General features: G+C 31.7%; 3 protein-coding genes across 5 annotated transcripts; 1 reads left to right on the top strand and 2 right to left on the bottom strand.

The window, feature by feature from the left end:
• Positions 1 to 412: 412 nt before the first annotated feature.
• LOC124354150 lies at positions 413 to 15,972 on the bottom strand. 2 transcript variants are annotated; one of them, XM_046804400.1, is made up of 5 exons: positions 15,013 to 15,972; positions 5,462 to 5,694; positions 2,991 to 3,159; positions 2,139 to 2,416; positions 413 to 906 (listed from the first exon to the last, which is right to left on the bottom strand). In XM_046804400.1, the coding sequence occupies exons 2-5, from the start codon at positions 5,672 to 5,674 to the stop codon at positions 415 to 417; spliced, it is 1,152 nt and encodes a 383-aa protein (XP_046660356.1). In that variant the 5' UTR covers positions 5,675 to 5,694; positions 15,013 to 15,972; the 3' UTR covers positions 413 to 414. The 2 variants fall into 2 exon arrangements, with proteins under 2 accessions (XP_046660356.1, XP_046660357.1); XM_046804401.1 differs by lacking the exon at positions 15,013 to 15,972 and having other exon boundaries at positions 5,462 to 5,861.
• Positions 15,973 to 16,521: 549 nt separating this feature from the next.
• On the bottom strand, positions 16,522 to 35,806 carry LOC124354148 (probable enoyl-CoA hydratase, mitochondrial). The gene is made up of 8 exons (XM_046804398.1): positions 35,391 to 35,806; positions 30,565 to 30,765; positions 30,345 to 30,469; positions 26,499 to 26,703; positions 19,277 to 19,396; positions 18,240 to 18,307; positions 16,840 to 16,911; positions 16,522 to 16,681 (listed from the first exon to the last, which is right to left on the bottom strand). The coding sequence occupies exons 1-7, from the start codon at positions 35,473 to 35,475 to the stop codon at positions 16,846 to 16,848; spliced, it is 870 nt and encodes a 289-aa protein (XP_046660354.1). The 5' UTR covers positions 35,476 to 35,806; the 3' UTR covers positions 16,522 to 16,681; positions 16,840 to 16,845.
• A 1,589-nt stretch (positions 35,807 to 37,395) lies between these two features.
• LOC124354146 (zinc transporter ZIP9) lies at positions 37,396 to 57,714 on the top strand. Of its 2 annotated transcripts, XM_046804393.1 has the most exons (7): positions 37,396 to 37,640; positions 44,405 to 44,516; positions 45,510 to 45,653; positions 52,072 to 52,134; positions 54,600 to 54,757; positions 55,292 to 55,426; positions 57,271 to 57,714. In XM_046804393.1, the coding sequence occupies exons 1-7, from the start codon at positions 37,545 to 37,547 to the stop codon at positions 57,472 to 57,474; spliced, it is 912 nt and encodes a 303-aa protein (XP_046660349.1). In that variant the 5' UTR covers positions 37,396 to 37,544; the 3' UTR covers positions 57,475 to 57,714. The 2 variants fall into 2 exon arrangements, with proteins under 2 accessions (XP_046660349.1, XP_046660351.1); XM_046804395.1 differs by lacking the exon at positions 52,072 to 52,134.
• The last annotated feature ends 260 nt before the right edge of the window (positions 57,715 to 57,974 follow it).

Raw genomic sequence — 57,974 nt, 5'->3', positions numbered from 1 at the left:
AGAGATGATATACAGGTGTATGTAAATTTCTCTCTATAAATTTTCAATACTGCTCACATACACTATATTATTCATGATGTTTTCACCATACATTCAGCTCATTCTATGGTGGATTCCAGCAGCATTACACCATTCTGTTAACAGAAAACATATCAGAGTTTGCAACTGTTTTGAGTGTAGCAGCCATATTCCAGCTTCGTTGGTCCTGATTGTCTCTTGTTTATTTAAAAAAAACTTGTTTACTCACAACTGAAGCTTGAAAAAACAAGTTTGAATGAGATACTGAAATCAAATAGAGGGGCCAGACGATATTTAATTTTCTAATTTAAAAACTAATTATAATATTCTATTAGTCCAAATACTTATGCCTTTGATTGGTTTTAGTTACTATAGTCTTGTTAGAAATTATATGCATTAAGTCTGTGGACTGCTTAATAGTTCAAAAGCAAATACTAGAACTGCCAAACTTAGACCGCTTAGGAGGATTCTGAATGCAGCAAGGTTGTTACTAAGTGTCAGAGGTTCAAATGAATTTACCACAGTTTCTGTGGAAGAATCATACAGCAGCTGCTCTATGTCCGCATTGCCATGACGGAGAATAACATCTTTCTTCCAGTAGTTTACTAGTCCCACCTGGAAAAACCTCTGGAGTTTTTCTCTGCAGATTTCCAATATTGGTGAATGCTTGCTGAAGACTAGAGATACATAGAACTCATTTAAGGGCTGTTTCATCACCCTAAATCCTCTAAAATCCTTGGTCTGGTTCACTCCAACGATGTTCACAAAGACATAGTCATGGCCTAGGCGAGTCACTGGAAATGCAAATTTCCCAGAGAGCAGTGCTGTTCTAGAAGTGTTTCTCGTCAGCTCTTGATAGCGGCTTTCAAACTTTTTCTGCCAGGGATCCTAAAATAGACAAATTATAAAATGAAACAGTATCCTTTGTAAGCAAAATAGTGGTTTTGGATACAAATTAACTGGTTAGTGATAGACCATCATTTTGTTATAGAGTATTGTGATATAATAGTTTTAGGTTTTTAGAAGTTTACTTTCACAAAAGATTTACTTCAGGCCTTAGTGGGTGAAATACAATTCCAATTTTCAAGACATTGATGTTCAAAATGAAATCAATCAAATATTTAATAACCTACAGTACTAGTACTAATATGTGTCATAATATTAGATTTACCATATATAATATTCAAATTATAAAGTAATATTCAATAATAACCAATGTTATTCTGACTAGCCTTGTATGTTATTTGGAAAACTACTTTTCTATTTACAATGTGTACTGGATGTATATTATAAAGACTATATTGATATCCTTTAGTTTAAAGTCATTTATTAAATTACATGGTTTTGAATATTGTTTATAATGTACAAATGTGAACGATGCCTTAGAACATCTACATAGATTGTCAGTACATATGTATTGCATTAACAAGGTCAACCAAGTAATTAGTTTAGATTAAGTTTATATTTATAGTTTCAATAGAATCAAAAATTTAGTCACATATACAAAACTGATAAGAGAAAAATTAAATACTAATTACATTGTAATGTAAACAGGTAAGAAATTGAATAAAATCAAGAAATTGAAGTCTTCCTACAATCAATTACTTATTGCTAGGAAACAGATGTGGCACATTCGTAATTTACGATCATGATAGAGAGATATTTCTCATTATATTATTTTTGTTCAAAAAGCTACTAATAAACTGTTAATAACTCAAATATTTTACAAAAATTATACTAATTGACTGGCTGCTTCGGTATTTTTCAAATTGCCTACTAATTAGCGAAAACCAAAAAGGAAATATAATATTCACTCTTAAAAACCATTTGAACGATACAGATGATTGTCTAATCAAACTTGTAAAACTACTAGCTTTTTATCTAGATAGGAAACCTTTGCTGGAGTGTACTGGAACTTGGCAATCTCTGTAGGAAATCGTCTAGGATAAATTAAGTATTCAAATCCAAGAAGAAAGAATCTGTTTAAACCCTCAGAACCACAAAACAAGGAACTGAGTGAACTAGTATATTGGGTTGTTGTCCTTGGTTGTGTAATAATAATATTCATCATTTTTGTACATACACAAGCTTCAGAAATCTCAAACCAATATAACAGATACCTCCAGATTGAAGTAAACTTCTCTTTCACTTATATTTTCAAACCCAGGTTCACCCCACTGGAAGTTACTCTTCACCAAGTCTTTCACACTGTCTAGTGGGGATGTGTGGTAGGGGACCATCAGACGGGAAAGGATGGTGTTGCTGAAGATAGCAGAGACAAAAAAGCTCAGAAGAGACCAGAAAGATATAATCTGGCGGGTGATCTTCACTGATGATGGAATATAACACGTGCAACCAATTGTCATGCCAAATACTATGAGGAAACTTTCAACTGCACCTAAAAACACCAAAAGCAACATCCCAACAGAAGTTTCAGTTAGACGTTCCAGGATAAGAGAAGCATTTATACTGTTCAATGTACTGTAAGTCCAATCTCATAGAATTGCAGGAAAGAATCTATATTACAACTTTAGATGTATTATATTGAATCTCTACAGGATTATCAAAAATCCAAAAACATACACCAAAAATACATTTATTGTCTTCATAATTCAAAAAATTACCAAAGGACTTTTATATCACCCTGACTATAGATGTTCAGAGAGAAAAATGAGTAGTTTTTATGTTATACACATCCAAATCATTTTGTTACAAATTTGTGGTTAATTAGTTTTAATCTTTATCATTATGCTTTTGGAAATCTTAAACAATCTCACAATAATTTATATAAGCTCTGACAATTGTCATCATAAATTTAATATTTGTTTGAAAAAGTTTTTTTTAATGTGCTATGACATGTATGTACATTTTTCCAGTTACTATAGCAAACTATTAGTATACTATAAAATAAATATTCATGAGGCTCATTAAAATAATAAAATAATCAACTTTTTGATGCTCTAGTGGTTTACCTGATATATTATTATTGTTTGGAGGACTTCTAGATTTCCACAAGAGATAAGAAATGGAAACAAACGTTGTCAAGAGAATAATCCAGACTGTCTTCTCAAAAAGCTGAATCATTATAATCCAGTAGCCATAGACCAAGTGCGGTCTTGGGACCAAAAATCCTGGATAAACCTAAAGAATGTAAAATTATGTTTCTTTACAAAAATTTATTTCATTATTTAGTAATAAAATACACTTATAATTCACATATTCACATGAGTGAGAGATACCTCATACACTATTAATTATTCCTGTACTTTGTTATACTGATTTCACTGTTGTACCAAGTGTATCACTGAGCAGAAAGTACTGAAAGCTCCAATATTTTTATTATTATATATTTACCAAGAGAAAGTAGGATCCAAATGTTTTATCGTAATTAACCTCTACGATAATGTTTGATCAAACATGACCTCTAGTTTTCTTGGACATAACCTAAAATGGTTAAAGTATTGTGGTGTACCTAAAGTGGTCTTCTTGCATATATGTTTTGATATGGGATTGAAGTATATTAATATTTTGTCATTAAAAGGTTAAAATGTTTAAAGAAAATGTATTTGCAATTTATATTTTTCATTAATATAAAAAAATGTAAAGCATAGTTTTAAAGGACTGAAAGTTTTCTAAGTGTTTTCTTATTGTACAACGTGGTGAGGTATGCTTTCTTCAAAACAACTGAGTTTATAACAAAATTTGTGTATATGGCTATATTCAGAAGTAGTGTACCAGAGCTACCAAGCACTACTTCAGTAGGAAGTAGCTGATGAACGTTACACAATGTTTTGATGAAAACTTTTGAAGTTCCACTGTTTATGTAAAATTGGCAATGCTTCAAAAATCTTTTATTGGCTTCTGCAATGAACCAAAAACAAAGGACAATCAATTAGCACTGGTTTTCATTAAATGTTTTGAAGTTAAACTACTTGTGTGTAAGTTGGCAGTGCTCCCAAAATGTATTTGCTTTGCTTCACAATAAACCACAAACATCAGGAATGAATGCATAAACAATTAAACATGTTTTTAAACTGCTGGAATTGTATAACTTTTACTTATTCAATTATGTTATTGACTTCCACAATACCACACAAATAATTGGTACCACACACAGTTTTGATAACAGATTATGAAGTTGCACTGTTCCGTTGACAGTGCTTTCTTAAATTATTCTTGATGCATCAAGTAATCAAAGACAAACATTGGGAATACATGTACAAAACTCAGACTATTGATATAGATTTTATGAAAAGGTGTGAAGTTGCACTTCCAACTTCACTAACACAATAAATTACTCAATTGTCCTTTATCGTCTTGGTCAGTAGTTTGATCAAATGGGTCACATATCACTATAGTTGATATAGGCTAATGAATATGAAAAATATAAACTTTCCTTTCTCTTTATACTGCTCTAAAATTTAACTGTGGTAATATTGGTATCACTAACATCATAGTACTAAATAAAATATAAATCTTTAAAAATGTTATCAAAAAACAAATTGTGACATGTGATACCATCAACCTGAAGCTAGAAAATAAACTTTAAAATCAGTTGTGTATAAAAATCAGACTTGTAACATAATTGGCACCATCAATGAGAGACACCATTTAAACTGTAAATGGACATGTAGAAGAATAATTTGGAACTAAAAGATATCAAAGTATTTTTAAAATTGTATTGCTACAAATACTACATTTTCTTAATAGTAGTTTAAGAATGCTAGGTTTTATAAGTGTTGTAAACTCTTGAATCACAATCAATCAATCCTTTCTTGTGATGCTAAACAAGGATCTGCCAATAAAAGTAAGTACTAACCAAACTTCGCTTTGAAAAGCCTCTTTTTAGTTAAATTATACAAAATCCTTTAGATTTATTTCAGAGTTCATAGGATAAAGAAATATGCCAATTGGTTTCACAAATTAGTTTTTTTAATTATTGTACTAAATAAAATTTTTCCTGGATGTTCTTGGCAAAAGAATGCACAAGTATGCCATTTAATGTTTGAGGCCCAAAAATCCTAATTGATAAAATTTAGAGCAAAATATATAAAATATTCTATGACCAAAATACACTGTTTTTTCCAAGAAGTTAGCCTCTTAGATTAAACTAGGATTTTCAACCTTAATGTAATTTCATATGTATTGGTAACTAACTAAACAATGTAAACAAAGTATAGTCTGATTTCTTCATTCCATGTTTATATCGTCAACAACATGGTGTGTGATAATTTTCTGTTTTATTATCATTCAAAAATAAAGAGTTCACAAGGGTCAAAAGATAGCACCAATCAATATTCAAGGCCCAAAATCCCTTACTTTTTGTTTATGCAAAATTCATCACCTGGTTATTGAAATCCATTATGCAGAATTAGCTTGTATTAGAGTATAAGACAAACTTACATAATTTATTATTTTTTAGGAAAATAAAAACTAAGCTTACTACATTCCATGGAGGGCCGAAATCTACTGGGACTGAATAAGGCAGAATATTCCAAATATTGCAAAACCCTAAATCGGCATCTCCACTTTCCAAAGTTCCAGCCACGCCTCCTATCCAAGACATATTAGGGAGCATGTTCCCCCAATCCCCATGAGGGTCTACAAAAGTCCAAGAAAAGTTTACCCTCTCAGCTAACTCTTGCATCATCAGCATCTCTATTCCATCTTGGGTGCCTGAAAATTAAAAAGTCTTTAATCTTGTTTGACTTGTTATTAATAGTTTAACAATTTTTCCAACCTCAATGTTTAAAATGTTATATAAAATTACTGAAAAACATTATTGAGATCTACATTTAAGATTTAATTTCCATTTTTTTGCTGATTCCTTACCAATTGGTAGAAAAATACTGTCCATTTAAAGATCCCAAGCTTCATTCAATTGACTTCATTGATTCTTTGAGACATCTCACCTTCTGTGTAAGAATGCACAGATTTTTTAAGTCTCACAATTGCTTGAAGTTTGCCTTAGACAAAACAAAACTTCACGATTTCCAAATAAAAACAATGTGAAGTGTCTAAAATAAAAAGTTGGGCTTTACCATTATAACACATCAATGGGAGCAACACAACATCAGACACCTTGGTGTCTGAACATCATGGGAGTGCAACTGGTTGTCATGCATAGAAGTGACATAATACATTGAAGAGCTTCATGTACAACACTTTCCCACTGACTAATTTTCATCTGTCTTGATTTCAAAGCTAGGTATATGGTATTCTATAATCACACCATTGTATCTCTCTACTTGCCCATTTTCACATGTCATTTTAAAGGTCTATTCAATCGAAACACAATGACATAAACGAAAACATCCCTACGACGATTCTAGCAAAAGTTATGGGGCACCCCATTACATTGTAATGCCACCTAGAAAAAGACACCAAACCAAACCATGCAAGAACCAAAGAACCAAAACTATGCACACCAGAAACAGTAGTAATATGTAAAGGAATAATCTGGGCACCTCAGAGTCTTACTAAAAGATATCATGCATACATTTTTGAAATGCATAAGACATTGGCATTATCCCTATAGATTATTATTTTGTGTGTGTTATTTTCCCATAACTTTTACTAGTAATGGCATAGAGGTGTTTTCTTAGTGTCATTGTGTTTCTTCTGTTTAAACCCTCAGAACCACAAAACAAGGAACTGAGTGAAGTAGTATATTGGGTTGTTGTCCTTGGTTGTGTAATAATAATATTAATCATTTCTGTACATACACAAGCTTCAGAAATCTCAAACCAATATAACAGATACCTCCAGATTGAAGTAAACTTCTCTTTCACTTATATTTTCAAACCCAGGTTCACCCCACTGGAAGTTACTCTTCACCAAGTCTTTCACAATGTCTAGTAGGGATGTGTGGTAGGGGACCATCAGACGGGAAAGGATGGTGTTGCTGAAGATAGCAGAGACTTCCATCAATAACATCAGAACCATTTTCAAAACTTTTTAAATTAATCAAAATTTCTGAAAATAATTGGTAAAAAACTCCATAGGGTCCATTTTATACTGTAATTCTGTTTTATCTTGCAGATAAATGAAGCTTCTTGCCCACAATGAAACAGTTTTTTCCCCATTGAAATTAAGTTAGGAAGTTAGTTGTTATTAAATTGTTTTAATCTTTTTGTAGGTTGCATGTTTTTTAATATTTAAACCGATAAAAGTAGGTAACCGAATACTTAACTATGGTCATATGGCATACCATTTTAAAGCCTATTAAATGGCAAAGTTTTTAATATCACTTGACACATTCTTGTGTACAGGATGTGGTAAAAAGATGGGGTTCAATAATATTTCAGTTTTTCTGAAACTTAGCAACTTTGCCATTTGAATCGACCTGAAGCTTAATTTTCTTTTCTTACCGTTTGTACCGATAACTTTTTCAAATTGAAAATTTAATGGAGAATCTAAAAATGATGTAGTTTGCTCACATATGTCTATACGTTGCTGAGAAATATCAGATTTACGTACAAAAACATGGGTTTTTTAGAAAAAACTGAAAATAATTCATTTCAGACCTAATTTTTGAAGTTAGACTTTTTTATAACCGCCATTGTATCACATTTACATTGCATTATAACCCAAAAAATTTTGTCACACCAAGAGCCACTCACCCTGTATAACAAAATTAGACGAAAAATTCTTCTGTACTTTGCACCTGCCGTTCTGCTATCCCCCCCTCATTGTACTACATTTTCAAGGGCCTATGACCCTTCTTCATATACTCTAGAATCTTTCATAGATGTTTCTCTATATCTATTTGGGTTAAAATTCTCATATATATATATATATATATATATATATATATATATATATATATATATATATATATATATATATATATAAGCAACACATATATATAATTTTTAAATACTATTTAAAGCAAAACCTATATGGTAAAAATTATTTTTTTATAATTTGTTTAAATAATGAAAAAATCGGTAGCACAAAAAATTTGTTTGCGAACATTGCAATTTATAGTTAAAAAAAGAAAATACCACATCAACCATATAAATTCATTCACTGTAATTGTAATCCGAGGTCAAACCTCCCAGGCGCTCCACTCATTTGTAAACAAAAACTGGTACTGAGACAATACTTACGCATTACTTGGATGTGTTTTCCACCAATAAGTGTTGTTTCTCAACCAATAAAAGGTTTAAAGATGGCGACTACCACATTTGTACAAAATCAAGACATAATGCAATATTTATGAACATGCATTCTATAAAAAATTAAGTTTAAATTAGTGTATAGACAAATGACTAGTTAAAAGCATTGAAATCCTGTCATCCTTTCAAATCTTCCAACAACCATAGTCAATAATCAATTTGAAACAAACAATTTATATGCTTGTTTTAATCTTTGTATGTTTCAAGATGATTAAGAAATAGCAGAACATTTTTTTGAAAATTGACAGGTTTATATAATTTATTCAATATTGTTGAGGCCCATCTGAAAAGTGGTACCCATTTGTGCAATGAAGACACAAGAGTAAATATTATTAACAAATATAAACATTTTTATTGGAAAGAGCATACTTTACACTGCTTCCCCACATAATCTCCAAGCAAACTTAAGCATTTTTCATAACGTGTGAAGAATTTTTTATTCCAGCGTCATAGTCTACCTTCGGCAGGGTATTAAGATATATAGTCACGCCAAGTTCTTCATCGCTGTCAAATCTTTTTCCTGCCAGAAAGTCTTTAAGTTTTGTAAAGAGATGAAAATCCGAAGGGGGGCCAGTCCAGGCTATACAGTGGATGGTCGAAGGTTTCCCACTTGAATTGCTGCAAAAGTTGTGTTATCGCAGCTGCATGAGGCCTGGCATTTTCATGATCAATAATGACGTCTGTAGACAGTAAACCTCGCCGTTGATTGTGTATTGCCTGCTGTAATTTATTTCACAATATGTATAAGCATTAATTGTGTCTCCATGGACCATAAAATCATTACACCTCATCGATCCCAGAAAATGGTTACCATAAATTTCCTGTTGGACGCAACTGTCTTGAATTTTTTTGGTTTGGTTGGTGAATGAGCATTATGCCACTCTAAACTGTCGTTTACTCTCAGGTGATGCATAACAAACCCATGTTTCATCCCCAGTAATTATGCGAGTCAGGAAAGAGTCTCCTTCATCGGAAAAACACATCTCAGAAATGTCCGTGCTTGGTCCAAGCCATACACTTGGTTTTGTGTTCATCTGTAAGCATGCGAGGGACCCACCCTGCACAGATTTTTTAATAATGCACATGGTCTTTCAGAATTTCATGAACAAATGTTCAAGACACATGGGGAAAATACTCAGAGTTCATTAGTTGTGAAGTGCCAAGCATTCCTCACACATTCGTCTACTGAGCTCAGCAGTTGGTCTGTAATGATAGATGGTCTCCCTGAATACTCCTCGTCACGTATATTCCCCCTCCCCAGGTTGAAGTTGTGACACCAGCACCGAACAGATGACTCGTCCATCACATTACACACCTCCTTTAATTAGCAATGAATATCACAAGGTCAAACATTTAGTGCATTAAGAAATTTCTTAATTTGTTTAAACATTAGAAACAATCACTGACACAACAGAGGCAATGCTAGCGCTACTTAACCTTGGCCCAGAGAAGCCACTGATGCAGTCTAACCCTGTCCAGCGGCTTTGCGCTTCATGTGGCACTAACAGATACTACTTTTTAGATGACCCTCGTAGTTTCTCAATTAAAACTAATAACTATGTGAATAACACAGATGAATGCCTTGGAAAAGTTATAGATAATTCCACAGGTAAAGGACTCATTCATGACACTCAGCACATCACTAACAAATTCAGCCTTGGAAATTTCTATGCCAATACCAGAACAGAAACCAAACTGTAGAGGATTTATACATTTTTTGTTCTCAAGGAAATTTGATAGTTGCTTACAAATTATCTCAAAAAATTTAGAAAAATACAGTAAAAGTTGGACAGGTAGTTGTTGAAATTCTTAATATCTCCCTTCTTATGTACCAATTTTATATTTGTATATTTTATTTTTTTTTTTTTAAGTTTCAAACTCAATTAATTCAAAATGTTCAACAGATGATGTGTAATGATAAAAACTGTGCTAAAATGTGCAAATAGTGAATTATCATAATAGATATTTGGCAGATTTTAAAATACCTGAATTCAATGGTCCCAGCAGGATGGAAAACAACGAGCAGTTGAATGTAACTACTTTAACGTTTCTTCCTTGCAAATTGGCAACAAATTTATCCTCAAAATTGGATTTTGAAGTTATCAGCTGGAAGGTTCTAGGAGGAATAAATGGAGAACTGAGTTTGAAAGCTCGAGTTTTCTGTACCATAACCACTTTTGCTAGTCCAAAAACTTTGAATTCGTTAAAACTAAATTCTACATTCTCAGTATTGTTATTTGCCAAATCAACAATGAGGAACGAATGTTTCATTGAAGGAATTCTGTCTTTAAAAAAGCGGTTTCTTCTTGGAACAGTGAAATTGAATAAAATATTATCGTGACATTGTTTAGCAGAGACATCAGTTACACCATAGTCAAAATGTTTGATGACATACTTAAGGCGGTTTTCAGTCACATATCCAATTACATTCTTTTGTATACAGTCATCAATCTCATTTGTCCAAATACATAGTGTATTAGAATACATCAATGATGTAAATATATTGTAAACAGGGAAGCTTATATCATATTGTTCTTCTTTGCCAGTGCAAAGATCAGTATTCCTAATCAATGACAATTTCGCATTTAATAACTTGAAAAATAAAAGGATCATTAGTTTTGTGAATGTTTGCTTTACAACCATGATTAAAAGGTAAATACTTACATTAACCAAAGCCTTTTACAAACTAAAAATTGTTTGGTGAATTCACAATAACTGAAAGACAGTAAGTGGTTTGACAATGCATAAAATATAACTGTTGGTCTTATGATTGACCATTAGAACAATTTTCCTTAGTACCTCATTACTTTCCTCAATCAAATTGGAAGACTTGCAAAAAATTCTTATACCAAGATATGAATGATTTATAAGTATTTCTACGTGTATATTTAAAAACTTTTTTAGATCTCAAATCTTTTGTCACAGATTGATGTGAAGTTTTGCTACTCTTAGAATTCATTTATTAGGGATCGATAAGGCAGATTTTTAGTTCCTTTTTATACTGTACAATGTAAAAGGAGAAAGTAACAATTTGATTTATTGAACCTAAACTCAAAAGCTAAACTAACTAAATTCCACTAAACATGTATTGTAAGTGTATGTAAACAATTGTATGACATTGCCTGATAAAAACAACCACAAGGAATTAAATAAAAATAACAAATTTAGACTACTTATATTATAAGTTCTTTGAGAAACTGATTGTGTCAGTTTACATAAAGAGCAATTCTAACTGTACATCATATAAATAAAAATTAATCGCAAAATGTGTTGGTAAGCTCAAATCTCGAGAACGGCTAGACCAATTCGGGTTATTCTTTTTGTAAAATGTTCATTGAAATCCATGGAAGGTTTTTATGAAGCAAAATATAAGAAAAGTTACCTGAAATATTTTAGAATTAAGAACAATTCTAGTTTTTACTTTTCATAATCCAAATTAAATTGAATCCAAATTAAATTGGCTGAAACATCATTCTGTTTACATTTAAATTTGATCAAATATCAAGAAAACAGTGCTTGATCAGTAGTGCAATGCAGATAGTTAATAAAAAGTGAACATCAAACTTTTCTCCAGATCGCACCAGTGACAAATTTAAATCATCTAATGCATTTTAAATATTATTTAAACACTGCTATGTAACCAACGTTAATGAACAAAGTTATGAATGTTTTCACATAAGTTAATTTAAACTGGTGGGCTTCCTTGACATTGTGATATGGCATTTTAACAGTGGCTTTTGGAAAAACAGAGAAATTAACACTAAAATGCCTCAACGATTCATTCTTTCCCTGGCTACAGTCCAAAAGACAAGTGTATCGCAAAACTTTAATAACGATTATTTTGGAATGTTGCATAACCTTAATAAGGAATTCCCCCTTATACCGAAAGTACATAAGAGGTAGATATTACTTCCCCTTGGCCGTAATAGGTCCTATATGTGTGTATATTTTCTTCATCAGGACAAAAAAACAAACAACTATGTCCCTGTAAATATTTTAAACTGAAAATAGATTTCCAAAGTAGATTTCCGAGAACTGCATAATCGAAAGTATCTAGAATTTGATCGAGGAAATATTGCAAGCTGAAATTTCACATAGTAAGTGAATTTAAACGATCTGAAGTAGGCACTTTTTAACAGAAGTAGGCTTCTCTGTCCTACGTAAATATATATTTTTTCTTCGTCAGGACAAGGCAAACTCTACTATGGTACGGGAAACATCTTAGACCTGAAATATGTGATAAAGGCTAGAAATAGACGCTTTTTGACCGAAGTAGGTTTCCGAGACCTGTGTGTTTGTATTTTATTGATCAGAATAATAATGCAGGATCAGCTGTGACATTGCAAATATAATTAATTAATTTGAACCAGAAATGCTCTTCCACGTGCAAACATGATATATTAATTAAATTAAACTCTAATAATATTTACCATGAACTTAAATAATATCTACTTGATGTAGGCCTACTTACGTTTTAAAATTTTCATAGAACTCCACCATTTTACATCTTAAGTGCTTTTACTAAGTAATATAAGGACTTCGGTTCTAAAGATTGAGTGCAAAGCCGTGGGTAACAGCTAGTAAGAAATAAAATATGGAAATTCATTCTCGATTATGTTTATAATGCAGATACTCCTGTAGGGTCTAGAGAGGTCTTGATATAAACCATTTTAAGTGACTTCAGCTTTGTTTCATTTCATTTCTCCTGGCAGTAAGTACAGTTCCTTCCCAATATATGGTAGTCCTTCTCAAACATAAGATTCTATGCTAAAAATTAGTAGTCTGTAGCATGCATGAGTAGTTTACCGGGAATTGTAGGTGTGGTGATCAGTGATTCAAGGAAGGCTCTTTCTATCAATTTATGAGAGCTGTTCAAAAAGTATCAGACCTTCTGTTGTCCTGATTAAAAGAATGAAGCACTGGTGGCCAACCTTAGTGAGGATGTGGAGGGGACTGTCATGCGCGTGCATACACTGTTTTTTTATCATGACAAAGCTTCAGTCGCCAGCAGTCAGCCTAAGAGAGTAGATCTTACTGTTGTACTTGACAGGTTTTATCAAGTTATAAAATGACAGAAAAACTTGAGCGCACTTCTGCATTAAAATTTGCAGAAAGCTTGGCGATTCGCAAGTGGCAACAATTCACAAAATTCAACAGGCTTTTGGGGAGTCTGCAATAAGCAGTACTTGAATAAAAGAGTGGTACAATTGAGTCAAAAATGGTAAAACAGTGGAAAGTGAATTGTGTTCAGGCAGGCCATCGACAAGCCGGAATGAGACTGTTATTGATCAAGTGCGAAATTAGTCACTGTAAACCATCGTATTACAGTCCGGAAACTAGAAAAAAAAAATTGGAGTCAGCATTGGGTCAGTACATTTGATTTTAACCAAGGATTTGAAAATGAGAAGAGTGTCCACAAAATTTGTTCCAAAGTTGCTGACATTGGAGCAAAAACAACTTCGCTTTGAAATTGCATGCTGTACAGTGCAAACAGTAACCCTGACTTCCTGGATAGAGTGATTACTGGTGATGAATCCTGGATTTATGGATACGACCCGGAAACCAAGATGAAATCATGTGGAAACATACAACATCTCCAAGACCAAAACAAGTACAGCAAGTTCACTGCCAAATCCAGGTCATGTTGACAGTCTTCTTTGACTCCAGTGGAGTGGTACATAATGAGTACGCACCACACGGCCAAACCATCACAAAAGAATACTGCTTTGAGGTTCTTCATCACCTACGTGCTGTGTGCTGTGATGCTGTATCTGTGACGCTGTGTGGCAACAAAAACTTGGCAGATCCATCACGACAATGCACCTACCCATTCTGCACATCATTCAGAGTTTTATCGCTAAAAACAACACACCTCTGGTTCGCCAAGCTCCGTACTCCCCCGACTTCTGGCTATTTTCTAAGCTGAAAATGCCCCCGAAAGGAACTCAATTTCAAGAAAGAGAAGACATTAAACAGAATACAATAGCTGAGCTTAACAACTTTCTAAAATATGCCTTTCAGAAATATTTTAAACAGTGGCAGAAGCGCTGGTAGAAGTTTGTAGCTCTAGTTCAATAAATGCACTTTTAATTAACAAAAGTACAATATTTCTCAGATAAAGAGGAACATTAACATCATGATTCTTAAGTCATTTAAGGTTTTACAGCAGGTGCCTCTAGTTTCTATGCACTTTAGAACTGTACTGTACTGTTTTTTTCATCCTGGAGACAGAATTTGCTGTAGGTTCTCTTGAGTTCTTTCTACCTCCCTCAGGCAACTATAACACAAGAGAATGTAGCTTCCAAATATAGCAAAGTAAGTTTGTTGCTTTTGCTGTTAGCGTGTTACTGATATAATTTATTTACTTGAATATATTTATTTTCAATACACACAATTTCTTTTATCATTTTATTTGGATATTCAAGAATTTATCGCATATTCAAGAGTTCCTCTGGCTAGTGGGTGTGCTATCAGTCTTGATACTGTGTTATAAGTATTTTTGAACGTAAAGTGCTAACTAGTGACTCTTTGTTTTGTTTATACTATCAATAAATTCAAAGTAAACAAGTTAAGAAATAAAATTTTGTTTTTTCTTACAGTGAGATTCTATTATTTTTACACTTATTAGGGAGACTTAATTAACCTAAAATTAAATTTAAAAGTTATCTACTAAATACTGTTTTGATAATTTTCTTAAACATTATCAGTACTGGTAACTGTTGCAGAATAATAGGGCAGTGTTAGTAGTGCATATAATGACCACATTATTTTAAAAGTGAACTATTTGTAAATAATCAGTGTAACCTAGGCCTACCAGCTTGGTCATGTTTGAACTTCTGTAATTTTCACTGTATGTACTCAGCACCATAGAGGCAAATTATTACTATATTAAAGAAAGACAAAAAACAAACAGTAATCAATGTGGCTTGCTATAATATTATTTATTGAGAACTACACTACTTCACAGGAAATGTCACATGCTTGAACTAACAGGTGGAAGAGAAGGATACTATCTGACTCAAGTTTCTTATCAGCTAGTGATAGCACAACTGATAGAGTAGTAGACACCCAACCTGAAGTTCATCAGTTCAAATCCTAGTGAGGACTTTTATTTTTATACCGAATATCAGTAATCTAGCTAAACTTTTAGCAATTTACTACCATTTAAATAATTTTTTAAAAGTTTTTTTTTTTTTTTTTTTTGTACAAGACAATTTTGAAGATTACTGACACTTATTTATGAATTGATTTATTGAAAAGCTGTCCGCTTTTTAATAAATTATAGGTATTGCTATATATTCTAAGGGAATTTTATAATTAGTTTTTTTGTTTTTGTTTCACTTACCGACTGTTGTTTAGTTATACAGCAGGATATTATTTGTGTTACAGATAATATAGTGGTAATGATGAAGAAAGGACCCAAATACTCCTGTGGAAAATGTTTAAAAAATGTCTCTAAGAACAGTAAAGCAGTTCTATGTAAGGTTTGTTTACAGTGGTTTCATTGTAAATGTATTGATGAATCAAATAACATTTATGAAAAAGTAAAAAAACAACAAATTAAATGGGCATGTTCAGATTGTTCTACATCCGAAATTGACAAGAAAGATGAAGATCATAATCTGGTTAATGAGGAATTAATGGAACAATTGAATTGTTTATTGCAGAAACCCCATAACCAACATTTCTTTCGATTTTAACTTATTTTTAGTATATTAATAATCTACAAATTTAAATACATTGTTTGGTGCAGAAATTACACAACTGCAACCATCCTAAATTTCTTATATATATTCTTATATACACATTTAAGAAATATATATAAATAGGAATTTAACACAAAGAAATTTGTAAAATAAAAGTTTTTGTCCCCATCTTGTTTAAAATTTGTCTGTTGGATTTATTTTTATTAGAGACAAAATTATCTTAGATTTCTACAGCTATTCTATATATACTGAAAATGTTTAAAGTCAAATTTTATATATATATATATATATATATAATATATATATATATAATTTGACTTTAAACATTTTCAGTAAACTTTTCTGTAGCTTTACAAAATTATCTTCTTTTCAGTGTAAAAAAATACAATTGACTTTTTAACATTAAAATTGCTTTTGCCAAAACACATTGCTTTAAATTTTCACAATCGTGTTATACATTTTGTAACATATAAGTATGGCAAATGTTTGAAATCCTATTATCCTTCCAAAACATCCATCATCAATACAAAGCTTAAAGCAAAGAATTATATTAAATAAAAGTAAATAGATAAAAAAGATTTTTATATGATTCTAAAAGGAAAAATAACAACTTTGAGTCGTGTAAAAACTATAGATATATTCCACAAAATTATTCAACAAGATAACAAATATATTGTAAAAATATGCATATGATTCATAATAAGAACTATTATATAATTAAATCTTTATAAATGTGCATGCTGGTGTGGTCAGTATCAGTCTTCCAGTTTTGATTATCTGAAACAAATATTACCATAGATGAATTTATGATCAATTATTTTCTTTAAGAATATATTAATTTAACGTAACTATATTTCTGAATGAATTTTAACACTTATTATGAAATGAAAATTAATAATTTTGATTTCGGTTACTTTACTTATTTACTGTTTTACCATTATTTAACTGTTGCTAAAGTTCGGTGATCGCTTTTCAGTGAATGCTTTCATTCCTTCTTTCTGGTCATTCTGAAACAAACAAATGATAGGAACATGAATTCTAAAATACATCCTACAATTAACAAGACACATTGCATACTCACAAAATTATTGGTCTGGGCTACTAACAATATGAATATAACTGCTAACGGGTGGTTACCACTTCAATTTAATTGTGATAAATCCATAAGCTAGTTAATAATAAGATCAATACATTTCTATAATTATAATACCACATAAAACTGCAATTGCACTTTAACTATTTTAAAATCCCACTAAATATCTTTCTTGTTTTTTTTATATTGAACTTGTACAGTTACAAAACCAAATTTTGACAAACCAAATTATAACCCCTTTTCTGACATTAATTTACTACTTTCTCTTAAATCTGTTAAAACATGTCCATTAGGCATAGAAGATGTCCTAGAACACAAAGACTCATCACATAATTGTACGATCTCTATTATCTATAAACATAGACCTGGATTGTTCCAAGTTTTCTACATTAAATAATTTGTATCCTTCTTTTGAAGCAGCAAATATCAATAGTTGTAGCTACCCATCTCCAAATTATCAGTCCTTTAAATGTAATATGGACCTGGAATGTACTAAAATAAAAATTCTTACAATATCTTTTTTTTAATTCGTTTCATTTTAAATACGTTGGCTTAAAACGTTTTCAAACTTTTACAGAATTGATCTAATTCAATTTTATATTTTAATTCTAAAACTTTTAACTGACTGTTCTACATTTATATTTTGAATTATGCTTAAAATGACATACCTGGTTATCTTTTTATTAAACATTAAGTATTTGGAAACAAATCATGTTCATCTGTGTTTTTCCCTTCTGCAATTTTGACCTAGATACAGCTCAAATTGTCATCAAGCCAGAAGGTGGCAGGATAAAGCAGAGAGCATTGGTAAAATAGAACAAGACATTTACAGGGGCTCAGTTATGTCAGGCTCCCCACTGGGTGCCTTCACAATGTTTGGCCAAAACAGTGTTACTTCCCTTAAAATTTAAACTATACTAGGTATGTTCAAAAAGTAATGGAAATTTTTGTTTTTTTTTTTTTAAAAAAAACCTTCAAAATAGAAATTATTGTGCCAGCGTTTCTTCCAATCCTGGTATAGCCTTGAGCTCTTTCAGAGATGTGTTTTTAATGCCAACTCTAAGCTTGATTGTCATCTCTAACAATGAATACAGCTGGAAATGTTATTATAATTCAGGAGCATGAGTACCAACATAATAAAAAAATCATGACAATCAGACTTTACAAACCCATGAAACTTAAAACATTCCCATTACGTTTTGACACACCATGTAAAAGTTTTGAACTATCTGATATACTTACAGTGGAGAATGTTGCATAGAAAAGCTTCTTTTCATAACGCAATCCCTCCTGAAGAGTAGTTTCAAAAGCTGAAAAAAGAAAATACACATAGGTAAAAATTAAATTTTAATATTTTCAGCTAAGATTGAACTTAAAAATATATCAATCAATATTAATAATATTGCAAAGTTAAAAGAAGACTAATCAACATTTTAACTAACAAAAACTTAATAGAAGACAAAAATGTATTTAAAATGCTATACAGTACACGTAATCAGAATGTACTGCAAATTAAGCATATTTGGATCAAATTTTTGAATTAACCAAAATAATAAAAACAATGCTGTATGAAAAAAAGAATCAATGGAGCATGATTTATATGAGCCAGTTCCTAAATAAATTGCTGATGTGCAACACAAAGAGCTGCCTTAATCACTCGCATAACTGTCTCAACCCAGGCATTCATAAAAGAGGCTTGTTTCACCTATTAAAAATAGAAATAACTATTAAATGCAACAGCAACTGAATATGTCACAAAATTATCAAAGTTAATTTTCAATGCAACCAAACCACTAATAGTAACACGTAATAGTGGTTAACATGAGGATCTGTATAGATCATACAGACGCACTCTGCTAGAAGGTTCAAGTCACATCTCCCATAGTTATCTCTTTACCATTTTCAATTTGGAAGCCTTACAAATAGTTTTATCTGTTGATATTTTTCATGAGTATGTCTACAACTAAGACAACTTCCTGCAAGTAACCTCTATTATTTAGGACGATAATCCATAATAGATTACTGCATATCACAACACCTAGTATATAATACTATGCTAAAACTGAAAGTATTAAAATCAGAAATGATTGAGATATTAATAAGATTGAAATGAATAACATGAAATGAAAATGTTCCATTGATGTTTGTATGTGCTGATGGATGTTATAAATTATAAACTTATACATTGTGACTATAAAGAAACTGCTTTCTAAAATGTTGCACTGCATGCTGAATACAATTTTATCTACAACAGTTGGTGATTTGCAAAACTGATATACCTCTATTGACGGAATCCTTGCACAGCTGGACTATGAGGGGTGAGTGACTGCAGATCTTCTCTGCGACCTTGACTGCCTCAGCAATCAGCTGATCCGCTGGGAAAACCCGACTCACAATACCTGCAATGTTTAAAAACACAACTGTGACTTTAACTGGTGCCAAAACATTGTTTCTTGTAATTTTAGTAATATGATGGAAGGGAATTTTTTACTTAACTTTAATGTTACAACCCTTGTATTACTGGTTTATTTTTTATTTATAATTTTATGGCCTACATTGGACCACTTTAGTCACTTTATATTTTCTAGTCCTTCTTCTTCTATCCACCCAATATTTCTTCATCCTTTCCGAGCGTAATTTCCTTTCCTCCTCCGGAACCACTCTTCCTATTCGTTGTTTGTTTCTTTTCAGCTGTAGTGTAGAGTGTTTGTCATTTAATATCTTTAATGTGTTTGTCTTGTGTTTTAAATCCTCTACTGTAATTTGTAACTCTCTCATATCTTCTTTTAATTCTGTGATCCATTTAATGTCACTTTTACTATACCACAGTTTTTCTACTATTTTCCTGCTAATTCTATTTTCAGGTGTTCTTAACAAATGCCCCAGGAATGATATTCGTTTCTTTTTAATTATACTTGTAATAGGTTCTATATTTTTGTAGACTGTTTCATTGGAAGCTAGTCTCCAAACTCCGTCTACTTGATAGTTTTTATTTAAGCAAGTTCTGACTATTCTTCTCTCCATCTTAAGAACCTTATCTATTGCAATAGTATTTGTTGTTTTAAATATTGTTTCACTTGCATATGTAATTTGTGGCAGAGCAACTGTTTTGTAGTGTCTTAATTTTGTGTTTATTGAAAGACATCTTTTATTATACGTATTCTTAGTAGCATGTTTAATCTTAGTTAGTTTGTCTATTTTACTTTGCCAAGATGGTTTTTCATTCAGGTTATAAGTGATTACTTCTCCTAAGTATTTAAATTTCTGCACAATTTTTATATTGTGGTTGTCCAACCTTATTTTATTTGCAAGTGGAGGCTGCGTTAATAAAACTTTTGTTTTTTCAAACGATATCTTTAAACCAATTTTTTGAGCTATATCTTGTAAATATTTAATTTGCTGTTTTGTTTCCTGAATGTCATTGGCCAAAAGAGCTAAGTCATCAGCAAACCCCAAACAGTTCAGATTAATGTTGTCCCTTTGATATCCAATCTTTATGTTTTTTTGGTTATTTCTTTCCCATTCCCTCATGACGTACTCTAATGCACAGTTAAAAAGAAGCGGTGATAATCCATCACCTTGTCTTAAGCCAGTCTTTATCTGAAATGGTTCTGAAAGTTCTCCTCTAAACTTTATTTTAGACTTTGTATTAGTTAATGTTAGTTCTATTAATTTAATTAATTTGGGGTGAAGTCCAAAATGTCTCAGTATTTTTAATAGTGATATTCTATGAATGGAATCATAGGCTTTCTTGAAATCAACAAATGTTATCGAGAATTGTTTATTTAGTTTTCTATAATATGCCATAATTAACTTTAGTGTAATTATTTGCTCTGTACAACTTCTCCAAGGCCTGAATCCTCCTTGGTATTACTGGTTTATAAATACTAATTTATATTTTTATTGAAAAACAAAATTATGAAGTCAATGTTATATTAGAATCATAAATATTTGTAAGACATACAATATGTTCCAGAAACGTGTATGTATAGAAATACAAAACACAATTTTTCATGTAATATTACCAATTTAACACATAAATACTTCATCGTAAAAATCATCAACATTGTACAAAGTTTTGATAATTAAGAATATCTTTAACTTTTTCATGATGCACTGTTAACAGTTATTTCTTTGATGTTAACTAATAAGTGATTTAGAAATTGTATTCCTTAAAAAAGGTTTTTATATAAAAGGGTCTACTATGCAAAATTATTACCTTTTCTGATTGTATTTATGATGAAAATTTAAAATTTTTGTCATATTGTTTTCTGGTATTGGTGGTCATCTTGGTTTATTTTATCCTTAAGTCAATTGCTAAACTTAAACCATTTTACATCCTTATTTTTGGTGTTAATTTTATGCATGATGCATAAAACACACCAAAAATACCTTTATTTTTTTTTTTTTTTTTTTTTTTTTTTTTTTTTTTGTTCATACCTTTTATTTTAAAGGTATGATTTATACATATTTCACTGATTTTTGTTATTGCCGATTATTCATAAAAAAATTAAAGAGTTCATTTAAAACACTCAATTATGAAAAACTACTATATTTAACATTAACTCAAAGTTATTTATTTGGTTGTGTTACATCATTGGTTATCTTTAAATTGTGACTTTTAAAGGAATGACAAGATTCAAGATATTTTAATGTCATTAAGCAATTTACATGCAATAGACAAAGTCAGATCAGCAATATTTAACCGTTCACCTTAAAAAAATAGTACATTTAAAAACATAAATAAATAATTAATTAAAATTCATAACTAAAAACCTAATAAATAAATATGATACATACAAACTAAGTACAAATAGTAAATAAAAATTATAAATTAAAATAATTAAAAAATCAGTGTATTATTATCACATGTTAAGTATCCGTCAACAGAGTAGAAAGCATTCATTTTTAACCATTGACTTAATACTAACTTAAATCTATTCATTTCTACACTAAAAGCTCTCTGAGGTAGTTTATTAAATAGTTTAATCTTCAAGAAGATTTGGCTACTTTTTTATTTTTCTAACCTTACTGAAACTTGATTAAGTAAGTAGTTATTCCTTGTACTGAGGGCATGAATATCTTGCCTAAATTTAAAATGGTACAAATTTCCTGAACACTAACTAAACAAGAATAAATATACATACTAGGAAATGGCATTAAGTTCTTTAAAAATGAGCAAACATGACTCTCTTTCTGGTATAGATTTAATTGTCCTTAAAGCTTTCTTTTGCCAAATAAAAATTCTATTTGCATGACTGCTAGTACCCCAAAGTGTAATTCCATACAGAAGATTAGAATTAAAAAAGGCATAGTAGGCTGTTATCAACATGAATAAGTTAACAAGATTGTTTAGTTTACTTAACAAGTAGATAACCCTAGATAACTTTTTACACAGACTATTATGTGAGCCTCAACTTAAGCTGCTGTCTAGAGGAATGCCAAGTAATGTAACAGACTTATTTTGAACTACTTCCCTATTCAGAGAGAAAATTATTTTTTTTCAGTTTTACTATTATTTAACATCAATCCATTTTATCTAAACCATTCCAGAGCCATATCCGTAGAATTATTTTGTTTGGTTATAAAATTATCTAAAGTTTTGTCACAGTTTAAAAGTGTTGTATCATCCGCATATAATGAAGTTGGACTTGGCATGTTAAATGATAAATCGTTCACAGCAACTATAAAAGGGAAAGGTCCTAATACTGACTCCTTTCTCTGTAATTTTAAAATCTGATTTGTCGTTACTTATTATTACCATTTGTTTTCTTTCACTTAAATATGATTTTATTAAATTGATTTCTTTATTTTCAATTCTATAGTTTTGCAGTTTATCAATGAGTAGGATATGTGAAATACAATCACATGCTTTTGTTAAGTCAATCAAGGTATCAGAGGAGATTAGTTTATTTTCAAAGTTTTCTAATAGCTTTTCTACAATATTTTCTAGAGCCTTGATTGTTCTAAGACCTTTTATTAATCCAAATTGTTCTTTGCAGATGTACTAGTTTTCATAAAAATAATCATTTAGTTGCTCTTTAATGATTATTTTTACTGCTCTAAATTCAAATATTTTACTGAAAATAGGAATAAGAGAAATCGGCCGGTAACTTGAGGGGTTACATTTTTCTCCCTTTATATACACTGGGACAATTTTTGTTATTTATAAATTATGGGGAAAAATACCTTCATCAAACATTCTGTTTAAAAGTAGGAGTGATTCAATAATTAGATTGATTATTTCTTAGACTATTTTGTTAGAAAATCTATAGAAATCCTCAGTCTTTGATGTACTTAGTGTTGAAACACATTTTAATATACCCTGCCTTCAGTAATTCTCTTCTAGGTAAAAGGTCTAATCTCTCTATTACAATTCGTTAAGTATTTGTTTAACCCTTTCAGGGCCAGGACCAAATATGAGATGTTGCAAAATTTTTTCACACATCATATCCCCTTGTGACTAGTCAAAAGTGCCAGGCTAAAATTGGCGATTTTGCAGTCTCTTAGATTAAAATTTATAACTTTTCATAAACATTAGAGAATGACCTAAAAGTTGCACCAAATTACTCGTATAGATATATACTATCTACAAAAAAATACATAGATGTAGTTTTAAATAATTTAAAATTTAAAAAAATAATGTTTTAATGGATTACATAAAAAAAATTTATTTTTTTATTTTTTTTGTAAATAACTAAAAAAGGAAAAATAATTTTACCGTAGGAAGCTATGTTATTATATTGTACATTTATAAAGGAACAACCATACAAAATTTTGTGTTATTTCTCTCATAAATAAATTTTTTATGACACATTTTGTATAAATACGCATAATTATACTTCGCAACAAGTGATAAAGCAACTGACTCTTACACTGCAAGAAACTTAAAATAAATATTCACATTATGGATGTACCGGTAAACAGATGATTGTAGGATCCATAAGCAGTTTCAATACAGTTAAAAACACTATTTACCAAGAAATATTTACACAATTTTATTTGAAATTTATTTACACTTTTTCTATTTACAAATATGCTACTTACAATTTCATTCCCGTGAGATCGCAAATTGTCAGTCATTGTAACTACTACACACAATAGCTAAGCAGGTAACACTACTAACACTACTAATATTTACAACCACAAAATAAAATAATGAAGAAGAATCCAGCATACAATAGTACGATTACACTAAAGCATAAAGAATTAACAACAATAGATTGAGTCACCTGATAATGTTACGTGACAGACAATTACAAAATAAAAATGCATAGACCTCCAAAATAAAAATTATATTCATATTAACTATCTACAAATATACCAGGGAATAAAAAAACATAAAACTTTAATCATTTGACGTCGTATTTATTTAAGAAAACGACGAATATCAAGGCAGCAATATATTGCCGCCTGGCACTTTTCAGACACGATCAATGGCGGCAATATATTGCCGCCTGGCCCAGAAAGGGTTAAATAATAAACGGCTTCATCACTTGACATTGAATCAGTGTTGCAACAGAGCCTACAAAGTATTCATTAAAATCATTGGCTTTTTTTCCAAGCTGCCTGCATCTATTACTTGAATTTAGTATATAGTTCTCGTTTTACTTTCTTTTCTCTTCATCTATTTTTTGTTTATACTTTTTTTATATTCTTTATACGGTATATATTTTTACTTACATTTTCATTGGCCGAACCTTTACTTTGTTTGAATCGTTCATACAGTATCATTACCAGATCCCTAAAATGTTTTAACTCTGGTGTGAACCATTTTTTATTTGACCTTTTATGCTTTTTACTATTCACTTCTCTCATTTTACAGTTTTGTAAAGTGATCAAAGTTGAAGCCATTGAACCTTAAATTTGACATTTGGCCATCTTTAAACTTTTGACGCAATTCACACATAACACAATCACTCGTCATGTTTTCTTTGTAAACACGGTATATTCTCCATTCAATTTCTGCTGCACTATTCCCGTCTGCTTCCACAAAACGAATAACACTCCTAAATTGACATTTGGCAGGAAAATCAATAGGCTATGTTTATGCGATTGCAGCTCAACACAATCTGACTACTTGAATTCGGTAGTGACAAATGTTGTAGCAGGGAAGACAGGCAATAGGCTTCTGTGCACACCGTGGAACTGTCTGGCGTGAGATCGTAGGTTGCAAAAACAGGCCCTCTATATATATATATATATGAGGCACTTGATGACAAAAAAATTAAGAGCATTGTTTTATTGATGTGTTAAATAACTATTGAAAAAACAAACCTTAAAACTGTTTCATAAGAAAATTCTTTTTAAAATTTACCAATATAAGATTATATAATATATTTCTGTTTGAAAGACAACACTTCGTACAATTTAGCCATGTTTGCAAATCTCCCAAAAAAGATTGCTAGTTAGAGAAAATCAATTGCTGGTTCAAGGGTTATAGTTTCTCTACAAAAGCTGTTAAAACAATCTGTAGAATATATTTTAGCAAAAACTTACCACACCGAATTTTTCAATTACAATAAGCTATTGTTTCCAAAGGTTTTGTAAATGAGTTAACAATAATTTCTATAATTTTTGTGACAACAATTAATAAAAATGTTTTCCAAAGATCTATTTTCTTTCTGTAATTTTAATAGTAATTCTTAACTGTCTTAAACTCACAATCCACTTAATGGAAAGTTTAGAAAATTCATTACAATTAAGATTTATAAATAAGTTTCATTACTGAATTTGTTCAATCAATTTTTATAAGAAAATGTGAATGTTTGTTTTTTAACAAACTAATACGTAACAATTATTCTATAAAATCATAACTTACAATAATTTTATCAATTTCAGTTATAAAGACAGTTTTTAATTAAATGTATTCTGAAAGGTCTGTGTCCATGAATAGAAAAGTACTCTTATCAGTGTAAGTGTCAAGTTGTAGGTTATCATTTGAGAAGATAACACAAACCTAAGTATAACTTAGTCTCTTCTAAAATATAATTTTAAGATAGAGGAACTCCTACATTTTCTAACTATTTTAGTGTCAGAGCATAAAATAAAAAAGCTTCCTAGTACTACTGATAAATACTGTTGTTTAAGAGATTTCATAGTCTGTTAATATTTTTTAAGCACACGTTTTTAAATAGATTTTTAGATCAAGTGTCATTTGGTAAAGATTTAGCCAGAAACATTATAAAATAACACTGTAATAAATCAAATCCTATATGCAGTAAAGAAGATGCAATATGATCTGATCTATTAACACAATCTGTAAGTCTTTCATGACTTGTAGAATAATACTGGCTCCACGGTACTTTTATGGTTAAAAGTGGTTAATTCGTTGACAGCTTGGTGATTATACATTATCAGCTGTTCTCCATCACAGTCAACCACTGACATGCTTTAACTGATAAATTCCCCAAAATCACGTTGGTGATTATACATTATATTATATAGTTTAATTATTCTAACTAAGAATTATACCACTAATAAAAAGTAAGAGCTTCTCACCCATTTTCTCTGCTTCTGCTGCAGTAATCTGGTTGCCAGTGAGACACATCTCCATAGCCTTAGACTTGCCTGCACTGCGAGCGATGCGCTGAGTGCCACCAGCACCGGGGATCGTCCCAATAGCAATCTCTGGCTGGCCGAATTTGGCCTTGTCGCCAGCGTAGATTATATCACACATGAGTGCCAGCTCACATCCTCCGCCCAACTGTCAATAACGTAATGTATTTCTTATTGGGTGATCCAATAATAGTCATAGCATATCATCACATACAGATGTATATAAAAGAACGTGTGACATTTGCCACAATTAAAATAATAACATTTACACAAAGAATACAGTTAAGATATTACTCTTTCCACTTGAATTATACTTCTTATATGGAGCAGCCTGTTGTGATGCACTTATATTTCCAACTGAAAAAAAATTTTGAAATTATTTACAAAATAAAATTAACTACCATATTTCATGTGCTTTGTTACTTAGTTATTTATTTAAATACAAACTTATCAAAAGTCCTTTTTCAAACTTCACACAATATATAATTAAAAACAGAAGTTTATAAATGAAGTTTTATTGGCACTTTAACAATTTCATGGCAAATTGCTACTGTCTTTATCTGTGGTCCATGAAATATAAAAAAAAACAAAACAAATAGGAATTAAACTGAAGATTGTTTCAATGAATGTTGCAGTAGCCTTCTTGATATTCATCAACAATTACAATCTCCATCTTCTCCAAGCAAGGGATTTTCAATATTGAAAATTTTAAATTATATTTGAAGTACATATGTTTTTGTCTATTTGTTATTTAAATTTTGTAGTTTTAAAATTGTATTTTAAATTTATTTTAAATATATGAAGAATAAGCAGTGATTGACAAATCTCAATGTCTACTTTTCATTGGCAAAGAATCAGAAAGGAAAGATTTAATTTAAAACCCCACAAGAAATTTAGCAACCACGTAGCTTAAATCCATAATAAACAGTGAGTGTCATAAGTGCCTGCCTTGTTCCTTACTTCTCCACAACATTCTGGATAAAAATACATTAAAAATGCCACATGAAAAATAAAAAGCATAGGAGCAAGTTTGGAGATTACTGAATATAAAAAGACATTGATTGAATATACAGTAGAGTTTTTATATACATGTTAATTGACTCAAAGAATACATTGAACAATAAAAAATTTGGGCTACAAAACAAAATTGGCAAAACAGCACAGAATTAGATAATGGGAATCATTCCTTACAAAATCTGAGTGCTCACAATGAAAAAAGCATGAAAAGTGTGGCAATGAGAAAGGTATACAATATGTATTATATAGTCATTGGATTTGGCTATTGAAAAACTACGAGGGTAATTCGGAAAGTAAGGTCCGATTCGCGTTAACCAGACAAACAGTAAGCGAGCAGCGAAATGCGCATGCGCCCTGACACCCGCCATTTGCAGTGAAATCGTTGTAGTCTGCTGTTGTCTGTGCCTTTTTAAAATGTTTAAAACTATTGTACGTCCCGCCGACTGTGAAATACGGTCTGTGATACGGTTTTTGACAGCAAGGAACGTTTCAGCAGCGGATATTCATCGACAGATAAGTGAAGTGTACGGTCCAAATGCAATGAGTGACAGCAAAGTGCGGAAGTGGGTGAGAGCTTTTAAAGATGGACGGGAAAATGTCCATGACAAACCATGATCTGGTCGGCCGTCAGTGATCACCGAAGATTTGGTGAAAGCCGTCGATGAAAAAATTCGTGAAGATTGGCGATTCACTGTTTCTTCATTAGCAATAGAATTTCCAAACGTGAGTAGAACCACATTGTTTAAAATTGTTTCTGAAATTTTGGATTTCGCAAATTGTGCTCATGTTGGGTTCCCAGGCTGCTTACTGAGGAACACAAAAAAAAGAAGAATGGGTATTGCTCTTGAATTTTTGATCCAATATCATCAGGAAGGTGATAACCTTTTAGACCACATTGTGACGGGTGACGAGACATGGGTTTCCCACATAACCCCAGAAACGAAACGCCATGGAGTGGCGTTACTTGACGTCACCGGTTAAAGTCAAGGCAAAACAAACATTGTCCACACGCAAGGTTATGATGACAGTGTTTTAGGATAGACGTGGGATATTGCTAGTCGAGTTCATGGAGCGAGGAACAACAATAAATGCGGCCACTTATTGCAACACTCTGACTAACCTTAGACGAGCAATACAGAACAAGCGATGTGGCCTACTTGACAGCTGGAGTTTCGTTGCCCTTATAACGTCAGTATATCTTTTCACGACTTCCAGCAAACGGCACAATATTAAAAAAAAAAAAGTTTAATGTGTAAAGTTAATTTTTATTTTTACTTTCTATAATTATGGTAAGTATAAAAAAGTAAAAATTTTAAAATTATCTTGTACGTACATATATTTATGGGACATTAAATTGCAGATATAAATAAAGTCAAAATAAAAGGCACACAAAATTTTATTAGCTAAACTATAAACATTACCAGACAATTATATAAATATAATTAAAATAAATTATATATAATAAAATTAAAAATAAATAAAAACCATATAAACAGAAAACACGACGAAGGAAACCGACTCAGCGATGGTTAGACACGCACTACCTGAAGCCAAACTGCAAACAAAAGTGCGCGCGCTGTACGGCGTCTGTGCCGTGTGGCGGGGAGAGTGTCTAGACACCGCGTCTATTGTTTCAAACAATGTAACGCGACAGCTATATTTTGACGCTTGACATAGGTCAATAACCCACACACATGGTTGACGCATACCGTTAGTGACATTGATCGGATTTAAAAGTAACTTAAATTTGCTATAGACACAGTTTTGTGTCGATGCGCCGTACCGCGTCTTTGCCGTTTGGAGATAGTTTGTCTATGCGCCATACAGCGTCTGTGACGTTATAAGGGTTAACTTGAGCCCTCAATTTCCTTTCAGAGATGGTCTTGGTTGATTCCAAATTAAATGGTGTTATCACATTACTTGTGCTGTAGGATTTCTTGAGTAAGTTACCTCATTTGGAAATTGAGACATTTTAATTGTACAGTATTTAAAAAAAGCATATTGCGGTTTGTTTCAATTTCATATATGTTTTGATTTTTTTAATAAATTAAATAAGATTACTCAAATAGTATCTCTTACTGCGTACTAAGCTGTTGAACTAGTGGTTAAGTAATCAATTTTATACTGTTGCTGAATTTTTCAACTGTGAAGATTTGCTGTTCTGAGTTGATTCTATATTGACTTATGGTTAGCTTTTATGGTTATTGTATGATTTCACTTTCATATTTTATTAATTTAATTTATGATAATGTATTTTAATATAGTACTTTTATACTGTATCATTTTAATTTATGACATTTCATATTTCATTTATTTACGTAAATGTGATCAATGGCAATAAATAATTTGATTTGAGCTTCTATATTCATGCCTGTATTTTGGTATTTCACAACCAAGTTAGATAATAAGTCTTATCTTTATTGTTTTGTTGCTATAAGCCAACTCTAGACGTTTACAGTTACTAACTTTGATAACGTCTTTTACACTTATTAAAACCTTTTTTCAATTCCAAAATGTAATAAAGAGTGAATTTTATATTCTTACTAATTAGTATCAATGATCAGATTATACATCTGCAAAAATACTGTGCCTGTTTTATATAGTTTAGGACTAATTATAATATTGATAAAAAGTAAATAGCTAGTTTTAAGAAAAACTTATTTCACATTTTACTTTATTTATGAAATTCCATTAAAAAAATATCTCATTGTGTTTTAAACTGTGTGTAATTTTATTTACTATTCAAAATTAATTTAAAATATTTGCTATTACCGCATATCCGTTGACAGCAGCGATAATGGGTTTTTTACACTTTGAAATGTCATTCCATCTCTCCAGCAGTCCTGTCTTTATATTTGATGCAAACGTTGTATTCATCATTTCCTTGATATCAGCACCTTAACATAAAATACATTCATTTTTACTATTAACTATCGAAAAACAAAAGTAGGAAACTATAAGAGCCTAATACTAGAATTTATACTGAACTCACCAGCTGCAAAAGCCTTTTCACTTCCAGTGATAATAAGAGCACCAACTGAATCATCTTTATCAAAGGCGTCAACCGCATCCGCAAGCTCAGACACTAGAGCATCGCACAGTGCATTTAGAGCCTTGGGCCTGTTGAGTGTGATCACCCCTACATTCTTCTTCTCACCAGCCTTATCCGTCAGTATGTGTTGGTAAGCAGCAGCTAAAAAAAGAAAATTATTGATAATCATATGATAAAATTTAATTAACTGTTAAGGGGTTTTTTCATATTTCTACTCCTTGAGTTAAAAACTTGTACATATATAGTTCAATCACATTTCCATACACCAACAAATAAATAAAACACAAGTGTTGTTTTACATTCAGTTACATACTCAAATAGTTTTCATACCGTTTAGACGGAAATAGAGGGCAACTACTAATATCGGTATTTTTAACTTTCAAGGCTTTTTATAGTGTACTGCATGCTTTTTTTGTAGGATAATCTGATGCATTATAATTCACTAATTCAATATGACAGCCTGATGAACTACGGTATATTCATACAGTATAGTATTATGTTACATTTTTGCAGACAAAAACTGTTGTTTCAAAAAGTAATTTAAAAATCTGTTACTGATTGGAAACAGCTAAATAGTGTTCCTTAGGCAAAAATGAGTTTCTCTTTTTTTAATCTATAATATAGCAGGTCTTGTGCAGTACAAACTTCTGCCGCGATGTGTCGATAGTGCAACTCATCACCATTTGTGCCGCCTGGATCATCGATCAGGCTTTTATCTTTTAATTCCTGGTATCAATAAACCCTCCCGGAACCTCACTATGGTATGGCTAAATTATCCCCTTCGTAAATAAAACACCCTCATCACCTTATTCTGCTGAACAAGATTACTGCCTATTTATTCTCATAATACAGACACAACTCCCCCCTCCTAAAGGAGGAGTCCTCTGTGTTTTTAACACCAGGAATTTTAACCCCCACAGGATCCTCTCCGGTTTTCCCAGATTATAACCTGGTTGAATTAAACCTCCTGATCAGGTTATTCAGCTAATAAAAATTACTAGCTTGGATTAAGTACTCTTCAGAACGATACATGAAGTCCAACCCACTTGTTGGTGTGTTAGAAAATGTAAAGTCAGTACAAGTTAGACTGTGTAATTGCCAGAAAAAGTCAGAGATGATAACGTTTTCATTTTAAACTGCTCTAAGTAATTCATAATCACTGACCAGTATACCTTTTCTCCTAAGCTCTGTACCAGGCAAACCATGGTCCTTTCTGAAATCCATTAGAATTGTTAGACTGTACACAAACATTCCATTAATGACAATTGTGGCTTAACGAGAGGTTATATTTCAAATCTGAGGGCAGAATCCAATATCGGAATGAAATTTTAAACAAAGAAGAACCATCAATCTTTGTTGTAACTCCCAACAGTTAAGCTAGAAAACACCCTCAAAGTGAAAATTTTGGTTGAATCCAGAAAAATTAAAAAATTTAAGGTCTATTTAAAACTTCCTGAATTTTGCAAACACCCAAGGTCATGTTTAAAACATAGTTTACTTAATTATTCAACTGATGAGACAATGCGAACATCTCTTCACCTAGAATTTGTAGTCTAGGTGTTTCTGATGTCAAAACAAAGCTCAGTTTTTTTTTTTTTTTTTTTTTTTTTTTTTTTTTTTTTTTTTTTTTTTTTTTTTTTTTGTTCTCTTAGGACAAGAAGCTTATAAATTGCACTTAGTCCTGTAAGAACCTTTGCGCTGCTTCCGGAGTGATAGGATAGGATATTCAGGATGGGTAAGGTTAGGGAGTAGGGGCCGCCTCCTATCGAGATCCATGAGGAAGAATTAGGGCACTACATCTCAAAGTCATCCCAGAAGAAGGGGAGGCCAGCTCTGAACCAGCCTCTCCAGTCAAAGTAGGCAGGGGGTGGCACACCCTTGTTGAGGTTAACAAGAACCTCTGAGGTAAGGGAACAAACCCCACCAACTCCAACAGTCATCTTCCACAGTAGACTAGACCTATCGAATTGCCCATGAACCCCAGAATCTCAACATTTGCGGTTAGTGATGTGCCGCTACTGGACATCCATAAGGTTGCCCAGATTGAAGTGGCACATCGGTTTTTGCTGTGCCCAGTGGTGGGTTCAACTGGTAGGTATAAACCAGCCAGAAGTGATCCCTGCTGGGTAAGAAAGAAATTAGTTAGTTTTTAGCTTCTTTGCTTATATTTTGTTTTCTCTTCAGACGCAACACGACTCCAGATTCCAGGCGTCAAATCTTGTGACAGCATCAGTCACATGCTGCACTAAGCGGAAGGAGAACTGGAGCTAAACTCAACATTCACGTTGAATCGACCCTTCGCACCATAACTACTTTATGTGTACAAATCTAGTAGTCAAATATAACAAATAAAAATCAAATATCTCAAGAACTTAGGATTTGGAGTGTGTAGAAGATAAATAAAGAACTTAAAGGTTGTATACAAAGGTTATTTTTTGCCATAAATTTGAAACTAAGTGGAAATACAGCCACTTCATTGCATATTGCCACCTTGTATTATAAATGTGTGAATTTCCTAATAATTTTATAACATTAAAATTTTGTTTGACACATCCTACAGTTTTATCAGTAACCTCCAACATCAAGGCTATTTCGTGCAAGCAATGAGGCTAAGAATGGAAATATCATGCTATTGAATGTTATTACACGTTATAGGTAGGTTTACATTATGTTATCATAGATATGATACTACTATTAGTACCAAAGTTAAAGATAACCTTTACAATTGCTCATGTGATTTGAGCTAGAATTTGAGTAGCCTACTATTTCAAGGCATTTATTTCTGTCTGTTGCCAGAAGTGCTGGATGGCGCCAAAGCTCACACTGACGGCAGGGGCATTTCCGATCGGTATTTTCCTGACCTCAAATCACGTGCAAGACAGGCCAAAATGCCCCTGATCATCAGTGTGGGTTTCGGTGGCACCCTTTGCGCTATCCCCCACTTCTGACAAAAAGAACACATCCCTTGAGATGGTACTTAAGATTGAAGCTCAGATCACGTAGCATGATGCTATTACTGACCATGGTAACAGATTACATGAACATGATTACATGAACATAATACCTGACCATGTTATTTTGGTGATAAGTTATTGACAAATAACAGTATTCCTTATCTCTAGCACCTATTGCTCTGATAATACCATACACATGATTTAACTTTATTTAAATTAATTTGATACAATAATGTGTAACCGAAATTACATTATAGGCTTCTAAGATTGTATTAAGCAATATTGTTTATTTGTAAAATAAAAACAGCTAGCAATCATTAATTATGAATATCTGTAGGTTACATGTTTTTATACTCAGTAGTTTACTTATTTATAATTGATTTGATTGGCGTGATAGCTTATTATACTGCAGCTATACGAGGTTGACTTGCAAAACCAACCCCACACCAACACTATAACAAGATTATTTGAAGCCCATATAACAATGAAATATTACTCTGTGCAAGAAAAGTAACCTTAGTAGTTTAAAGTTCTATAACTTTTATTTGTCATCATCACACCTTGAAACCTCATATTGGGTTGTTCAGGACGATATCAGTATGTTAATAACGGGAAAATTGTCTTTTCCAATTCCTAACCGTTAAGTTCACAATTACCTATATATTAAATTCATTATTTTAATTCCAAATATAATTGTTATTGATTGTTGATATAGATTGTTTGTCTAGTATTCAATATACAAATATTATGTATTGTTGATTATACTTATCGATATAAAAAACCAGGGCCACTTATTTACTGCTCCAAATAGGCTATTTAGTGTATTTTTATAGTGAACAAAGTTTTGTCACATGTTTCATAAAATGTCATTAAATCACCCAAAAACATGCTAGGCTTACAAATTACAGAAAAATTGAATTAATGATTTGGGTGTTTGATAGAAGCACCACTCAATTTGGATAGGGTACGATAAGCGGACCCGGTTTTTTATATTGAAGAATGTAATCATCGATAGGCTACCTAATATTCGCATCTCAAATCCTAGACTATCAATCGATATAAAAGTAGGCTAGGCCTATCTATAATAGTCCTCAATAACAATCATATGTTTTTAATTAAAATATGAATTTAATATTTACAGTGATCAAACAAATTAATTATTATAACCAAAATTAGAAAAACTGAAGACAACCATATTTGCTCCTCTCACAGTTACAGTTGTTTCTTTCCCATAGATTTCATATAATGGGTTTTTTGGTACGAGTCCAACATGTTGGAGTCACAAAAAACATTTCTTATTATCTTTCAAAGTAATGTTGTGTAGTTTTCTAAAATTGATTGCCATTTTTAATAATCAAATTTTGCTTATATAAAATAGAAATATTACATTACGGGTATTATTTGAACATGTTTACAGCTGTTGATATAGATTATTTAAGTTAATTGTTGAAAATAATTAATCAGTAGGCCTATTGATTGATTATATCGATGGTTATGATTAAGTAATATCGTTTGCCAATTTCGATACAAAAAACCGGGTCCGCTTATCGTACCCTACCCCTTAATTTGAACACAAAATTATATTTTAAGTAGGTACTAACCTCAACTTTGCTATTGTAGGTTACGAAACAATATAAGAAGCAACTTGGTAATTTTCCGATTTTCTTTAAACAAAAGACCTTTGTAGTAGATACAAATTATATTTTATTAATGTAGATAAAGACTGTAGCCTTATCACTAAAAGTATTTAAGTAACCAGACATATTTTAACCACACTAAATAAAAACTACAGAGTTGGATATTAGCACTTACTTGCATATGTGTAAGAAGCATTTATTTGAGTTAATTTTGAATTTGAGATCAAAATCTTACTGAAAAACCGAAATGAGCAAGCCATTTTTAAATTATTATTAATTTTTTTTTTTAATATTACTAATGGACAATAACAGGGTGTAATATAATAATAATCAGTAATTCTTATTATACAGGAATTATCTACTGATAGAAAAACAACTAGGCCTATTAATTGTCCAACAAGCTTACTTATCCTTGAACTTGATTCGGACTATTGGTATATAAGTGGTTGATATTGTACATCCAATATCCAATATATGCACGCACAGTGTCTAAATTAAATTTAACAAGACCAGATGAAGACAAGCAGAACAATAAAAGTCCGGCAAACTTCTCCCACTCCACTGTTCCTGAACGACCAGAACTATCAGAAATTGATAACCAGCCAAGTCAAGTCGAGCCAACCAGTTACCGGAGTTATTATTGTGGCTTGGTACTGAATTTATTCCACGCAGCTAGCCTCGTGTGTTTTGTCGCCTAAGCAAATCTTTTCCAAATACTCTGCTGAATTAATATGAATATTAAAAGCAGTGCAATATGTGAGACACTTAAATTACAATAAAATTATTGTAATCTATACATAAGTTGTATAGTTACATCTTTAACTAAGCGAATTGCAATATAACTCTAATATGTTTTAAGGACTACATTGTTTCTTGTGATCTGTGTATTTCAGACTTTCATGACTAAACTTCATGTCGAAAAATGTTTTGGCTTCACTACCCAAAACCACTATGATAAAAAAATTCTTTTATTCATCCTGTTGTGTGTGTTTTAAAAATTTGTACGACCCAGGTTTGCTTGTAAAAATATAGGTTTGAACCATATATAGGTTCAAACCTTGGGCCTCTTTTATTACTGATATACGACGGCAGATTGAATTCAGTAATCCATCATGGGAAACTGGTTTATTATGCTGACGACACGATTCTCTGCTTCAAAAATAAATCCCTTGTGGATTTGGAAATCACTTCCTTCATAGAATAGAATTTATCCAAACAGTTCTTTTCGTAAATGAGCTTGAAAACCAACCAGTCAAAATCAAACGCTGTTCATTTCTCTCTCCGACAGCCTGATCATGCAGAGCGGCCTGCTGTTTATGTGGATGAAGACCTTTCAGAGGACACTAATTCCACGACGCTTTTTAGGAATGCTCCTTAATATGGGACCAACAACATGGAACGATCTTATAGACAACGTATGTACTAAAGTTTCCTTAGGTACATTTGCCTTGCGAAAACTCGCAATGCTGTATTCCCCAAAAGTCTTTTAAAAATGGCTTTTTATAGCCTTATCCATGCAAATTTAGCGTAAGGAATAAGACTCTAGGAAGGTTATTTCGAAAAGCAAGTGGAGCGAGTTTTCAAACTCCAAAAAAAAGCTGTCAGAATAATTGGAAAGTTAAACTTTAAAGAGTCGTGCAAGAAATCTTTTAGGGATCTGGAATTGCTGAATTTGTCCTGCCTTTATATTTATGAAGTGAACTTCAGAACACAGCAAGACTTATAGGTGAAGTTTTAATAACCCCTCACTACCACTTAAAGTTGTTATGTTTATTTAACATCTAATTCAGTTTCGATGTACCTTGTCTTTGATTGATTTAGTTAAGTTTAATAGTTCCTGGTTACAAATGTTGACACTGTTATGTATTGTTTTAAAACTTTTTCAATAAAGACGCAATCTGAAATAACTTAGTAAATTATTTCACTTCGTCCTTGTCTACTGTTAACATTTGATTTTTTATCTTGATTAGTTCTCTCATGTGATATGTTTTCCACAATAAACCATCTTAAGCTTGTATTTTTGGACTATTATTTTTATCATTGGTTTAGTCTGTAGGAAATAAATAAAATTGGAACAAACTTATATACTTCATCACAAGCACCACCGATGTGTTGTATAGATATACGATGAAGCCCGCCTAAGAACTTTGTACGATGAAAGTATGCCATGCAATAATATGTTTGATTGTAAAGTGTGAAAATGGCGACGTCTGCAATTGCAATTTGCTGTTATGTTTATATGTTGACAGATGTATTGTACACGTATTAGTTTGATTACACTGCAGTAATAGTTAGTGCTTGTTCAGAATAGTTTCTCTTCACAGACATCATGGAAGAGACTACTTTTTTAATTCTTCTGTCATTAGTTATGCTTATTGGAAGTTATTTTGCTGGATCAATTCCATTGGTTATGAGCCTCTCGGAAGTAAGGTTATATTTACACTTTCTACCAATGTAAAAAAATGTTTTAATTTAATCTTTTTATGCTTAGAAATATATTTTGACAATTTTAGTTGTGATCCAAATAATTTATTTAGATTGACATTGATGTCAGACTATCCAGTATATTCATTTAAAAAATTAAATTTGTAGATATTACCTTGAGTAACAGTAAAATTTCTGGACCTACTTACACTGACTTTTACATTATAAATGAAATGCATATGTTAACAGATTTTGTAGTTTATACACATTATTAGAGTCATGAGAATATGAGATATCAGGAACTTAGTGAATCATTCATGAACAAGATCAAAATATAGTGTATTTGTACGTGAAGAGAAAGTTAACTTTGTTCAGTAATTTTATACATCGAATAGTCTATGTACATTACCAAGCTATGAACGGCTTCTTGAAAATTTACATGCTGTAGTAACAATTCCAAGAAAAGTTATTAACCTAGTTTACCATAAATTTATCATTAAAACTACTCAAATAAGGAGTTAAATAATTTTTAAATTAGAAGTGATACACTCTGCATATAGGCTATGCAGCTAATTAGTAACTTGTTTAAGTGTCACAGTCTGGGATACATTTACACATTCTCTAATATTCAAAGTAACTTTTAAAAGTGAAGCTCAAATGTTATATTGTATTAAAACTCATAAGATTGAAGACAGGAAAAATGAAATATCCCAAAAAATGGAAAGGCAGAGTATGATAAACGGACCCGGTTTTTATCTTGCTTATTACAATCATCGATACTTTATATAGCGAATAACAGAACTATCAATCGATATCAGTGTATCTAAAATACTAAATTAATGTCATATGTTTTAAATTAATAGAAATAGTTTAAACATTTACGTAATGTCATAAATACTAAAGGAACCATAACCATTAATAAAACGATAAAATTAAGAAAAGTGAAAGGAAAAATGTCATTTAAATAATAAAGAAAGGTAACAACAAAACAAACATCTAACTGAGAGAAACACAGTACATCATCTTTGGGTGTTATTTTGTTTAGTTTTCTAAAGTTAAGTATCTTTTTTTATTGAAAAGAAGTTACTTACAAATAGAAATTGTGTTTAGAATTAGAAAATGTGTATACAGTTGGTACAGATAATCTATTTATTGTTATTATTAAATACTATGGGTTGATTATATTGTTGTAAATATCTTTGGTTATAAAAAATCGGGTCTGCTTATTGTACTCTCCCCTAATGGAATTGCACAACCACAATGTTTGTTTGGTTGTATTTAGAGTAATATTTAAATTATTTCTATATACTGAATGTAACATGCAGGAAATACATATGTATTGAAAAGTATTAATTCTGAATACTTTGGGAACTATTATCTTGGTACTTTGGAATTATCCGGAGGCCACTATTTTTCGAAGAGTTTTTCTTATCACTGACGTAAAAAACAACACTATTAGAAAGAACAGACTTTATTTGACTTAAGTTTATTATGAAAAGTACATGTCATGACGGTCGGTTCTTGGTTGTCTACCTCCTAAAAGGATTTTTGACGAGAAAGAGGCCACTCTCTCCCCATCTACTACTTGTTATTAAGCAATATATATCTAGGTTTAGACTAGTTAATAGTCAAATAGAAGTCATTTGACAGGTATTTGGTCTTCCGATCATATGTTAGTTAGATTATTTAAACACATATGTGAAAGAAACGGCCAAATACAAAATAAATAAATCGTAAAAAGTGAGGGCTCTGTGGTGTAATGGTAGCACATTCACCCGGTAAGTGAGAGATCCGGGTTCAAGTCCCAGCGGAGCAAGTACTTTTTGTGATTCAATGTTTATTGAAATTAAATTAGGTTTAGACTATATTATAAATATGTTACTAGTACTATCATTGTTAAACAGCATTGACGGCGCCACCAAAGCCCACACTAAAAGCCAGGGTGATTTCCGATTGGTACTTATCCGACCTCAAATCATGTCCCAGATTGTCCAACTTTTCTGGTATCAGATCTGCCACATGAAATGAGGTTGAAACAAGAACCGTACTGTAAACAATGTCTTTTAGTTGTCCCCACAAGTAATAGTCCAAATGAGTTAAGTCCGGAGATCTTGCTGGGAAACACACTGGTCCTCGTCTTCCAATCCTCTTGGCAGGATATTGTTAATCAAGAGTTTGGCGGACATTGATTGCATAGTGAGGTGGAGCCCTGCCCGGAAGAATATTTTGCAGGAAGTGATTGTACATTTGACAATTCAAATTATCTTAAAAAAAGTAGACAAAAAGTGGTGCCTTTAATTATTCCACACCACATGTAAACCAGTATCTCTGGTTGTCAATCTCCTTCATCTAGAGGGGATTTGCAACAGACCAATACCTCATGTTATGTCGATTTACTTCTTCGTTGTTATGTAACTTTATCTTATCACACCATAGGACTTCTCTAAAAAAGTAACGGATTTTGCTGGAATTGTTCTCTTGTCCAAATGCTGAAGTTCATTCGGTGAAAGTAATCTTCTTCTTAGAGCTCTTGATGTAGATAAATTCGATAAGATTAAATTTGTTATCTTTTAGAATTCTCCCAACCTTTTAGATAGACACTGCTGAATCAGAAGTAAACCTTTTAACTGAATTGTGAGGATTCATCGTAAAACCTGCCAAAATGTCAGGTGTTTTTCATCCCTAACAGGTCTTACAATCTGCTTATCTTTGTTCGGTTCTTGCCGAACACATCTAGTCAAATGAACATGATTGGCCAATTGCTGGAACAAAATTAAAGAATGTTACTTTCGCTCTGTGTAATGTTGTGAATAGGTTCCGTAGCAGCTACATAGTTTTGAAAACACTCACCTAATATCATAAGCATATTAAAACTCTCTCCGTAAGAATAAGACATTTTAGGAATATTTATGCAACACTTGAAACAAACACAATATGACTTCTAAATCACTAGTGAATGCAAGGAAAATTAAACAATAACCAATACCCAGAACAATTGAAACTAGGCTAGTTTAGCCCTGTTATTACATCATAAGTTCCTGTAATAAGAACATACTTTGTACTGCAAGAGTGGATTATTTATTATGGCCTCAATTAGCTTTAGATCAGTAGAGTTATGATAAAGGTTTTTTATGTGTTTTAAAAATAACTATGAGTGTTTTTAATTCACCTACAAACATAGTAAAATGAGTTTCTAAGTGCTATTATTAAAATGGCACTAGATAGAAAAAACTTCAAATACAAAAAAGTTTGTTTTAATAGGGTTTTAAAATTGTGTACCTTGTAACATATTATGTTGTTATTTGAAATTTTTTCTTTTTGTGTTTTTAAATTTATTAATGGTTTATGATTTTTTTATTAGAAAAGGAAATAAAATGTTACACCACTCCATACTTCCTCATACGACATGTAGTAAACATCATACAACACAAATTGTTGTGCCTAGGTCTTAATGAGGGCTGACAGCAGAATTTAATGTTAAAACCTAAATTATATACATTTTATCTTACCCTGTACATATGCGTAAACATAATATTGAGTTTTTAGCCAAAATGCTCAGTGTACATTGAAATTTAAAATGAGGTATCACATGACCTATGTTCCTATTCAAAAGTTTTCCAAAAACAATCCCCACCCCCAAAAAGTGCCCTTTTGGACAAAAATTTTTCCAGGTTAAAAATAATTTTACTGAATTTTTTGGGGTCAAAAATGGGGTATCTGTTGAAACAAATTATGCAGTTTGGTTTATTGGCTGATATAGATACTGCACAGGTGGTTTGAAATGCCCGCTATATACATATACTATTAGTATTGTAAATGTAAAAGTTTGTGAACAATGATGTTTGGAAAAGTAATGGACAGATTTAGATGAAATTTAGCATATGTATATTGCTCTGATAAGAAATAACAACACATGAAATTAAATTAAATTAAAAACATCTTTATTATAGAGGCGAAGTTAAGACACGTTCTCTTTGCCACTTAACCTCTACTTCTAAAAAAACTACTTCTTATAAAATACTTATTCCAGAATTTTGTATTTAATGTACAAAATAATATATGTTGTAGTGTTCTGCAAATAGTTATGATAGTAGTATTATCTAACTTTTATTATAGATGGTAGCTATGAGGAATTGAGACCATTTATTTAGATTATTTTAGTTACTATAAATTAGTTTCTTTTGACTTTGTGGGATGGCATATTTACAATAACCGAAGGAACAAAAAAGGTGGAATCGAACAGTAATATTATAACACAATGAACCATTCGCTCTGTTACTGCAATTGTTGGAAACAAATAAACGCAGTGAACCTGTGACCATTGCAAACGTAGTGAAAAAGCAATACACCAGACAAAAAGTCCAATTCTTATGGCAGTAAATTATTGAGGGAACAGTGGGCCTGTTTTGCATTGAACAGTCAGTCATATGATACTGATCTATAATTCCTAAACAGAACCCAGAATATAGGGTGATACAGCAAACAGAGATTGGAAAGCAAAGGCATATATTGTACTGTATCAGATTTTGTACTGTATATCCGTAAAGTAGGCATGCATTTCATTTTAGGTAATTAAAATAATCATACATATTATTATTAGCCCATAGTGATGGTTTGAAAAGGACTTGTGTGTGGGGAATATTTAGAGAAAATTTTATTTATTTTGTTGGTAATTATTAAAACTCACTCTCCAACTCAGGACCTCAAAATACTGTTCTTGAAACAATTCTTTGAAAAATCTATCAGGAAATTGAAAATGTCTCCCAGTGACCATCACTTATCACAGGAGTTTTTGGTATATAATTTAAAAACGGATATGTCTATGATGTATGATGTCTCACAAAGAAAATACTGAACTATATTACTAAATCTATCGTTATACATGTAATTCGTGTGCTATTATACTGTTACAGTAATTTCAGCTAGTTTTATTTCAAATAAATGGGTTATTACGAAAAGATAAAATTTAATTTATTCAAACCACATGTAATAAACACCTGAAGTTAGTTTTGTAAAACTGAAAATTGTTATTGTACAACAGAAAGTATTAACATTAAAAAGACAAAAGTTTGCAGCTTGTTCATTATTATTGAAAATACTTCACTCTAACATACAATCTTTCCAAAGTAATAAAAATATCTTTCTAGAAGACAATACAGAAAATACTCTGTGCTATGAATGAATCCCTGGTATTATTTTATATTCATAACCCATGTATGATGTCTCAGTTATTCAGCAGACAGTTGATGCCATGCTGTATCTAAAAGTAGATGCTCTGCCACTTGCCACTGATACCAATGACTAACCTATAGATGTGTAGCACTATTTTACTCATACTGTATTCGACTAATTCATAAAAATAGGTATTATTGGTCAGATTGCATTGACTAATTGATAATGTCAATATTTAATTCTTGTGATTTCTGAGATCAAAGTGATACTATTAATCCTGGCCAGGGCTGTATAAGAGTGGGAATGTCGAAAAACAGGCCTCTAGCCAGCGAGAAAATACTTAGTATTTTGGTACCTAGTAATACCAAGTATCCTGTCTTGTATATAGCTTGATTACTCAACACCAACATTTCTAGCCGTTATAAGATGAGATTATGTGACTGGTAAAATAATACCAGGGATTCATTCATAGCACAGAGTTATTTTCTGTATTGTCTTCTAGAAAGATATTTTATTACTTTGGAAAGATTGTATGTTAGAGTGAAGTATTTTCAATAATAATGAACAAGCTGCAAACTTTTGTCTTTTTAATGTTAATACTTTCTGTTGTACAATAACAATTTTCAGTTTTTACAAAACTAACTTCAGGTGTTTATTACATGTGGTTTGAATAAATTAAATTTTATCTTTTCGTAATAACCCATTTATTTGAAATAAAAACTAGCTGAAAATTACTGTAACAGTATAATAGCACACGAATTACATGTATAACGATAGATTTAGTAATATAGTTCAGTATTTTCTTTGCGAACACCTAAGATGAAAAAACAAACCTGTATAAGGTTTAGTGTATATCCTTTCTGTGGTTTTTGATATAATTGAAATTTATCATAGACTTTATGGTTAGGTTTTCAAAATAATTTCTTAGTAAGCACAAGGAAGTTACAACAAAATTGTTTTCAATTTTCCATATAAATCGATTCAGTACTTTTAGAAATTTCCTGATAATAAAAATTTTTAATTAATGTATTTTGATTTTTCGTGAATTTCACATCAATTAATAAAGGAAAAAAATTGATTTTAGTGTATCTATGGAATATGTGAACTAAGGGTTATTACTATATTTGATCAACTATTTATTCAAAGTATACAGTATGAGGCATGTAGCTGTGCGTACGACCTTGACTAGTGAGGATGGGGGCAGAGAATGGTGCTGCGAGAAATACGTTTCTACAAACATAGTCTAGGCACTATCCCACTTTCCTTCCCTGCTGTTTATTAACACACCGGTGATTTTACGCATGACTATAACTTTAACCTGCTATGGTCGCACGCGCGCTCAGCTACATGCCTCCTAAGTTACTTCTTCGCAGTTAGATTGCGGTATTATAACAACCATTTCGTAATGAGCAGCTAAGAAGTAAGACAAACTTATTTACCAAAATTTCATGTAAATGTGAATGAGAATTCAAGATGAGTCTGTCAGTGAATTATAGTTTGTATTTAAATGTGGTCATGTGGATTCCAGTGTGAATTTGCTTAAAAGCATAAACACTTGGCTCTATAGTAATTGAGAACTGTACGTGCCCTTAGGCCAAACTACAACTGGTCTCAGTGTTTGGTGCTGGGCTGCTGGTGGGGACCGCTCTAGCTGTCATCATTCCAGAGGGAATACGGTCTCTGTTCTCTTCAACTCATCCTCACTGTAATGTTGCAATTTTCTATTCCAGTGTAGATTAACATTGTGACATTTACTGATATTCCTAGTTGCTGCTAATTATTTGAGTTTAATTAAATAAGGTTTAATTACTCCATTTGCATAACATCCACTGTGCAGCTGACAAAAATTGCCATTTGACAATAAGGCAGAAACTATATTTGATTTCTTTGTATTGGATTTTATAATTTTACTTTTCATTTATTTGCTTATTGGCTAGTCTGTGACATGAATTATATTGTATTTACTTGTGAATGATACACAAATCTTTTTAATTCCAAAAACTATTAACAGGTTTTTTTAAATTTTTTATACTTATTGTGTCAAAATACAAAAAAAATCACTAACAACACTAAACTAAGAAGTACTGTAGATAAATTTCCAATACTAATGTCTTCACCACTTAATGAGATATTACTTTACTCCATGAGCAGTATCTGTGATACTTCCGCTCTTGAATCTATTTCTTTAACTGTGCTGTCACAGTTCGAACTCGCCACACAATTATTTTTGTGTAAAGTAGAATATTTAATACAGTCACTTTCTTAGTTATTTTGTGTGAGTTTGTAAATGCCATTTTGAAAGTTTTAAAGATACTACAGTATTTACGTCATGAAATTATTCAAGGTCTATAAGGTGAATGTGTGTGCTGAGCTTGATCCAAATAAATTAACTATTTCGGGAGCTATTGCGTTCAGTAAAAATACTAAAGCACACCCACACTTTTGTTTCATTCAAGTATTGTTTTGGTTTTTGAAAGTCACAAAGGACGCAGTCTAATCAACATTTTCCTCAAGTTCTAACATAAAAACAATAAAAAAATTCAATTCCAAATATTCTATAAATTCCACTATCTTAAAATTCTTTTAACATCATCGTGCTGTTTGCAGATGAAATTTTTCCCTTGTATATAGCTTATATTTTTATGTGTGTTTTAGGGGTGATATTTCTGTTGTACTGAGAGTAATGACTGTTTATTAGCACACGCCACCACAGGGGAGTCGATGACAGTTATAGAAATGCCGTCAGAAGAACCTGACCTCCACTCCCTCATCGGTTTCTCACTGGTTGCTGGCTTTGTACTGATGCTGCTCATCGACCAGTGTTCTTCCTATCATTCGAGAGGTCAGTTCCGCCTCTATCAATAACAAACTTATAACAGTAGTTTATCATTTTTAAGTTCCCTGAACCTACAAGGGCGACTTGTACAGGAAAGGAAGTAAAATGTACATAATTGTATGGAATAAGCCTTATAGGGTTTATACACCTAGTTCAAGCTGTTTCAGTTTTTTATTCCTTCCAGGTATGGATTGGTCGAGTCTGTAAACTTAGCAGTTGTTTCCACAATTATTTCATTTTCGGTTGAACAAATTCTATTTCTTTCATCCTTTATTTCATGTTGCATGACAGAGAGTTATCTGAATCAGCCTTAATTGGAGGGCAGGAAAAATGTATATTATGTTAGAATTTAGAATTTTTAAGTTTTTCGATCACAACTTCATAGCCTGGAAGCCAAGAGCCAACTTAAATTGTATAAGCACAAAACCTAGTTATCCTTGAAATTGATAGGGTAATTATGTTAAAAAGAAATAAATTGTCAGCTGTGCTAGTTTTGATGGGGTATGAAATGTGAGGTTATCGAAAGGGTTGAAAATATGGCACAAATGTTTTTTTAGCTTCATACATTTGAAATATTAGGAATGGTTTCAAATAAAATCAACATCACCTTGACTATATAAAAACTAATTATTTGACTGAAAATGATGACTGCATTTTTACCTTGTTGATTTTCAATGATTTAATTACAGTTTGTTTTGAATATATAAAGCTATAAAATTGGAATTTCTAATTATTTATCTTTTGTTGTTTTAAACCTCTTGAATCTTATTTTGACCACTGTCATAAACTTGTGGGACTGATTGTAAATTTCTGTCTTAGAGAAAATATCTCTATCAATTTGATTAAAACCTTGATTGTACAATATAAATTGGTTTTTAGCTTCTGGACTATGAGAAGGATCAGCTGGTGTATCTATGTGAAGGCAAAGGACTTTTTGTTGGCTCAGCTGAACACATTCTCTTGCAACTTTTACAATAGTACATTAACACACATAATGTATGCTACATCAAATAATGTACACCTGTAGGCTCTAATAGTTTAGCTCATTTCCAAATAGTTCAAGAAAACTTTCCCTAATTCAAACCCAGAATCAATCACCATAATTTATACTCAGGTAAATATATTCCTTAGATTCCTAGATCTCATCCATGGGTTGCACAGATTTTTTTTAACAATTCATGGCCGCTCAACATTTATGATTAGTACACATCAATGCACTTAGAATAGATGCATCTGTATTACTTTGAATACATGTATCTAACCATAAAAAATCGCTTAAACTCAACAGTAGAGTCAGTCCTGCTCATGCAGTTCCTAATAACAGTGTTTTGTTTCCTTCTGAATTGCTGAGTTAGAACATTTTCTTTGTTTTCTTATTTTATATACTGGAAATTGTTAAGTTTTTTAACTGTTGGAAACTAAGTAATTTAATGTGAATGAATAAACATAAATATTCAGTTAATTTAAAACACTTTCTCCTTTTGAATTGTCACTTAATAAGTTCAGATCAGTTGTCTTAACTTTTGTTTTGTCTGTGTAGTTTTTATTTCTGTAAGTTTGAAAAGTTTTTCATTTTCAGCAGAGCATGGATGAAGACATTGTTTTTAACTCAACATTGTTAAGTAATAAATGATAGTACCATTTTTTATTATTGTTTAGTTATGTGTCTTTTTACATTCTTTGGAAATAATACCCCAAATTTAGGGAATATATTCTAGGATTGTTTGTTTGAAATATTATTGCTTTGCAGTAAAGAAAATATAGTTGAGTATTTTTCAGTAATATTTTAATATATGAAAAATTGGTTTCCAATGCCATAACTATGATGCCTGTAGTAGCAGACTATCATTAAAACACTCTTGTGTGCTAGCTACTGTAATGCTCAAGACTCAGAGTTTAAACATTATATGTTATAACCGAAGGAATATTTACCTATTCATTATCACAGCTTGGAGTAGCAGACAATATTATTATATAACTCTGGGAGTGTTAGCACTTGTGCTGCTTGGTTAAAGTAGTAAAAATTATTTATTTCTGACAAACCAGTGGAATATGCATAACATCACCTGGAGATATTATAGATGAATAAGTTTAAATTTCCACCCACTTCCCCAAAATAGCGATAGAGGAGTCACCTCAAAAACATTGAAGAAGGTGACACATCAAGTGATACCAAAAATTAAGTTCTGATAATACAAAACCAGTGACATCAAGATATTTGATTTCTGATGCTCTGTCCAAAATTACTCTAGTTTGGACAGATATTTAATTTGAAGAAATACTGATAAAAACCTTTTACTTACTTCTATAAATCCCGATATTTTAGTAATAGGAATAAAATTATGTTAACGGTAACCCCATCATATAAGTCCTCATTTTAAAAATATTGTCCTTTTCGAAAATGTTTGGCAGCAAGTAAGAATCCTATGTGTGGTGCTTTGAAAATATTGACTAGTTTTAATTTAAAATTTTGAAGCTGCAGCCATTAGGATAAGCAATTTAGACTATCATTACTTTTTATCGAACACCTTGCTCAAATCTTGCATTGTCTCTGAAATATCTTGAACAGCTCCTTGAATTTATCATAAATAAGAAGGCTTGCAAACATATTGTTCTTACAAGTGGCTAATTTGGCTGAGCTTTATTGAAACCACCACTTAGTTGGCAGGCAAGATTTCTCTTCTATTTGCCAGAGGGTTGTAAAAATTTCTTTGGTGGGTGACACATTGAGATATGTTATTGACCAGTAATGGACAGTTTTATAGACATTCCGATTTAACAATATCCATTTTCATCCAACTGTTGCAGGAACCCGATTATGTTCTTGAGAGGATGTTTTGTTACGGCTTAATAGAGATTTGCAATACATCGAGGTCTGCTACGATTCTGGCTTTTTACTCATCAGTTAGTTTATCTTTGACAGCCTGGCTGGTGATTTGAAGGGACATCATACCTATTATTGAGCTCTCTGTTGTCTGAATTAGTAGATTTTTACAGGCCTAGTTAGCAATGTCCGTGTGGCCCCTACGATGTATCAATAGTGGTGTATATGGAAGTTCACATCGACTGATAGGAACTCATAGTGTTTTTCTAACTTGTGACTGAAAGATATAATGCTGATTGGTAAATATCATGTAACTTATTTGTTTTGTGGCTCGTGGTCCTTTAACAAACCTAGTTATTGTGTTGGAAGCTATAAAGGTATAGATGGAGTTCCTTATTTTATGCATTAAGTCATTTGGCTATGCAAAATCTAGGTTCTAGGAGGTTAGGTGGAAGCGAGGACTTAACTTCACCTCTATAATAAAGATATTCTTCATTTTATTTCATAAATATTTCCTACATTAAATTTCCTTGAAGATTTGTCCCATAAATTTCACTAATCATATTGTAATTGATGTATTAACAAATTAATTAGTTGTACAGCCTCACTGATTATCTATTGGATTGTTACGAAGTCGGTTCAAAAAGTATTGCTGTGAGTTCACAAAAACTGGCTCCATCCATCTTTCCTTCTAACGGATCATAACATCCGGTTTCATTCCACAAATCTTGGAATTAGAAAGTTTTATTACAATCGTGGAGACAGGAATAGTCCTTACAGTTTATTTGTTGCTCTTGTGAATGTTTCAGTGTTGTAGTTTACTCTTGCTGTATGCTAATGTAAAACACTGTATTTTTTTAAGTTATGTTTTTGTAACAGTTCATTTGAAACTGCACTTACTCTTTTCAAATTTCAGTAATCATTGGAGCTCAAGAGTACTGCAACGAGCCAGTTCTAGTTGCATCTTATCTGTGCAATCACTGTGCACAATACTGCTGCATATTTGTTAAACATGTTTGCTTTCATCTTTGTATCATATCACTTTAAAAAATTATCTTATTTGTCGATACTGAAAAATTAAATAATGTTGAGATAATTTATTTTAAAGTGAATAATAAGAAGAAATGTGCCAGCCCAATCATGAGTGTTATTGGATTATTGGACCATCAAACAAATGCACATAAAATATGAACAACCGTGTTAACCAATGTGAACAGCAAACAAAGGTGATAAAGAATTGTAATAGGAGAAAGTGGTCTGGCTGCATCAAACTGCAGAATACAATAGAAATAAGTATCGTAATTCATAATTGCAATTTTTATTGATTTTATTTTATTCCTAACACCCAAAAACTACTTGATGAAAAATATTGTACTTTTTCATAGCATTGTAATTTTAAAAGTACAATTTTGATAAGTGTCATTAGTTATAAATGAAAGTAACATTATAATAATATATAAAGTACAATTTTTATAAGTGTTATTAGTTATAAATGAAAGGAACATTATAATAATATATTTAATAGGCAGAATTTATTATTATAAAATTAAACAACTTCTGCATAATGCAGTACTTAATTTTTGACACATATTAATTTAATAAAAAAATTACTAATACTACTGTATTACTATAGACATAAAAACAATAATAATAATTATAAGTATAAAAGCTTGAAAGTAAAGTTACAAGAGAACTTGCTGCATAATGTGAAGAAGCTTAATTTTACCCACGAAAACTGAACTGCATCTCTGTATGTTGCAGGAGTTAATGCAAGTTCTTGTTTACACAATGATTGACAGTGATATCTCTGCAATATTTAAAATTGAAATTTTAATGCCAGCTCGTGCTACAGATCTGTTTACACTAAACAATTTTACTATCCGACACTGCTCTCTAATTCTCGTGTATGTTTGTCCAACACACGAGAGCTCTTGTGTCCATTCAGACTAGCAGTTGTTACTGTGGGGTCTAAACTTGCACAATTTCTTACTATGTAAACGTAAATATTTATTATGTATTAATAAAAACAATTTTTGATTCTGAACGAACCAAAACAAACAAAGAACTGACTTTTGTTGTTGTGTTGATTTCATAAATAGTTAAAAAATTATTGTATTCAAGCTTTATAAAAATACGTGTTTTAAATGTTGTATAAAATGAGCTCATATGATAAAAAATGACATTGCTCTCTTTTTAAAATATTTATTATTTAATATAATTGTTTCTAGTTTTGTAACTTTCAAGCTCTATAATTTAAAATAGATGTGAATAAAAAAAGATTTCCGCAGTAAAATATTTGTTGTATTTTCGTAATATTAAAATAAACTCAAATTAATGTTACAACTTTACGGAGCTATTTACATTCAGAGAAGTTCAGCTATTTAAGTACAGAAATTTTTTATTATATTTAAAAAAATATTCTTCCTGACCATTTAATTTATTATTAAAAATCCAAATTACTTTATTAATTGCTATAGACAAATATACACTGAGTTTTTTATCAAAGGGACTGTAAAGCTGGTCAATTTCACCTTGACATTTCTGAGAAGACTACAACTGTTCCTCACAGGTATAATTGGTAACATTCTTTTGTTTTATTTATACAGGTTATTTGAAGAATTTTTGGGTGTGATCATTTTCTTCCAACGTACATTGTAATTTGGTTTATTTCTCTGGGGTTCAGGTCTAGGCCTACTTTTAGTTATGAAAAAGTCAAAAAAAAAACCAGCAACGATGTCTGGTTGACCTAAAGTCGACGTGCAAGCGGTCTGTGGACATACCACGGGACCTATAGTTGACAGCCGATTGCAACAAAGTTTTCAGTTAAAGTTCCACCCGCATTCGATTCAACGTCAGTATCCTAGCCTTCCTCAATAATTAGTTGTTAATTTGGAATACTAATATCACTGTAAAGACTATCAAAATCGTTTACTTAATTTAATATTTAATCATCATTGATGAAACTTGTAGTAGGATCGGCCATGTTCGGCTCAAACACAATGCGAGCACAGTACCATGGTCAACTTAAGTCGACAGCTGACCTCAAGAGGTTAATGGTTCAACACAAGTTAGCTTTTAGAAAATACTATAATTAAAGATACAAACTATAGTGTCATGTTACACTGCAACAACCATCAGCCTAATATAAAAAAATTATATGTTTGCCCATTTTCTTTAGCTATTTACATAACATTGGATAAAACAAGATTCAGTAAATTTTGGTAGGCAATATTTCATATACTTAATGTTCATTATATAACACTTCTAATCATGATTCAATCTGATCATCTCAGATCTTGGAATTCTTAGTAAGTTGTGGCCTCACACCCTGGTTATAATGACTACACTTCACTAGGGCAGCTATGTGAACTGAAGTAAGTGGAATAAGATAACAACCAGGGCTGCAGGAGCTACACAAGGTTCCATCTCTCCCATGTGTTAGTGTCAGGTGAATTAAAATGGGTTTTTTGTTGATGCACTTTTAGTATCTTTCCTTTTCGAGCATTATTAGACTTTTATCTGTACTATCACTTAAAATTAAAGATACAGAAAAATCTCTTGTACCTTGTTGTAGTGTTAAGAACATATTTTTTATTCCAGAAGTTCATAATGGGAAATCAAATCCAGATCCTGATGGCAATAAACCTTTGCTAAATACAAGTAGTAAGTCAGCTCATTTTATGTTTCAGAATTGACATTAAAAGAATATTGTACTATTTTGAAATTCGTTGATGCTTAGTTTGGCTTTTGTCAATTGTTTTATAAAGATTGTTTTTAAATTTAAATTTTTTAAATCTTTAAAAATGGATTTTCTTGTTGTGTATAGCCGGGAATAAGTTCAGCTTTGGTGACAGAAGCTAAGCTTGTGCTTTAATCCTTTTTGAACAACATGTGTGACTCTGTAAGTGTTTTATGTTTTGAAGTGGGAATTTTGTGAGTGAATGTTTATGTTAAAATCTTTATTTGTTTCGACTTCAGATAAACCTAGTCTCAATTTTAAATCAGTCTATCAGAAATAACGTTAAATAATAAATTAATTTAAAAAATGTGTCCCATAAGAAAGAGAGGGGAAGGATTTATGGAGATATATGGTACATATAATTTTAGTTTGTGAATGCAAGTATTGTATTTTTATTCAGTCAAAACACCCCCTGAATTTGCCCTCTTCATGCTGTGGTGGAAATACTAAATAGATGATAAATGTAAATATAGAGAGGGATTATTTTCAGTTCAATCCTCGAAACATAGTGTTCTTTCCTCGTAACACATGATAATGGCAAATGTCCTAAATCCTCTTTTTCTTTCAAATCAAGCATCATCAATAATACATTCACACACAAATATTTTCAGTTGTTACCATATCTTAAAGTGTAAAAGTACTGAATCTAATTTTTAATCATATTCAAATTTTACTGTTTGTTTGGTTTTTTATTTTATCATGCAAGTCAAGTTATTTCCAAAAAAGGAATCATTAGTAAGGTCTTGTGAAGTGTTCTATAGTAAATTTCCAGCTGTTTTAGTAGAATCTAGAAGGATTTCATGAAACGTTGGTTAACTAATACATATCTCAGCAAATAAACACAAGATAACTCAAGCAATGAATTTCCAGGGAAGAGTAAGCACCAAAAACCCAGCCAAGAAATATTTTCTTCAGCTGAGAAGTTATGGATTCTGTATTAGGGAGTGTGTAAGGAATACAATCCTTTAGACATTTGTAAAAAGGCAAAATGGTCGTAGGTGTCATTATTCATTATTATTGGGTTGATTAAAAAAGAAAAGAAAATTTCCGTGGCAAACTCATAACCAATTTCCTTTTCATCACTTAACACATAAGCTTATCCTTGAAGATTAGTGAATTCTCTGAAGACTGAAAAGTAGTGGCAGTGAAAAGGAGAATGCGTGGTGTTAGATAAATGATTCGGATATCCCTTGTTCCCTTGATTTGGGTATCTTGAATTATAAAAAAAGATTACCTCTATAGTAGTACCTGTAATATAAAGAAATGTTTATGGAAAGTGATTTTGTTCAAACAAGAATGCAACTGCAGGGACAAATGTTAGTTTTTCAATTTGCAAGATTCACGTAATTCTAAACATAAATAATAATCCAGTATGTTTGAAAGTTAATGTTAGTTCTAAGAGATATACTAACTGGAATAGCCAATTACAGCTTTACAAAACAATTTTCCAAAATCTTGTTTCAATTTTTTGTGCAGTTTTCTTGCTACTGTTCCTTAAATTATCTCTCTATCTGTATAAAAATGAGATTCGTCCAGGAAGTGTCCAATACTCAGCTACATCTTACATTTGGACCAAGTGATTGTTATAGTGGAAATGATTGCTTTAAAAATCCCCAACCACACTGTGTCGTAACTATTCTACCTCAATGCAGTCAGGGGCTACACTTTCATGTGCTAGTGTTACGATCCACTATGATGCATATTATGTAAGAAATTAACCATCCTTCATCTAAGATTGAAGGAGAGCCAAATTCCATCTTTCAGTAATGTTATAATACATTAAAGTCTTTGGTGGTGAGTCTATTGAGAATGCCAAAATAAATTTCAATATTAATACCCTTATCTTGGCCTTTGAAGGAGCTATTAAGCTATTTCAAAAGATATGGTAAAGTGATGTTCCTGAAATAGGAGAAGAGTACTTTGTTACCATAAAGTGACATATATTCCAGGTACATCACAAGGTCGGATATTTTCTGGATAAACTTTGTTTCAAACCATTGGTCGCTTTATGGCTTCAAGTTTGCAATATTAGTATTGGTATTAGCAATTACTATATTAAAAATTTTCATCAACCAACCTCTTAAAACTTTTTATTCTGTTTGAAGATATTGGTTGTTGTGAATTTTTAATGTATTGATTACAAAAATAAATCAATATAAGCCCCATCTTTAACATTAATTCTGGTAGATTGAATATTTTAGAAATATACAAAATATTGGCCAGTTTTCTGATAAGGTATTCCTTTAGCTAAGGTATTATGAAGGTTAATATGAACACTAAATATAACTTTTTGCTAGACTATATGATAAACCCGAGTTCTATTCCTCAAATCATTAAAACATAGTGTTATAACTACATCTTGTCACTTGCTACAAGTGTGTTGTACCAGATGTGGAGGTGGGTGGTGAGCGATTACGAGGCAGTGTGACTGCCACCGTGGGTCTAGTGGTCCATGCGGCAGTGGATGGGGTGGCACTGGGTGCCGCGGCAACTACCACCCAGACTGATGTGGAGATGATAGTCTTCATAGCAATCATGCTTCACAAGGTAACTTCTAACAGACTTGCTCAGATTGTTTTGTTAGGTGAACACCGTAGACAGGTTGTAGACGTGTAGGTCATTAGAAATATTTAGCATTTTTCTGGATTCTTAACCACTTGACTGCATGCTACCATTGTTGAATTTCAATATAATCATTCAAGTAAAAATTACAGTTTGTGTCAAAGTTTGTAATAGTTTTTAAAAGTACAGCTCACAAATGATACTACCATGTTCAATTTTTAATTCATCCCATATGCGTAAGGATATTCTTTACAAAATTACATTTATCCATTAGTAATAAGATAATTATTTTCACTGTACCACATTTTAATACAAGTAACAACTTATTTAAAGTTATCCTACTGTATTTTGCTTGATTTTTAGACATTTATTTATTATTTCAATTATTTCTTTGAGGTTGTCTTGAAGTTTGTCATATGAAAGTTAAATCATTCAGTATGTTTAAAAATCATACAAAATAAAAACCCAGACCACACATTAGAAAACTGTGCACATTTAATATACTGATAATGCTCCCAGGCACCTGCAGCTTTTGGGTTGGTTACATTTCTGATGCACGAAGGCATTGATCGCAAACGCATCAGACGCCACTTGCTGATCTTCTCTCTGGCAGCTCCTCTTCTCGCCCTAATCACTTATTTTGGAATTGGCCAGGTAAAGTGATACTACTTTTTAACTGTCCACAATTGATTTAGCTAAGAAATATTAACTAAGTTGTTAACATGTTTTTATGTTTATTTGCAAAAACTCATCTCTTTAGACACAGTCTGCAACTTTCAAAGCCATAACAACGTTAACCAATAATGCATTCTTTATCGTACAGATACAAACTTAACTGGACATTAATTCATGAACTTGACTCTGAAAGCTTTCAAAAATCATTTAACATCATATTAAACAAAAAAAACAGTCATAAAACAATACCAAAACACATTACATAAGTGACAATTATGATGAGAGGTGTAAATGTCAAACAAACCGAGCCAACATCAATCACACTTAAGTCTTAAACAATGTTTCTGTCTGTATCGTACAAACTTACGATGACAGACAATTGTGAAAAATTAACCAACTCGTAGACAACATTTCCATATTGTCATAATCCACCTGCAGGAGAGTTCACTTCTAGCTAGTTTAAACCTACCAGTAGGACCTAAGCTGAGTACAACAAAAACATTGTGTTGCTTAACCCTTTGTATTTGTCAGACCACTGAGTGTGTCCATACTGATTTGTCACTCAACTCAGGTGAAATTACAGGTAGTTGTCCTCAGCTAATGGCTGGCAGGGTACTGCGTCTCAGCGACTGTATAATCATCTATGTCACTTCGATTTATATTTAAATTGCATTATTGGACTTTTGGCCCTTTTAATTTTAATGACTGAGATTTAAATGCAATTTACAAGCACTTTGTTAGCTTTAAGCTTAAAACTGTTTTTGATTAGTTATATATTACTTTCTTGTAAATGTACCCAGTAGTATATAACTTAAGTTATAGTTCGACCTTGTTTTATTTGCAAAATAAAAATACAATTAGTCTCAAGTAAGTTTCTAATATCAGCAGAATATAAACTCATTTCCAGATTTTAAGGTTTGGATTCACCAAGTGCACTAGTATTTTAATAAATTGATAGGATAAAAACTGAAGCAGCTACAGTGGCACTGAAACTTGGATAAAAACTACTCTAAACAGTGCTTGCCGTTGTATGCACTACAAATAAAGAAATTAGTTTACTTTCTTATTTGCTTGAGAGATTGCAGCACTTTCCAGCCACGCCTGGTAAGGATTGAATTTTATAACTGCGCAGACAGTGGCTTACATATTGTAGCCTGACAACTGTCCTGTAGAGGACAGGAGTACATTGAAGGGGATAATATCAAATTGTAAATATTTGTGAATAAAATTTATTGAGCCTCGGTCCGGCTTTTTTCTAGCCACATCGGACTAGAAAAAACCGGTATGCCCATTGACTTTTAAGATTGTTTATTTGTCTTTTAACATATATAAATGCAGTTGACATCGTCAGATCATTTATAATATTAGTATAACTAGCCAATACCAAATTCCTCAATTTCATTTGATGTTGAAGGAGTAGAGGGATAGAATACTTATTGTTACAGCAACAAGCCAAATTACAGATGCGTACAGATTGCTCATATCGCTAAATTTATAGAAATCAAACAGTCATGGTGAATGGTGTGGTATGGAGTGTTTCTTTCTTGTAAACATCATATGACAAAATATTCAATAAGTACGGGGCGGGGCTGTGGATTCAACTACAGTATAAGAAGATGACGAGGAAGAAGAAGCAAGAGAAGAGAATCCACTCTTATGTATTTTTGTCTACTTCTTAGAGTTTTTATCTAAGAAATAATATACAATAGACGTACATATTTTGAATGATCCAAAATAAAATTAGGTACTTTGGTATTTTACAGAAGCCACTCTGTCCCTATAGTAATCCATGTCCGTGTGTAATAACATCTTTGTCTTGGCAGGAAGGGAAGGAGACACTGTCATCAGTCAACGCTACTGGTATCGCGATGCTGTTCAGTGCCGGGACGTTCCTCTACGTGGCAACGGTGCATGTCTTGCCAGAGTTGACGTCTAGGGCAGGTGGCAGTTTCAAGCCCAAACAGCTGATGGTACTGGTGCTGGGAACAATGTTGCCTCTTGTATTGACTCAAGGACATCACCACTAGCCAACACATCGGTACAACAGTCCTAGCTCGATATAACACAACTGATTTTTTGACGTTGTTATGTTTTCCTAGTACTTCTTCAAATGATCATGTTCGGTGGTAACTCATTAGTTTCTATAAGCAATGGTTTTGTCTTTTGTCTAAAAATTGTATCTGGTCTGTAAATTGATCAGTCTTGTATGTTTCTCTAATTAGTTTTACTCATGAGTTATCAGCAAATCTATAAATGTTAATATGGTATTTGTGTGATTTAAAACACCAAAGAATATCATACTGTAAAAGCTTCTGTCTGGAATTCAGGGTGAGAAAATTATATGTTTCAGCAAGACGAGAAGTCATTATATTTGAAGATAATATTCTGTACAAGTCTAATGACCCTTAATTTGCTTTGATATTATTTGGGGACTTGTAGTAGCCAGCACAATTATTCAGAACTGTTTATGTGTGCACAATATTATAAGTAGACTGGTTCACTGATAGTGATCTCAGATATTGGTGTC

This window comes from Homalodisca vitripennis, chromosome 2, assembly GCF_021130785.1.
Source record: "Homalodisca vitripennis isolate AUS2020 chromosome 2, UT_GWSS_2.1, whole genome shotgun sequence".
In the NCBI taxonomy this organism is placed as follows: domain Eukaryota; kingdom Metazoa; phylum Arthropoda; class Insecta; order Hemiptera; family Cicadellidae; genus Homalodisca; species Homalodisca vitripennis.
Note: the sequence above shows the minus strand (reverse complement) of the source record. Positions and strands in the feature narration are given on the sequence as shown.

Coding starts and splice junctions, on each gene's coding strand:
- LOC124354148 (XM_046804398.1), bottom strand. CDS start 35,475: ATGGCTTGCTCATTTCGGTTTTTCAGTAAGATTTTGATCTCAAATTCA. Junction 30,766..35,390: donor TGCTTCTTACACATATGCAA/GTAAGTGCTAAT, acceptor TTCTTTTTTTAG/CTGCTGCTTACCAACACATA. Junction 16,912..18,239: donor TCTATGCAACATTCTCCACT/GTAAGTATATCA, acceptor TGTTTGTTTCAG/AATGACCAGAAAGAAGGAAT.
- LOC124354150 (XM_046804400.1), bottom strand. CDS start 5,674: ATGCTGATGATGCAAGAGTTAGCTGAGAGGGTAAACTTTTCTTGGACT. Junction 3,160..5,461: donor TCGGCCCTCCATGGAATGTA/GTAAGCTTAGTT, acceptor TACATTCTTTAG/GTTTATCCAGGATTTTTGGT. Junction 907..2,138: donor AAGTTTACTTCAATCTGGAG/GTATCTGTTATA, acceptor TGTCTATTTTAG/GATCCCTGGCAGAAAAAGTT.
- LOC124354146 (XM_046804393.1), top strand. CDS start 37,545: ATGGAAGAGACTACTTTTTTAATTCTTCTGTCATTAGTTATGCTTATT. Junction 52,135..54,599: donor ACCTTTGCTAAATACAAGTA/GTAAGTCAGCTC, acceptor GTGTTGTACCAG/ATGTGGAGGTGGGTGGTGAG. Junction 54,758..55,291: donor TAGCAATCATGCTTCACAAG/GTAACTTCTAAC, acceptor TAATGCTCCCAG/GCACCTGCAGCTTTTGGGTT.